This window comes from Nicotiana tabacum, chromosome 6 (genome assembly GCF_000715075.1).
Source record: "Nicotiana tabacum cultivar K326 chromosome 6, ASM71507v2, whole genome shotgun sequence".
NCBI classification, from domain to species: domain Eukaryota; kingdom Viridiplantae; phylum Streptophyta; class Magnoliopsida; order Solanales; family Solanaceae; genus Nicotiana; species Nicotiana tabacum.
Window position 1 is genome coordinate 147,052,841 of NC_134085.1, and position 72,089 is coordinate 147,124,929.

The following is a 72,089-nucleotide window of genomic DNA, read 5'->3' on the forward strand; positions in this document are numbered from 1 at the left end:
CCATAAATCTCCTAAGTGGCGGCTCTGAAATAAATAAATAAACCCCTTTCGATTGTCCTTTAATTGGAAAATCTCCCTTTTACGCCCCTCGCGGGTGTAGGTGAAAAAGGAGGTGTGACAGCTCTGGCGACTCTGCTGGGGAGATAACCCATAATCTTTGGTTCAGGGTTCAGAATTCGAGCTTAGATAAATTGTTATATTTGGCTTTATCTGATTTTGTTACATGTTTGGGCCTAATGTGCTAAATGCCGCTTTTACCGCTTTGATATTATCTGAACTATATATAAACTGTGCCGAAACCCTTCTCTTCTTACCTCCGGGGATGTGCTTGCTGGTTGAGACTCCCTATTCTGTTAGTGTCATATCTGAAATAAGAAAGAGGCCGGACAAGTTACTAAGCCAGATGGCCTTTTGGTTCCCGGTACGTAGCCCCCTCCTCGACTTGAGTTGTCCGCTCGGGTACACAATTTAGAACAAATACCCAAGTTACAAACCTAAAATAACTCAGCTTCATGCCGGATCCCCAGTAGGAACGTTTGTTTGCATCATGTGCATTTGACTTTGGAGGCTCAACACAGGGGTTGGGTCTATCTAGGACAGGTGTACCAAAACGACAAAAGACCATCATGATGCATCCAACTTGCTACCTGTGCATTTGTTTTTTCGGACTCGCATGCTGACCAGTTTTTGGATACTTTGAGAAAAGAGAGATAGAGCTAGTTAATCGTCTGTTTTGAAAAATCAATGTCCAAATAGCGTCGAAACTCTGTCGAATTTTTGAAAACAAAAAATGGGGTTTTGTTTATGAAAATTGGTTTTATTTGCCATTGAAAAGAGTCTTGTTTTCAAAAGAAGTTTGCTTTATCTACCCAAACTACGCCAGTTTGATTCTCACAGGGTGCGGGATACGTAGGCAACCCTCATCGGGTCCAACCTCCCCTTTTACAAAAATAGCCAAAAATGTCCAATTTTAATTGTCAACATAAATAAGTCGGGTGATGCCGTTTTTGGCAAGAATAGCCGAATGTTCCCGAAAGGGACGCCGGAAGGCTGACTTTGCATAAATGGCCACTTTTAGTCATTTTTGGATTTTTGAATCGGTTGACTCACCCAGCTTTAAAATCTTCGTTCCTGAAGTGCTGAAAAGCCATGTGCGGAGCCGGATCTTCCTTTTAATCTGTGAGAAATTAAAAATAGTCAATTTGTTGAGTCAAATAAATTTTATTTCTTAATCACCTTAATAAATGTGCAGGATAAGCATGATGCAAAATGAACCTTTTTCAATAATGACTAAAATCCCTTTCAAGTTGCGGCTATGGTGGGATGATTTAGGTGGTGAAGGGCAAGATGTGGTCAAGAAATATCTAAAAGGTCTTACGGGTTTATTAGAAATCCAGTCTCGGGGGGATATCATAAGAGCTTTGGTCACCTGCTAGGACCCGACACACAATGTCTTCTACTTCTCCGATTTCGAACTCACTCCGACTTTGGAGGAAATAGCCGGGTACATCGGAAATGCTGAAGTTCCATTGAGGCAAAAATACATGGTTGCTCCAAGAGCTGTCACTGTGCATCGGTTTTTAGATTCATTAAAGATACCCAGGACGGTCCATAACCCAGATTTGGCCGCAGGTTTTTGTAATCTGCGCTTCATATACGACAGATACGGTCATGTCGGAGGATTCAACAACCCGGGTAACGAGTTATGCAGCAAAAGTAACCGTCAGAAATGGGACGAGCATAGAGAAGTGGCTTTTATGATAACCTTTTTGGGCCTTTTGGTATTTCCAAGGAAAGACGGAAACATTGATCTGAAAATAGTTGGGGTCGTCAGTACCTTGCTCACTCAAGATAAAAGCACTCTTGCGCTTATGATAGTATCTGATATCTTCCGAGCTCTCACAGCCTGCAAAGCCAGAGGGAACTTTTTCAAGGGGTGTAACTTGTTGCTACAAATATGGATGACTGAGCATCTCTGCCACCGTTCCCAGCTCTTGAGTTATGGTTCCTCGAATAAAACTTGCATAGTAGAGTTCTACACAAGAATCAAGGGGTCGGTCTACCCGAGGGAGTTACGATGTGGACATCATTCTTTCGGACCCTCACCGCCAGCCAAATACAGTGGACACTGGGATGGCTGCCTGTGGATGAAATCATATATATGCCAGCCATTGGGCCCCATTTCCTTTTGATGGGACTCCGAAGTATTCAGCCTTATGCCCCGTATTGAGTCTTGAGACAGTTGGGGAGATGCCAAATAGTTCCGAAAGATGAAGATATTAGTGGCAAAGTAGTCGAGATCGGGCCCAACGGACAGTTTCCTGAAGCAGCAGTCCGATAAATTTGGAGCGAGTGTCAATACTTAACAGCCAATACATGTGTACGCGATCGGTCCAAGGGTGAAGTTTCGCCGGGATACCTTTCTTGGTTTAGGAAAGAAATTGAGTTTGGGAGACCGACCAAAAGGACCCATCTCTAGGAGTTCGTCCAGGCGTCGCAAGAACAGTGGGATTGGTTGGCTAAAGAAGAGAGTTGCAGGGCAGAAATAGGCAAGCTGAGGCAACAGATTAGAGATCTAGAATTTGAAAATAGTCTTCAAGTTGATGCCGACCGGGGAGAAAAGAGCAAATTGGCCCAAGAAAATAAGGCGCTGAAAGCCCAAATCCGACAGATGAGGAGAGATACTGACAAACAACAAAGGAGTCGGTCGGATGAGCGGTTAATAAAAGGGTTAAAAAAGGAAATCGGTGAGTGCCGGGATGAGTTGAAGAAATCTGAGGATACCTTAGCACAATTCCAGGCACAATGGGCAAAGAGAACAAAAGAGCGCACACAGTACTTATAGCAGGCAAGGAAAGATCATGAAAAGACCATTGTCAGTCTAAACGGAAGGTGACCACCCTAGAGAGCAAGGCGGCTAAACAAGCCAAGGCTTTTGAAACCGAGAGTAAAACATTGCTATAATCTAATGGCCTCGATGGAAGATGAAATACAACAGTTACGGAAACAACATCTGCATGATTCTCGGGTTTTGAAGGCTAGAGGGGATCAAATAGAATGCATACTCCTAGAGAAAGACCAAACCAGGAACAAGATTCTGACTATTGCTCGTGCTATTACCAGGAAGTGTCGGGAGTGTGAAAACATGACCCGTACTACCTTCTTTTCGGTGGTGACGATATTTGTGAAGCAAATCATGTATGAATTGGAGCAGCTGGAAAGGAACCTTACACCTAAAACCGCGGTGAGGCCGAATGACGCCCCGCGAGCACCCAAATTTAAAACTTTAATGTGTTCATAGTTTGAATCTGCATTTTCTTTTTCTTAGAGTCTGTTGTCTGTGAGAGTCTGTCTTTATTTCGCATCAGAGTATGTCAGTAGTTATTGAGTTCGTACTTGGTTTGGTTTCGAGTCTATTATTTTCCTTTCCAAGGAGCGTCTGGGTTGTAATAGAATGTTTATTAATGAAAAATCGAAAATTTCCAAAAATTATCTTTTTGCTTTTCGCACTTATAGGGTAGAACTACGCCCGGTCTGATTCATGCGGGGACATGATACGTAGGAAATCCACATAAGATTCGACCACCACTAAAAAGAAAAAGAGAAAAGGCGAAGTGAATAAAAGAAAAGAAAAGAAAGAAATAAAAAGAGAGATAAAGAAAGTTTCGGAAACACTTAAACGAGGCACAAACAAAGTAAGCCGGAATGACGCATGCGGTCGAAGCAAAGACATGTTAGAAATGGTTAAACTGCCTAGGAACATTGCATCCGCCAACGTGAAATTGCAATATGTGTTAAACTCTAACGCTAACAAGTTTGTTGTTGATCCAGAGATTTCGAACCAGTTAGTTTGTTAGAACGTTCTGGCAGATTACCATTACTAAACAAGATCCAAAGGGTCCGTATTAAAAAGCATGACTAGTTCAGACCAAAGTGTCGAGGATGAAAGGACGGAGAATCAAATGCTGAAGGAGGAAATGGATAAGATGAGACAGGAGATGAAAGAAATACAGTTGGCCTTAGCTAGGGTACAAAAAGTGCCTTGCCCTCCCGTTATTCCCACTCTCCCACCAGGACACATGCCGGAATACCCTCCCCCTGGCCCTTCGACAAGCTTCCCCAGTCACCAATACTATCATGGAAGGAATGCCTATGATCCCCAAGCTTCACAACCCAATCAGAACCCTCCTCCACCAAATGTTCCTATTTTTGTGGCACCCCCACTAGCCACGTTGCAAAGATCATCCAGCGAGCCGTTGTTTCAGGCTCACGATAACCAATATTACCCACCTAAACCAACCTTCAAAGCACCCGAGCCTCATACTTATAATACTCACTTCGAGATCCCAGTAGAGACTGAAAAACCGGCTAAGAGCCTAGAGAAAGACGAAGTGCTTCAAAAGTTTAAAAGCATGGAGCAGTCCTTCAGGAATATCCATGGGTTAGGCAACCAAGTCAGTGTGGCCTACAAAGATCTGTGCCCATTCCCAGACATTCAATTGCCAGCAGGGTTCAAGATGTCAAAGTTTGATCTATATGAGGGGCACGGTGATCCAATGGCACATCTGTGAGAGTTTTGCAGTAAGATGAGAGTGCCCGGGGGAAAAGACGAGCTGCTGATAGCTTACTTTGGTCAGAGTCTGAGCGGTTCCGCACTGGAATGGTACACAAGACATGATCCGAGCAGGTGGTACACCTGGGATGATTTAGCACAAGCATTTGCAGGTCACTTTCAGTACAACCTTGAGATCGTCCCTAACCGTCTCACATTGTTGAAACTTGAGAAGAAGCCTGGGGAAAACTTCCGAGAATTTGGGTTCCGCTGGAGAGAGAAAGCGGCAAGAGTTGATCCTCCGATGAGAGAGGGGGAGATGGTGGACTACTTTCTGCAGACTCTGGAGCCAACTTACTTCGGTCACCTAGTGATGTCAGTTGGCAAATATTTCAACGAAGTAGTGAAAATGGGCGGTATGATTGAAGAGGGACTTAAGTCCAACAAAATCTTGACCTATTCGGCAATTAAAGTAACCACTCAAGCCATCCACAGCAGCACAGGAAGTGCGCTCGGAAAGAAGAAAAAGGAAGATGTCGCAACAGTCAAGGCAGGTACTTGGTCTAGATCCAGAGGTCCCCCCTCACTACAAACCTAGACCCCATCACTCAAACTACCCACATATTCCATACGGCCCTCCACAGCCCTACTACCCACCACAAGAGCCACATTTCTCTGTCCATCACGCCCAAACTTACACCCAGCCCCCGGATTGCCCACAATAGCGTGCGCTGGCTCCCCAGAATACATATCCACCTCCATAAAACACATATCTACCACCAAGGGCCTACAGGAATCCTTCGGGGCCAGGTTTCCGTGGGAATCAGACTCTCAGGAATGAAAGGGTGCAGAGGCAGAGAACATTTACTCCACTGGGAGAAACCTATACTACTCTGTTCCACAAATTGAGGCAGTTAGGCCTATTGAGTCCTGTGGAGCCCAAATTGCCAAATCCCCTTCCCAAAAAACTGGACCACTCGGTAAGCTGTGAATATTGTTCGGGGTTTCCCAGGCACGATACTGAAAAGTATTAGAAGTTGAAGACTATTGTACAAGATCTTATTGACACAAATAGGATCGAGGTCCAGGAGCCAGAGACACCCAACATCAATTAGAACTCGTTGGCAACACACCATGAAGCCCACATGATCGAACTAGTGCATGAAGGAGTGAAGCTCAAGAGGCCCTCACAAACAGTAATGATGATCCGTGCCAGTCCGAAAGAAAAGTCGATCAGTGGAGAGGCGGTAGTATAGTCGGAAAGGGAAGAAGGCAAGCCAGTAGTGGTGATGGGGAAGAGTTCGTCTGATGTTGCCAAGAATGCAGAGCCGGTCAAAGTAACGGTGCAAGGGATATCAAGAAAGCCAGTAGCCGTGAAGGGGGCATGAACAGGACCAGTTGTTATCAGGCCAGTAATGCAGTTGCCAATAATCAGCGAGAAAGCTGTGCCATGGAGCTACAGTCAAGTAATGGTAATGCATAAGGGGAAGGAAGTTGTGGAGTAAATATGTGAGGCACAGGGGTTAACTCGTTCGGGAAGGTGTTTTGCTCCCACAGAGTTAAGAAGGGCCAATCCAGTAGCGACAGAATCCAGTTACCGAGGAAGAGGCGGAAGAATTTTTAAAGAAAATGAAGGCGCAAGATTACTCCATTGTGGAGCAGTTGAGGAAGACCCCGGCACAGATCTCATTGTTATCGTTGTTGATCCATTCAAATGAGCATCGCCAGGTATTGATGAAAATTCTGAACGAAGCCTATGTTCCGGATAAGATCTCTGTGAATCATCTGGAGAAAATAGCAAACAAGATTTTCGAGGTCAACAGGGTCACTTTTTCAGACGATGAGTTGCCCGTGGAGGGTACAGAACATAATAGAGCCCTTTATTTGACCGTGAAGTGTGAAGACTCGGTAGTCACTCGAGTACTGATTGATAATGGGTCCAGTGCCAATATCTGTCCTTTGGCCATATTGAACAAACTGAAGGTCGATGGTGACAGGATTTACAAGAACAACATCTATGTTTGAGGGTTTGATGGTGGTGGTACAGACACAGTGGGTGACATCATACTTGAATTAACAATTGGTCGAGTCGAGTTTACCATGGAGTTTCAAGTTTTAGACGTGGCAGTGTCATATAATCTTCTGTTGGGGCAACCCTAGATCCACGCCACCAAAGCAGTGCCTTCTACTTTACATCAGATGGTCAAATTCGAGTGGGATAGGCAAGAGATCATAGTACATGGGGAAGACAATGCAAGCGCCGTAAGTGATGCCATCGTGCCCTTCATATAGACTGATGATGATAAGGGAACGTGGGTTTACCAGGTTTTCGATCCGGTTTCAGTGGATAAAATTTCTGAAGGCAAGGACCTTCCACTTCCTAGGATCGCAGCCGCGACTGTCATGGTAGCCTCAGAGATGTTGAAGAACGGGTTTGTGCCAGGCAGAGGTTTAGGGGCTGCTCTTCAGGGTATTGTTCAACCGGTTTCTTTGCCTAAAAATTTGGATACCTTTGGGTTGGGGTTCAAGCCTACAGCGGCGGATGTGAGGCGGGCCCGCAAGTTGAAGAAAAGAGTCTGGGTCCTTCCTAAGCCAATCTCGCGCCTATCCAGATCATTTGTCAGAGCAGGTATCAGAAAGTTGTCGGTCCCGAAAGTTCTCGGACCACTGATCGGGCCAAATGGAGATTTGAATGAGGGCTTTGAAAGGTTGTTCGCTGATGTCAACATGATAGAAGCTGGAGAGGGTTCCAGTAAGGCAGACATACAGTTTGTGGGGCCTAGGGCCAATATCAACAATTGGACGACTACTCCTCTTCCTACCCGGAGGGAGTCTTGGTAGTAGGCTCTGGATTTTTCTTTCTTGTTTTCTGGATTATTCCAGGGTTGTAATCCAGTTTTTGTTTTATTTTTCTATTCGACAAAAGCGTGAAACTCTGTTATCCCACATTTTAATAAAGTGAAAGTTTTCTCTCTTTATTTTGTTTTAATTCTGTTTTCTTCTTTTCTCTTTCTGAACAGTTCTTTTTATACTGGTTCTAATGACATACCATGCACAACGAATCTTCAACCTAGTCTAAAAAATCAATCTGATTACGAACTAATTGTACAAGAGGTCGATTATGATGATGAATCGGAATACGATGAGGATGAAGCCTTTGAAGAGATAAACAGAGAATTAATCCAGTTCAAAGAAAAACCCAAGCCCAATTTGAACGACACTGAAGCTGTCAATTTAGGGGATGCAGACGATGTCAGGGAAACCAAAATAAGCATCCACATTGAGCCGAACATCAGGGAGGAACTAATCAAAGCACTCATTGAATTCAAAGATGTTTTTGCATGGTCGTATGATGACATGCCAGGGTTAAACACGGATTTAGTGGTTCACAAATTGCCCATTAACCCGGCATGCCCTCCCGTCAAGCAGAAATTGAGGAAGTTCAAGAAAAATATGAGTGTGAAGATTAAAGAAGAAGTAACCAAGCAGCTGCAGGCAAAGGTTATTCGGGTCACTCGATATCCTGATTGGTTGGCTAATGTGGTGCCAGTGCCGAAGAAAGATGGGAAGATCAGAGTGTGTGTCAATTACCGCAATTTGAACAAAGCAAGCCCCAAGGATAACTTTCCATTACCCAACATCCATATCTTGATCGATAACTGTGCCGGACGTGAGATCGGGTCTTTTCTAGATTGCTATGCGGGGTATCATTAGATTCTGATGGATGAAGAAGACGCAGAAAAGACGGCTTTCATTACGCCATGGGGGACTTATTGCTACCGGGTAATGCCTTTTGGCTTGAAGAACACTGGGGCAACGTACATGAGAGCAATGACTATGGTGTTTCATGACATGATACCCAAAGAGATTGAGGTATACGTAGATGATGTGATCATAAAATCTAAGCGTCAGGAAGACCACGTGGCAGACCTAAGGAAGTTTTTCCAAAGACTTCGAAGGTACGACATTAAGATCAATCTAGCCAAATGTGCATTTGGTGTTCCATCTGGGAAGTTGTTGGGATTCATCGTCAGTCGGCGAGGCATTGAGTTGGACCCGTCAAAGATCAAATCCATCCAAGATTTGCCACCGCTGAAGACAAGACACAAGTAATGAGTCTGTTGGGAAGGTTGAATTATATCAGCAGGTTTATTGTGCAACTCACGACAACTTGTGAGCCCATTTTTCGGCTACTGAAGAAAGATGTTGCAGTAGAATGGACGGCAGAATGTCAGGAAGCATTTGACCAAATCAAAGATACTTATCAAATCCACATGTGTTGGTTCCACCTGAGCCGGGAAGACCGTTAATTCTTTATCTAACGGTCCTAAGGAATTCGTTTGGCTGCATACTGGGCCAACACGATATTATAGGAAGAAAGGAGCAAGCCATCTATTATCTCAGCAAGAAGTTTACAGGCTATAAGGTTAAGTACACTCAACTCAAGAAGACAAGTTGTGCCCTAACTTGGGTGGCCTAGAAATTGAAGCATTATCTGTCATCATATACTACTTATCTCATTTCACGCTTGGATCCACTGAAGTATATATTTTTCAGAAGCCAATGCCCACAGGGAGATTGGCGAAATGGCAGATATTACTCACAGAATTTGACATCGTCTATGTGACGAGGACGGCCATGAAGGCCCAAGCATTGGCTGATCACTTGGCCGAGAATCTTGTTGATGAAGAATACGAGCCCTTGAGGACGTATTTTCCTGATGAAGAAGTGATGCATGTAGATGAGTTGGAATTATCTGAGGAACCAGGTTGGAAGCTCTTCTTTAATGGAGCCGCAAATGCGAAAGGAGTTAGAATAGGAGCGGTACTTATTTCTAAAACAAGACATCATTATCCTGTTACGGCACAGCTACGTTTCTATGGTACCAATAACATGGCTGAATATGAGGCATGTATTTTGGGCTTACGGTTAGCTGCAGACATGGATGTCCAGGACGTCCTAGTCTTGGGAGACTCGGACCTCCTGGTGCATCAGATTCAGGGTGAATGGGAAACAAGGGATTTGAAGCTCATACCATATCGACAATGTTTGCACGATCTAAGCAAGAGATTTCGATCAGTGGAGTTCAGACACATCCCAAGAGTTCATAATGAAGTTACCGGTGCTTTGGCCACCTTAGCATCAATGTTGCACCACCCAGATAAAATTCATGTTGACCCATTGCATATCCAGGTTCGTGATCAGCATGCTTATTGCAACATGATAGAGGAAGAAATGGATGGCGAGCCATGGTTTTATGATGTCAAGGAATACCTCAGGATGGAGATATACCCGGAGCAGGCCACCGGAGATCAAAAGAGAGTCATTCGGCGATTGGCAAATGGATTTTTCCTCAGTGGAGGAGTGTTGTACAAAAGAACACCAGATTTAGGATTGCTGAGATGTATAGATGCTAGTCAAGCCACGACAGCTATGACAAAGGTACATGCTGGAGTTTGTGGGCCACATATGAGCGTATATGTATTGGCGAAGAAGATTCTTTAAGTAGGGTATTATTGGCTCGCTATGGAGCGTGATTGTATCAGTTTCGTGCGGAAATGCCATCAGTGTCAGATATATGGAGATCTGATTCATTCTCCACCGACATAATTGCATACAATGTCAGCGCATTACCATTTGTTGCCTGGGGCGTGAATGTCATTGGACCTATTGAGCCGGCAGCTACCAACGGGCATAGATTCATTCTGGTGACCATCGATTATTTCACTAAGTGGGTTGAAGCCAAAACTTTCAAGTCAGTAACCAAGAAGGCAGTGGTAGATTTTGTTCACTCCCATATCATCTGTAGATTTGGAATCCCAAATGTGATCATCACGGATAATGGTGCTAATCTTAACAACAATTTGATAAAAGAGGTATGTCAACAGTTTAAAATTACACACCGCAATTCCACCCCATACCGTCCCAAGGCGAATGGAGCAGTTGAGGCAGCCAACAAGAACATAAAGAAGATACTGAGGAAGATGATAGAAGGATCCAGACAATGGCATGAGAAATTACCATTTACTTTGTTGGGATATCGCACTACTGTTCGCACTTCAGTAGGTGCAACTCCTTATTCGTTGGTATACGGAACTGAAGCAGTGATACCGTCGAAAGTTGAAATTCCATCCCTTCGAATTGTCGCTGAGGCTGGGATTGATGATGATGAATGGGTCAAAGCCCGATTGGAGCAGTTGAGCCTGATTGATGAAAAGAGATTGGCAGCAGTATGTCATAGCCAGTTGTATCAGAAGAGGATGACAAGAGCATATAATAAGAAGGTGCGTCCCAGGAAATTTGAAGTAGGACAACAGGTGCTGAAACGCATCCTCCCACATCAGGCTGAGACAAAGGGCAAGTTCGCCCCGAATTGGCAAGGGCCATTCATTGTAACCAGAGTGTTGTCCAATGACGCTTTATGTTTAACAGATATCAAAGGGAATGCGTCGACATGGCTATCAATTCGGACGTAGTTAAGAGATATTATGTATGATTTCTTTTGATTATAATCGTTGTTTGTTTGTACTTGGCATTTATCGGAGAATGAAATGACGAAGGCAATTCTTTATTCTATCTAAATACTTTAACCTTTGCTTCCCCCTTTGAGCCTTATTTATCTTTCATACCCCTCTTTTGGAATCAGTAATGAAAATGAAAGAAAATGAGAAGAGAAAAAAATGATAATAAAGACAAAAGAAAGTCACAAGAAAAACAAAGGAATTGGGAACTACGTTTGACCTGATTCCTCAAAGAGGATAGGCGCCTCAAGGCTCGGTCATAGTGTAACAAAAACAAAATCCCAAAGCAAGAAAAACTGGGGCAGAAGTTGTGTTTATAATTTTGGGAAAGAAAGTTGATTCCAAGAGTTGTAATGTTTTACCCATCAAAATTATTTTGAATCTTTTGATACCCCTTTTTCTTTTAGCCATACATAAAAACCCATATTGATGTCCAAAAAATACCTCCCGATCAGTATCCGAGAAGTGCCAAGTCAGGCAAATAAGAGTCGAGAATAACACTCTGATCCCCAACAGAGAAGAGGATCATAAGCTGGAAATGAATTGATAGCCGAAAGAATCCCTAGCAGAGAGAGTCATATCGGTAACACTCTGATCCCCAGCTGAAAAAAATAAAATAAAATGAGAGAGTCTTATCGGTGAAAACCTCCACAGGCACCATAAGGCGACGTAAGTTGAGAGAAATATAACGAGAGAGTCTTATCGGTGAAAACCTTCACAGGCACCATAAGGCGACGGGAGATGAGAGAAATGAGAGAGTCTTATCGGTGAAAACCTTCACAAGCACCATAAGGCGACGAGAGTTGAGAGAAATGAGAGATTCTTATCAGTGAAAACCCTCGAAGGGCGCTGTGAGGCGACAAGACAAGATTGGTGGAAGGGATCCACATTTGGCAAAGGGTTGAGTGCCTATTTATCCCCAGCAAGATGAGGTCGTCCGAAAGATTGATTGATACAAATAGACTAGGTTGATTAATCCGGAATGCACGACATGATCGTTGGGATCGGTTATATCATTTAGATAAGTTCTTTTCTTTCTTTTTCCCCAGCATTTGTTCAGAAAGACTTCTTCTTTTTCTATCTTTTAAAATCATCATTTTTTCATTTTTGGTCTAAAGACTTTATCTCCCCAGCAGTTTGGTTTTGAAAAGGATTTTTCAAAGCTTATTACCAGTTGCCAAGATGGTGCAAAAGCACAATGTGGATAGGACGGGCCAAAGATAATGCAATGGAACGAGAAAGACGTTCGTTGCAAGACCAAATGATGGATTGGTCTAGGATTACAGGGGAAGTTGGAGAAAAACAGAAAAACAACAGTGGAAAAGTTATGGATCAAACTCCAAGAGCCAGCAGATTTGCGAGATACAGGAACAACTCCGATAGATTATCGACCGAGTTCCGCGATGGTCGGACAACACAGAGCGGGGAAGGAAGAGAAAAGAAAAACCATCCCCGGCAGGAATATCATTCCCAGCAAATAATATCATCTCCAACAAGGTTTGTAATAAAACGCAAAGCAGGGAAAGGAAAAAGGGAAAAACCATCCCCAGTAGGAGTGGCACGACCACTCGCCATGTTTTAAAATAATAAATTTTTCTTTGATTTGAAGCAGGGAAAGGAAATGTTATTTACAGCGGGAAGACGTGGCCACAAAGAAGATTATCAAACGGGGGCAGAAAATTTTCTCTCATTACAAAATTTTTCTTGAAATCAGATAGCCACTTGGGGAAGATGGAAGATAACACAAGTTTTGAAGGAAGTGGAATCCCCAGCAGTTTACGGGAGAAGGAAATACAAGTTTTAAAGAAAGCAATTTTGGAAAAAGCAAGATAACCCAAGTTTTAAGGGTAGTGGTCTTTGAATCAGTATCATCCCCACCATTGTTAAAAGGAGGAAAGTAACTAGTCTTAAAGAAGGAAGATAATTCCCAGCAGTGTTATCCTCAACAGGTTTCAGAGAAGTGAAAGCACCAGCTTTAAAGGAAGTAGTCTTTGAAGAAAAAAAATAACATATTTATGAATAAAATATCGGTGTTATCCCCAGCAGTTTTCAGAGGAATAAAACACCAGTTTTGAGGGAAGCAGTTCTGAAAGAGGATGATTCAAGTTAGAAGAAAAATGGTTTGGGAGGCAGGAAGGAACAACAGCAATAAAACGCATTGTTTAAGAAGAAGTTGAAGTCAGGAACCCACCTGGAGAATGGAGGTATTACATTTTACGAAATAGTTGAAGTCAGGAGCCCGCCTGTAGAACGGAGGTTGTTACAATTTCAAGTCGAAGTCAGGAGCCCGCCTATAGAATGAAGGTATTATGTTTTGGGAAGTAGTGAAGTCAGGAGCCCGCCTGGAGAATGGAGGTATTACATTCGAGTTGTAGTTGAAGTCAGGAGCCCGCCTGGAGAATGGAGGCTGTTGTCATTTCAAGTTGAAGTTGAAGTCAGGAACCCGCCTGGAGAATGGAGGTGCTATGTTTTAAAGTCAAGTTGGAGTCAGGAGCCCGCCTGGAGAACGAAGGTGTTATTGTCATTTCAAGTTGAAGTCAGGAACCCGCCTGGAGAATGGAGGTGCTATGTTTTAAAGTCAAGTTGGAGTCAGGAGCCCGCCTGGAGAACGGAGGTGTTACATTTTAAGTCATAAATTGAAGTCAGGAGCCCGCCTGAAAAATGGAGGTGCTATGTCTTTAAGAAATTGTTGAAATTAGGAGCCCGCCTGAAAAATAGAGGAGTTATATTTTTAAGAAGCTGTTGAAATTAGGAGCCCACTATTGAAATCAGGAACCCGCCTGAAAAATAGAGGAGTTATATTTTTAAGAAGCTGTTGAAATCAGGAGACTGCCTGAAAAATAGAGGAGTTATATTTTTAAGAAGCTGTTGAAATCAGGAGCCCGCCTGAAAAATAGAGGAGTTATATTTTTAAGAAGCTGTTGAAGTCAGGAGCCCGCTTGAAAAATAGAGGTACTATATTTTTAAGAAGTTGTTGAAGTCAGGAGCCCGCCTGTAGAACGGAGGTTGTTACAATTTCAAGTCGAAGTCAGGAGCCCGCCTGTAGAATGGAGGTATTATATTTTGGGAAGTAGTGAAGTCAGGAGCCCGCCTGGAGAATGGAGGTATTACATTCGAGTTGTAGTTGAAGTCAGGAGCCCGCCTGGAGAATGGAGGTTATTGTCATTTCAAGTTGAAGTCAGGAACCCGCCTGGAGAATGGAGGTGCTATGTTTTAAAGTCAAGTTGGAGTCAGGAGCCCGCCTGGAGAACGGAGGTGTTACATTTTAAGTCATAAATTGAAGTCAGGAGCCCGCCTGAAAAATGGAGGTGCTATGTCTTTAAGAAATTGTTGAAATTAGGAGCCCGCCTGAAAAATAGAGGAGTTATATTTTTAAGAAGCTGTTGAAATTAGGAGCCCACTATTGAAATCAGGAACCCGCCTGAAAAATAGAGGAGTTATATTTTTAAGAAGCTGTTGAAATCAGGAGACTGCCTGAAAAATAGAGGAGTTATATTTTTAAGAAGCTGTTGAAATCAGGAGCCCGCCTGAAAAATAGAGGAGTTATATTTTTAAGAAGCTGTTGAAGTCAGGAGCCCGCTTGAAAAATAGAGGTACTATATTTTTAAGAAGTTGTTGAAGTCAGGAGCCCGCCTGTAGAACGGAGGTTGTTACAATTTCAAGTCGAAGTCAGGAGCCCGCCTGTAGAATGGAGGTATTATATTTTGGGAAGTAGTGAAGTCAGGAGCCCGCCTGGAGAATGGAGGTATTACATTCGAGTTGTAGTTGAAGTCAGGAGCCCGCCTGGAGAATGGAGGTTATTGTCATTTCAAGTTGAAGTCAGGAACCCGCCTGGAGAATGGAGGTGCTATGTTTTAAAGTCAAGTTGGAGTCAGGAGCCCGCCTGGAGAACGGAGGTGTTACATTTTAAGTCATAAATTGAAGTCAGGAGCCCGCCTGAAAAATGGAGGTGCTATGTCTTTTAAGAAGTTGTTGAAATCAGGAGCCCGCCTGAAAAATAGAGGAGTTATATTTTTAAGAAGCTGTTAAAGTCAGGAGCCCACCTGAAAAATAAGAGTTACTATATTTTAAAGAAGCTGTCGGAGTCAGGAGCCCACCTGAAGAATGGAGGCTGCTTTATCTTTAAATTGTCGTTGAAGTCAGAAGTCCGCCTGTAAAACGGAGTCTGTTATAATTTTAAGTCAAAGAAGTCAGGAGCCCGCCTGTAAAACGGAGTTTGTTATATTTAAAGTTGATGAAGTCAGGAGCCCGCCTGTAGAACGGAGATTGTTATATTTTAAGTTGAAACAGTCAGGAGCCCGCCTGTTAGAGCGGAGGTTGTTAAAGTTTAAGTTGATGAAGTCAGGAGCCCGCCTGTAGAACAGAGGAATAAATTTCAAGTTTGAAGTCAGGAGCCCGCCTGCAGAACAGAGGAATACATTTCAAGATCAAATCAGAGGTCAGTAATGCGGAGGGTTACAACAAAACACCCCCAGCATGAATCCCATAGCAGAAATCAGAAAGAAGACTACAAGAGCAAGTTGGAAGATAGATAAGATGTTGTAATCCCTAGTTTAGTCTAGCTTCTTGTTTTTCTTTTAGCACGGTGTAATAAGGAGATCGAAAAGCAGTAGCAACAGTATGCAGCAGCAGTAATAGCAAAAAGGCAGTCCCATGGTAGTCCCAGCTACCAAAACTTCCCGAACTACATTAACGTGATTCCCTTTTAGCCAGGGATATGTAGGAAACCATTGAAGCAAAGGTTCGGTTAAATCTTTTCAAAAATGCTTCACACGGAGTATTCCAACGGGCAAAAAATCGCTCGTATTCGCTCACTTTATCTTTGCACGAAAACTCTTTGTGTTTTCGGACAAAGAGGGGCAGCTGTGAGCACGTGATTTTTGCCCTATGAGAACTACTCCCAAAAAATTCAAAATAAAATGGGTTTTGTGTTGTTTGTGATTTATTTGTATTTTGTCTGTGCATGTTTATTTCTACTTTAATTAAGAAAAAATACAAAAATATGTGGTGCATGTGCATTTAGGATTTAATTTTACAATTTAAATCACAAAAATATGTACTTTGCATTTTTTTGTATTTAATGTCCGAATTATGTGATTTTATCCTTATTTGATGTTTAATTTCGTGTGATAGATTATTAAGAGTTAATGTTTTAGTTAGTTGTCAATTTTATAATTTAATTAGGATTTTTAGTTGGTAATTAGGAATTAAAAAGAAAATAGAAGAAAAAGAATAAACAAGAGAAGAAAATCGGACTGGGCCAATTTTAAAAGACAGTTCAGGCTCAGTCCAAATACGCTCTTACCCGGTCCAACCCAACCAGTCTTGGGGGCGGGTGGAACGACGCCGTTCGGGCATGAAAAATCTGGGACGTTGATCTCACTCGATCAAACAGTCCAGTCAATCTCCAGATATATCCAAACGATGTCGTATATAGCCAATAGATCCAGGCCGTTCATTTCATTTGATCCAACGCCTCAAAACAATCCCCACAACCCGACCCACTTGCCCCTGGATCGACCCCGCCCCAGTACTACTCTAAACGACACCGTTTTCTTTAAATGAATTGATCCAGGCCATTGATCATGCTTGATCCAACGGCCAGGGTTAAACCACCCCCTCCGTATATAAGCCCAACCTCTCACCTCACACCCCCATAAGCCATACCCCAATTCATCGTCTCTTTCAGAGACAAACCAAACGACCCTCGAAACCCTAGCCGCCCTGAAACCCTTTCGCCTGAAAGCCGGCGGCAACAACGCCGATGACCATGAAACCAACAACCCTAGAGCACCTAACCACCCTCTCCACGAATCCCTTACCCGTTTTGCTCGAATCAACCTGTAGCTTCTCGAATCTTCAATCGAAGATTCGAGCAAAACTTGAAACCCACCCCAACCAGTCCCAAACTCACACCAAGGCACCCCCTGACCCCCCTCGTTACGGATCTGTTAACCGTTTGCCTCGAATCAACCTCCAGCTTCTCGAATCTTCAATCGAAGATTCGAGCAGAACCTAAACCTACCCCAACCAGTCCCAAACTCATAGACATCTTCCTGACCTCCCTCGTCACCAAACCACCATTGGTTTGGTTCGAATCAGACCAAGACCGTTCGAACCCCAAATCGAACCCCCAAGAACCCTAGAAAACCAAAGGTTGAAGTTTGTCCGAAGAAAAGGAATTTGGTGGTCCAGTGGACCTTAGTCAAAGTGTTCTCAGTAAAGAACACTCGATTAAGGTCCGTTCGACCTCAAAAAGGTCCGAGTCAGAGTCCAAGTCAGGATCGTCTAGTCTCCGAGTTCCTGAGGTATTTTCCTTTTCCTGTTTGTTCCATTTTTGTGTTTGTTTATTCTGTTTACTTTGTTTAAGTGTAGCTTTATTGATTTTTCAATTTTTGTCGATTGATTCTGTCTTTCTTCATCATACCTTTTATTTGGTCCAATTTTATCATTGCTTCTGTTTGTTGTCGATTGTTATATATTATAATTTGTGTAATCGATTGAATAAGTATCGTCGATTAGTATGGTATGCTTGAATGTTAGATTAGCATGATAATAGTCTAACTTGTGGTTCATTCTTGTCTGTTTTCCTCCTGCCTCGTTTGTGTTCTAAAGTTTGTATTAAAATGAGCTTGTTGGTATATTTGAATTTAGAACTGGGTCTGTTGGTATATTCAGTTCATTGAACTGGATTTATTGGTCATTTGTTATCGTGAATTACTAGCTGATTTGAATTGGTTATAGCTATTGTAGTTTGTTGGATTCAGCTTAGTTAGTTGGTAGGTTTGAATCGGTTAGAGTTGAAAGGTTCAATGCATATTGAAAGGGATTGGGTAGGGCAGTAATTTCAGGGTCTTTAGGAGGGTATTTTGGGATTGAAAGATTTGAAATTAGTTAAGTTGAATGTCCTGATAATGGGGTATTAAAGTACCAATAAACTAATGAATTGTTTAGTAATCAGTGGGGAACAATGTTTAATGGCATGGGAAGTGGATTAAATAAGTTAAGTTACCCATAACCTTGGATTAAAAAGAGAAAAAAAAACATGTAGTAGTGGCTGTCAGGGAATATCATGGGTAGAAATACTTTCCTAAGTGCTCCTTAGAGCTGGAAAATGGGCTGAGGTTTTGGGTTTAAATATAGAGATTAGTAGAGACATTGAGGAGGACTTTTGAACGGGAAGTAAGGGTTTAGAGTCAAAAACATATAGAAAAAGTCCAAAGATAGACATACATACAGAGAGAAAAACAGACATTGAGAGACAAAATAGCGAGATGGCTTGAGAGACACACACTTCCTGACCTTGACAAAGATTGAGAAAACCTACTGTTGCATTAGTGCTCCTGAAGTCAAATTAGAATTTCAGTTGATGAGTTGCATGTTTTTAGCTTGATTTCTGATTGTGAGAGTTTCAGAGGTTTCCTGGTTGGTTTTCTAGTGATTTTGGGTTTATTCAGGCTGGTTTTGAGTCAGTTCTGGCAATTCTGTTTGGTTTTAAACACTTCTGGATTTCTGGTTTATCACTTAGGTCTGCTTGTTGTTCTATATTACTGGGCATTGATTACTGTTGTTGCTGTTCGAGTTATTGTTGTAGCTGACCTCTTCTACTTCATTTATATTCCAATTTCAGGTACACGTCTTTGCCTTTGATAGTTGCGAGCTGAAATATGAAAGGATTGAAGCATGAAATCTAAGTTATTTCAATTTCTGTAACTGTATATTCAACATTTAGTTTATTGATGTGGTTTAGATTTCTGTTTATGATGTATTAAGTGGGCTAATAAACTGCTAAGTATGAATGTGTCTAGTTGAATCATAAAATCACTCTACTGGAAACATAAAATCACTCTACTGGAAACATAAAATCACTCCAGGCAAATAAAGAGTCGAACAACGAAGCAATGTTGATCAACTTAGAGCTACTTGAGGGACGCAGGGACTTGGCGCGTGTAAGAATGTTAGCTAAAAAGTAGAGAATAAAGCGGTATTATAACCAAAGAAACAACCTCCGTTATTTCAAAGTAGGAGATTTGATTCTAAGGAAAGTAACTCAAAATATTCGGGAGCTCAACACGGTAAGCTGGGTCCGACGTGGGAAGATCCCTACTAGATTTCAGCTATCACTGGAAAGGTTCATACGAGTTGGAGAACCAGAATGGAGACAAGTTTCCTAGCAACTAGAACGTGACACACCTCAAAAGACATTATTGATGATGAATAATATCCGAGCAGAATGTATGTGCTGCACTCTTTTTCCTTCGTTCAGTTTTTGTCCCAATTGGATTGTTCTTGCAAGGTTTTTAATAAGGCAGTGATAGAATGCATACTATGAAGACAGTAGCAATAAGACTTTTGATAGTAAGGAAAACAAGTAATCTTCCACTCGGCGACAATTAGATAATCTTTGGCTCGATAGCAAATTCCCACTGGAAGTTAAGTTTGCTCCGAACAAAGGTTACCCGACCGTTCACGAGCACAAATAGCTAGAGGATTGTTAGATAGTCTTTTGCTCGATAGCATGGATTCCTAAGGGGAAGTATGGTGTGTTGCCGAGTTAAGGATTATCTAGCAGTTCATTGGTAGAATATTTGAAGGCACAAGACTTCCAGTATTCCAATTCACATTCTTCGCATTCGAACACTAGGGGGAACGATATGAGGATACGACAATATTGACTGCGATGGCAACCGGGAAACAAAAATCCAAAAACATAAATGCATCATCGGGGTCGGGGACTGCGCAGCCAGCTCGGTAGAAACAAGTTGTACAACACATCCACAAGTAATGGCAGTTTCTTTTTAGCATAGTAAATGTTTGTGCACTTTTGAAAATAAAAGGAATTATATGAAATGAAATCCTTTTGTTTTTATCTTGTTTTTTATCTGAATAATGAACTAACTTTGTCATTTGAAAGTTAAATAAATACTTCAAATGCTAGTGTCGTAATGAACAGGAGATGTCCTCTTCAAGAGCACCGTAAACATAAGAGGGTCTCTCTTATAAAACCCCTCATGTTAAAGGGTTGGTTTCGGAAGAATTTATATCCAGAATCAAAATGCCTTTGGGGAACAATACTTTCGAAGATGTACACGAAAGGACACAAAAAGTAAACTTGCACAAATACTTATAGAAACCCCCACGTAAAAGGGGATAATGCTTGGAACCAAAGCACTTCGAGGAAAATGCATCCGAGACTTGACATAGTAAAACGCGAATAGAAAAACATGAGTGAATTCTTAAGCAAATGCAAAAGTTAAAGACTTGCATGGATATTCAAACAAAAGTAAGACTCAAACAATACTTGAGAAAAAATATGTCTTTATTTACAAGAACGTGCCAAAATGGCAAAATTATAAGAATGGGAAAAAGAAAAGAAAAGCTAAACTGTAGCATCTCCGGAACTAGGAGGAAGAGAAGTATCCGCGCCCCGGGGAGAAGTAGGTGGATCCACCGATGGCACGACATTTTCCCCAATTTGGTCTTTAGCATCGTCGCCTTCCGATTCCTCTTCAGTTCTGAAAAACTCAGAACCGGAACCAGAAGAACCAGGAGCATCAGACTACGCCGAGAGTCCATTTTTAGCATCCAACTCAAGCTCTCAGACCTTAGCAATTTTGGCATCAAAGTCAATGATACCTGTTTTGGCCTCTTCCAAGTTTTTCTCCTCATGCTGTACATGGAATAAGTTTTTTCAACGAAGAGGGAAGCCGCTCGGTGCTTAAGTTCTTCTTTGAGTTGAGTTACCTCGGCAGAAAGGCTTTCCCGGGAAGACTTAATAGATTTGAGACTAACATCAAGGTCGCGGAAAGTTGAACTACAAAGCCTGTTATGCTCGATAGTTTTCTGGTGCTTCTCTTCCAACTGGGCATGTTTTCTCTCGCAACAACAAGCTCTTAGATTTTGGAGTTCAAGGCTGCCTCTAAGTGAGTCACTTTTCAGTAGTGGCAGCCTCATGCTCCGTCGCAGCAAGAACTCCGTCCTGGAATTCAGCCCGTTTAGAATTAACTTCAACAAATCAATTTGTCGTCTTTGAGGTAAGTATCTTGCCTAACCTTGTGTGGGGGAATTCCACTTAGGATTTGAGTCTTCTATGCTAATTATAGTTCGTGCATGCGAGGTGACGAGTGCGTGCTTGGACTTATTTGTGTGAAATTTGCCTTTAGGGATCTTAGGTCCTTATGTTCATTAAGTGGGGAGTTTTTCGATATGATTGGGTTTTCTAATTGTTGTTTTACCTCTATATGCTCCATACGATGTTGTTTGCTTTCCTCTAACTCTTACTTGTTACTTGGCTCTTATTTGCCTTAATGAAGTGATTGTTCTCCTTATTGTTTTGCTATCTCTTAATTGTGAATTCCTCTATGACCCCGTGCATGTATGCCATATGTCCAAATTATTGTGGTTTCCGGTATAGTTATCACGTGCTTTATATGTCTTGTTGTTTGTAAAGGTTGTTGTGCTTCTTGGTTTCTCCGTGACTCTCTTGTTGTCGTATACTCATACCTTTGGTGGTGGAAATCTTGTGTTTGGGTTGTTGAATTGTTGTTGTTGATTTTAAACTATATTTGGTTGTTGATATGTTGAGGAGGAATAATGGAGAATTGATGTTGTCTGGTGGGATCGGGTTGCACACCGCAACAAGGAGTAATAAGGGTAGACAGGTGGGATCAGGTTGCGCGCCACAACATGAGGAATAAGGGTGACGTATATTGAGGAGTAATAAATGTGGACTGGTGGGATCGGGTTGCACACCACAATAAGGAGTAATAAGGGTGAATGATCATGTTGTTACTGATATGGTGATATAAATACTATTTACTCTTATTGTAATTGTTAACGAGGAATAAGGGAGGATCGGTGGGATCGGGTTGCACGCCGCAACAAATATATACTATTTACTTTATTGTAATTGTTGAGGAGGAATAAGGGAGGATTGGTGGGATCGGGATGCGCGCCGTATCAATATATATATGCGCTTATGTATTCCTCTTTGATTGTACAAGTTATCCGATGGTTTTACATTTCATTTAGGGTTTGGTTATAGCTGAATATTGAGAAGATCCTAGTTCATTATTTAAGACTTGCCAACTTGTATTTCGGGTTTCATTGAGTCGTGAAGATCGGGTTATTGGCATCGAGTTATTGACTTGCCGTTGTTCCTTGAGTTCTTTCCCCGAAACTATTATTCTGGTGAAATAATTTTTAAAGTAAATTTACCATGTTAAAACATTTTTCTCCTATCCCGTTAAGTTATTAGTGGTATCGTGATTTAAATAAAGGAATTTATACTACGCTGCTTTGCATGACTTTTTAAATTTGATATATATATATATATATATATATATATATATATATATATATATATATTTCAATACTTCAAATTTCAATAATTGTTATATTTTTAATTCAATTAGTTTCTCAATTAAATTTTCTTAAACCGTCTGAGGTTGTATTTTATTTAAAAAGAAATTTCTACTAAGTTTTAATTTATTAAATCCTTTGTTAAAGGTAATAATTCATTCGATGATTGTATTTTAATTGAAAAGGGAACTTTCTTCATTTAAATGAATTCTAAAAATAACTTCATTTCTTGCTGATTTCCTAATTGGTTTAGAGATTGTACTCTACTTTATGTTATGTAAATGAGACTCCTTGAACATCTTAATTGCGTTGGTTATGGACCCTATGTATTGAGTAACATGAGGATGTTGTTGTACAAAGTGAGATAGAAAATGTGGGCATAAGGTGTCGAGTGTGCTAAAGGTTTGGAAATTGAGGTTATAATATGAGACATAGAGTTCTGAGATGGCTGGAATTGTGCATCAGAAATGATATGATTGATTGAGTTGACATTGCCTCCCTTATTTGAGTACATTTTACTTGTCTGTGTCCTAACTATGTTAGTGTTGATTTACTTGGTTATCTTTCGTTTCCATCGTGTTTTCCTTTTATTGTTTCTACTGATTGTAGTTTGTTTTCTTCCTGCTGTTGACATTACTTTGTTACCTTTATCTTAGTAGTTTATTATCATATCTTGTTCATTTATTTGACCAGTAAGTGTCTTGACTGTTCCTCGTCACTACTCCACCGAGGTTAGTCTTGATACTTACTAGGCACCGCTGTGGTATGCTCATACTACACTTCTGTACACTTTTGTGTACAGATCCAGATATTGATCGATAGTAGCTGTGCATTCGTCGCGGTGGAGACTCAAGGTAAACCTGCTACTCCGTTCGCATGCCTCGGAATCACCTTCGGTTGTACTTATTTTCATTGGTCATTTTTGTCCGGATCAGTGACATATTTATTTTGTATAACTACTCTTAGAAAGACTTATGACTTGTACTTATTTAATTTAAAGTTAGAAAATATCAATGTAATGTCAGTTAATGTTAAGCATACCTAGTTTAGAGACTAGATGTCATCACGACTCCTTCCGAGGAATTTAGGGTTGTGACATTACTAGTTTAATATCTCCGTAAACTTTCTTCTTGCAGTATAAATATCCTGCATTAGTACCAGAATTATACCATCTTCCCTTTACAATCTTTGTAGGAAGTACATTTTGCCTTATATTCCTTATAACAATATGGCTTCCAAAACAAGTGCCTCAGTTACCCTTTTCCTCTCCTTGAATCTCCTTTTCTTTGCCATAGTCAGTGGAACTGATTGTGGCTCTTGTCATTATAATCCTCCTAGCACCGGTAATGGTGGTGGCAATACTGGTGGCTCGGGCAACGGAGGAGGTTCCAGTAATTGCTGCGGAGGTGGCAATGGACAAGCCAGGTGCCCGAGAGATGCTCTGATGTTCGGTGTATGTGCAAATTTAGTCGGTGGATTGGTGGGCGCGGTAATTGGGAGTCCTCCAACGATGCCATGCTGCAGTTTGATCGCGGGGCTGGCGGATTTAGAGGCGGCAGTTTGTTTGTGCACAGCCATAAGAGCCAATGTGCTTGGATTAAATCTGAATGTGCCACTCTCTCTCAGCCTTGTTCTCAACAACTGCGGAAGGAGTCCTCCTACTGGATTCACTTGCTAAGCCGACGTACCCAAATGCCTATTTCAGCCTTTGTTATGTCAGTCGTTTTGTTTTTGCATCAATTTTCTTTTATGATCATTTGTTCTATGTTGTGCTAATTGTTATTGCAAAAAAGCGAGTGAGCTTGCAAAATGAAAGCAGGTTCGTGAAGTAGTTGATTTCACATTTGCACTCAAAGGTTTATTAAGGCATATACTACCTCTTCTATTTAACCAGCATCTTGCTGGACTTCTCTTTGACTACTCCATGGTTGTAAGATGGCTGCCTAGCCCAATTTTTCACTAAAAAAAGAGTGAAAAATAAAATATAATATAACAAAGAAAATGGTGAAGAGAAATTTTTCCAGATAACTTGGAACGCTCAAGTCTAGCTATGAGCTATCAGAAAAATAAATGTTTCGGAGATACTTAAAGTGTGCAATTGTAATTGTTTGGCAAAATTAATTACTTCCCTAAATATAATCTTTGTGATTGTTTGGAAATTATTTGTACGTCGATTCTTCTAAAGAAATGTGCAGTTTTCATGGTATCAATTTAGAAATTCCGAAACTCAAAAAAATTGGAGTGCGTTCGAAGTAGGCTATCTCGATTTGTCAAGTGACTTTAAGGAAAAATTCGCAAAAATTTCAAGTTTGAACAATAGTCACGTCCTGCTAGCTACTTTAGTTGATTGATTAAAACAACATCAAGTTGTATGGGCTAATGATAAAAGATTTCTTCATTAGCTACATGCTAGTATACTGTCACGATCCGACTACTAACCAAGTCATAACCGGCACTCGGTGCCTTAGCTTTACCGAACAAAGCTTCTTGGCTTTTCTATTCGGTTCTGTTCTGTTTTTGTTGTGCAATGCATCTCAAAACAATTCAATATAATTTAAAGCAAATTTTTTTCTGAATCTTTAAATAAAATAATATTCTGAAAAGAAATTTGTTCTGTTATCTTAAATACATTGAAAAACAAATATAATACAAATTGGATACCCATGATGACTATGTTCTGACTCTGTCTATAAAGCCTCTAAAAAATACTGAATAACAAGACAAAATTCTGGAATCAACGAACTCCATGAACCAAAATTGAGCTCACCAAGTCTACTGATAATAGGAGGAGGATATCCTAGCTCGTAGCTTACTTACCTGCAAAATATGTGTCCACGTCTTGACCAGTACACACACGACATGCTCCGGCAGTTGCAGCCAAAACACAAGGCCATAAATTCTAGCTCTTGTTCTTAAAATATAATATAATGATCAAGGGGTCAACAGGTCTAAGCCCACAAATCTTTACTCATTCGCAGAGCAGTAAAATAAAATGTATCCATTTTCAGAAAGACACAAGAGCACGGACTCCTGATCTTAATACATTTCCGATAGAACTTCTTGATGGCTGAACATAGCTTCTTGAAAGATATACATGGTAACCGTTTTTACTGACTCAGTCATACTCCAATTGGACAGATGCCTAATTTGACAAGCGATATATGACTCCTCGCAAGTTTCCACTTTTTTTTTTCCACTGAATGAGCATTCCCCAGTTGACATGTCTGAATTCTGATGTACGCTGAAATCTCTCTCAGTACTAAGATTGACAATTTGTTACTCAAGTACTACATGATTTCAACTCCATAATTTGTTTTATTAGTACTGTTTTTCAAACAGCATAAAGTTTTTATGTAGTACCGCAAATAAATCCAAATGAGATTTTTTTTTCTAATTTATCAAGCTGTGATGTTAGATTTATTTAGCATAAGATTTATTACATAAGATTTCTAATACCAAATACACAAAATGTTCAAAAGAAGAATAGGGAAGCAAGTTAGGAAGTGTATTTTGTTTACCAATGCAATGACATCTCCAGCGGCCATGGCCAAGATATCAGCACATGAGACTTTGTTCTTACAACTTTAATTATGCATAAGATGAATTTGCCTGTAGGAGCCTAGAAATTTTCGCATGCAGCAACTAGGATTAACCTTATAATATACACTAGAGGTGTACAAGAAAATACAACCAATACAAATGAAATCAATGAGTAATCTTTACTAAATCCTTAGAAATTCTTGTTTGAAATTTGCATATTAGTCTATCTTGTATGTTATTAACATTTTAATAAACTCCACCACTATGTGGTGGTTTCAATTTAAAAAAATAATAATGTGAAGAATAATATAAGGAGGAACGGGATTACCAGTAAGTATGTTGACATTGAAGTTGTTCTAATTATGAGGAAGTTAATTTGTTAAGTAGTGGGAAACAGGAAAGGGGCATCAGGCATGGCTTAAAATATATGTCATGCAGATTTCAAATCACAGGTATTAGTATTAGCTATGAAGCTAGTGGAGGAGCTGTAATTAATCAATAATAATGTGATAATTTAGCTCAAGAGTCAGAATTTCCTTCCTTGAGAAATTATTTTTCATAACACGCATTACTAGTTTAATATCTCCGAAATTCTCCTCTTGCAGTATAAATACCCTGCATTAGTACCAGACTTATACCATCTCATCTTTGCAATTACTTCTACAATTTTTGTAGGAAGTACATTCTGCCTTAACTTCCTTATAACATGACTTCCAAAGCAAGAGCCTCAATTACCCTTTTCCTCTCCTTCAATCTCCTTTTCTTTGCCATAGCCAGTGGAACCGATTGTGGCTCGTGTCATTATAATTCTCCTAGCACCGGTAATGGCGGTGGAAATAGTGGTAATACTGGTGGCTCGGGCAATGGCGGCGGCTTTGGCAACGGAGGAGGTTCGGGCAATGGCTGCGGAGGTGGCAATGGACAAGGCAGGTGCCCGAGAGATGCTCTGAAGTTGGGTGTATGCGCAAGTTTAGTTGGTGGATTGGTGGGCGCAGTAATTGGGACTCCTCCAACGATGCCATGCTGCAGCTTGATCACTGGGCTGGCGGATTTAGAGGCGGCAGTTTGCTTGTGCACAGCCATAAGGGCAAACGTGCTGGGAATAAACCTGAATGTGCCACTCTCTCTTAGCCTTGTTCTCAACAACTGCGGAAGGAATCCTCCTAATGGCTTCACTTGCTAATCCAACGTCCCCAAATGCCTATTTCAGCCTTTTGTTATGTCAGTCATTTTGTGTTTGCATCAATTTTCTTTTATTATCATTTGTTTGCTATGTTGTGCTAATTGTTATTACAATAAGCGAGCGAGCTTGCAAAATGAAAGAGCAGGTTCATGAAGTATAGTTTAATTTACATTTGTACTCATGAAAGGATATATATTCATCTTGCTGGACCTTTTTTTAATGCGGTTATCCAGATTCATATCTGGATTGGGTTGTATTTACAAAAGGAGTACATCGAGGGGGGCTAGACCTTACCTCAAGAGATAAATACAACTAGGTGACATAATCACCCAAAACCAGTTGGAAGGAAACAATAGGGCCATATATATTAACTAACAAAAAAATTGGCTTTGTCATATTTTGATCGAAAACTGGGAAATTGCCACTTATCTAATAGGAACACACTTTTTGCTCAGTAGGTAGTTGTGGAAAGTTGTGGCATAATAGTCTCTGACGGGAAGAGGAAGCTACTTTGGCTAAGCTATCAGCTACCAAGTTGCCTTCTCTAAATCAATGGTTTACTCTTATGTTTGCCTCGCCAATATTGCTTAATATTTTGTTCAAAATCTGCTCGATCTTAAAGTTAGTAGCCTTGTTGATTAGCATATTGGCAATGATCAAGGAGTCAAGTTCGAGAATGAAATTAGTGTATCCCTGCTGTTTGCACCATTTCACTCCAAACTTAGCTGCTAATGCTTTAGTCATATTGTTTCTTGTACTAGTAACTGGGACAAAGAAGGCCATGGTTTTAAATCACCTATGTTGTCCCTCACAATACCTCCAATTCCTGCTCTACCACTCTCTTTAATAAAACTTCTATCAGTGTTTACGTTGATTGAGGTCGTTGGAGGAAATTCCTAGATGACTTGCTTCCAAATTCGAATTGGTTGCAATCTCTCGATCTTTACACATAGAGCTGGCCACTGTAGACCTCTCTCCATTTCTGGCAGCTTGCTTATCAGCACCATCTTTAGGTTCCAAATGCGTTGATACTTCATGTTATTGTGATGAAATTTGTTTTTGTTTCCATATCTGCATAAAGTCCATTGTTTCCATATTTCCCAACAAATGATAATAGGTGCCACTTGCAGGACCAGTTTATGAATTGTATTGTTAGTCTTCATCTCCCACCATCTTTTGAAAGTTACAATGACTGGTTTTTGTTGATGTTTCAATCCCAATGGTTGTCCAATTGCATTCCATACGAATTCTGCTACGCCGCTTCCAGTGAAAATATGTTGCACTGATTCAACCTGTGAACTATTACTATAGGAACATCTAGAAATAATGTTAGTACCAAATTTCCCTATGATGTCATCAAAGGGTAATATTTTTTTGAAAATTCTCTAGCTTAAAAAGGACAATTTGAAAGGGATAGAATTGTGACATTCTTTGCTGAGAAAATCATTGTTCTGCTTGTGCATTCTAATAAATGCCATGTAGTTTTGTTAGAGAAAAGACCATTTTCTGAAACTTTTCATACGAGGAAATCATTTAGATTCTGGTCTCCATTGTCCACACTAGTGATCTTACCAATAAGATGATCAGGAACTACTATGGACAGCTTGTTGATGTCCCAGTCGCCATTAAAAATGAAGTCATTAACAGTAACTTTAGCGGATTTTCCAAGGCCTTGAATGATTCTAGCTAAGGCTCCCTCACCAATCCAGTTGTCCCACCAAATTCTAGAGTTACCAGATTGTATTTTTCAGATGATTTTAGGCTCTGCCTTGCTCCTACTCTTCATCAAGCTCTTCCAACCGTGAGAGTCTGAGGAGTTAGGGATTTTAGATACTGGATGAGACCTTTTGCAATATTTGGATTTAAGGAAGGTTGCACGTAGTGAATAATTGGTTCTAAACATCCAGCACCTTTTGATATTGAGTGATTCAGCAATGTCATGCATACTTCTTATTCCTATACCACCTAATTCCTTAGAATAACAAAGATTTTTCCAAGAACTCCAACGGTAGTTCTTGTTACCATCAGAAGAGCCCCAAAAAGATTAGAGAAGTGCTTTTCGATGAGATTGATGGTGCCTTCAAGGGGTTCAGAGCAGACAGAGTGTAAATGGAAAGTGATTGAAGGACATGTTTGATAAGAATCAGTTTTCCCCTGCAATGAGCCTTTTGATATTTTGGATAACAGGCCATCGAACAAACTGATTCTTTTCCTTCCCTGATAGATAGGACATCCAATATAATTGAAAGGAACATCTTTATCCATGAAGCTAGTGGCTTGTCTGATTTTGCTGATCCGGTAGTAAATGTGTTTGGTGCACTGATGAAAAAACTCTTGTCGTCATTCGCTTTCTGCCCTAAGGCCTTTTCATACCTTCTAATAGTCTTTTTAATCAATTTGATAGACCTACTGTTTCCTCCACTGAAAATCATAATATCATCTACAAATGCCAGATAATTAATGACATGTCTATTGTGCTTCATACTGAATGAGGTAAAGCCATCCATAAAGATCAAGATGTTAAGAGATCTAGAAAGCACTTCTACTTCGATGATAAAAAGTGAAGGAGATAGAGAATCTACTTATTTAAGGCCTTGAGTGCAATTGAAAAAACCTTTCATGGTACCATTAATAATGATAGAATACCAAACATCTGTCATAAGCCTACATTTAATATCAATCCATTCTTCGCTAAACCAAATTTTCTCATTGTAGCAAAAAGGAAATTCCAAGACATTTTGTCGTATGTCTTAACCATATCCAATTTGATAATGACATTACCCCTTTTGATAACTTGCATGATGTTGTGAAAAATTTTCCCATACAGAAGAACATTTTCAGTGATCATTCTTCATCTAACAAAGTCACTTTAATCTTCAGAAATAATTTTTTCCCACATGGGATTCAATCTTCAAGCCAAAATTTTCTTACTGGAGAAGTTGCTCAGCTCGAAGAAATTGGTAGGTGATTCCACTTTAGATATGAAAACCAAGCAAATATGAGAATAGAATTTGGTCATGTTCTTCCCATTAAAAAACTCCTGGACAAATTCTTTAATATCCTCATTGATGATATTCCAACATTTATGGTAGAAAATACCATTAAAACCATCCTGACCCGGCTGAACTAGAAGTGCTCATGCTAACAACAGCCTCCCTGATTTCCTCTCACTCTGGAATAGCAGTAAGAATGATGTTTTCCTCCTCTGTGATACATTTGGAAGTATAGTTAAAAATGCCCTGGCCATTGAAGTTATGCTTAAGATTGAAGAGTTGCTGGAAACGATGAATTACAACTTTGCCAATTTTGTCATCTCCCTGAACTCATTGGTCTCTGTGATCCTTGATCCTGTTTAGTTGTAACCTACTCTTTCTATCTCTGATAACACTATGTAAGTACTTAGGATTGGAATCACCCTCCTCAAACCATTTGATCTTGGCCTTTTGTTTTAAAATTGAATTTTGCATTCCTAACCATCAGATATACTTTGCTTGGCCTTTGTTAAGAGCTTCTCTGGATTGGTCATTGTTGGTGAAGGTGTCATGTTCTTCAAGATCTTGCATTTTGGTTTCCCATAGTTTTACATGATCAAAATCATTCCCAACGTTATCTCTAGACCATTGACTCAACTTCTTACTAAGTAGCTTTAGTTTTTGCTGAAGCCTCCAAGTAATGTGAGTAGACCACACTTGTTCTACCAAGTTCATGAAGGATGGCTGGTCTACGAAGAACAAGCAATACTTGATCCCCTTATGATGATCATTTCAACTTCTAACTAGAAGTGGTCTATGATCTGACCCTGTTCCTGGAAGGTGCTTGACCACATTATTAGAATAAAGCTGGAACCATTGGTCATTGATGAAGACTCTATCCAGTCTCATCTATATTCTTTTCTTAGGCTCCCAATTATTTCACCAAGTATATTTTGGACCAACAAAACCCAAGTCCACAAATTCACAGTTGTTCATACAGCTACAAAAGACAAAACTTCTGTACATTCTATGAGGTTTACCCTTTTTTCTCATCAGGATCAAGGATAATATTGAAGTCACTTTCGATACATCAAGGGCCACTAATTTGGTTATGGATGCCCTCAAGACTACTCCATAACTCTTTCCTTTCCACTGAGGTATATTTAGCATAGACAACAATAATATAGAGATCAGTGTTAGTATTAGCTTAGTGCAATAATATAGAGATCAGTGTTAGTTAGTTGATCATCATTTGTCATGACACTGGTATGGAAATTTTCAGTCCACATAAGCCAGATCTGACCATTTGTATTGGAGATATAATGTTGTAGTCCGAAGTATTTCAAGTACCTATCAATATTAGTCATATTGATAAAAGGTTCTAGAATCGCCACAAGATCCACCTTATTGATGTTCATAAGTTTTTTTTTAGCCTTTGAATGGCCTTTCATGAGTCTACTCCTCTAATATCCAAAAATATTACACTGATCAAGGACATATTGGAGGGAAAGGTCAATTTTTCCTCCTTCCATCAGAAGGATTTTGATTAATTTCTTTGGATATTTTTCTTGTTTCTATTTCTGCCTTTTCCCTTTTTAACAAGAGTAAAACTTTAATTGTCATCCTGACTTTCCTGTTCAGTTTGTAATTTATCCTCCGGAATGACAACTGTGACTCTGTTCGGAGAAGTAACCTCTATCTAATGATCAGGCTCCTTGCATTCCTGAAGTTTCTTATCTTGCTCCTGATTAGGATCCCGATTTAATTCCACCACCAAATCAAGTCTAGCATGGCTTTGATATTAGAAGGCATACTGTATGAGGTCTTATTGTCCTTCTGGTAGTTGTTTAATTTCTGCTTACCTTTAGCTTCTTCATATATCCTGGCTTCTTGAATATTTGTGGATTCTTGCAGCACTTCATCTGTGATTACTGAAGTTTCCTCCTCATTGTCGATGCTTTGCGTATCAGAATTATTGTTTTTGAAATCCTCTTTGGTAGTATTCTGATGCACATCTTTATCTTTTTCCTCCTTTGACTTTGAATTTCCATCCTTGTTTTATTCATGTTCTTGTTGTGTTTCTAATTCCACGACCCTGTATTTTTTTCCATCCTTTAGCTTGCCATTAGACTGATTATGCATAGGTTTAAAAGTTACTTTGGGCTTCGTCTTGGGCAACCTCTTTTGCTTCCTAGTCTTGCTTTTATTGGGAAGTTGTTGTCTTGATAGTCTATTCCTTTTGCTCTATGTTGTTACGTCTTTCATCCATGTCTTCATTAGATACGTTCCTTGCTTGTTCACTTCGATTGTCTTGCTCTATAGTATGGACCACTCCTCCACTGTTATTTCTATCCAAATTATTGGTATTTTGACTTGCCTCTTTGGTGACACTGTCCTCTTTTACCTACTTTGCCTTTTGTTTGTTCCTTGTTTCATTTCCTTCCTTCATATCGATATCTTCTTTTTTTTTTCCTTTTTTGGTTTCTTCTTCCTTAGTTTTAGCTGTTTTTTTACTTTTTAGTACCCGACCATTGAGCATGTTGTGCCCGAATTTTTTACAAAACTTACAGTGTTTGGTATGCCTTCATACTTTAACTTCTGGACAAAACCTGTATGTGGAGAATTTTCATAGATACATCCAATATGGACTGATTCTGGTTGGGGATTTAGGAGATCTATTTTAATTCTAACCTTGGGCTTACTGGGTCTAGTTTTTTGCCCAGTGGCCAGGTCTATTTCAAGAGGAGTGCCAATTTCGCTCACCACTTGCTTGACATAATGCCATGTGTGCATGTGAAACAGAAGGCTGGGGAGGAGGACCCATACCGGAGCAATCGGAAGATCTTCTTCAGGGTTGAAGTTAAGTTTGACCATTTTTGAAGCCACATTGCCATTCAATCTCAATAACCCACCTGTACCAAACCGTATTAGAAGCTTCTTCGTTGGTGAAGTCTAGGAAGACATTTTCGTTGTCGTATACTCAAATTTTGACTGAACCTTTGATTGAGATCAATTCCTTAAATTCCGACCTTAAACGATCGATTTGAGGTTTTGGCCTTAAGAATCTGCCGACAATTGTAAGCCTGCACTCTGCTACCATGATACCATAATAGTCCGATGCTTTGAATAAATCTACTGGCATTCCATTATGTGTTGTGTGAATGGCTTTCACAGATTCTCAGTCGTATCGATGAATAAGTGGAGTAGTACCAGCAGTCATAGAACTTTTTTGTGGCTGTTGAATGCCAAAACTCCCACATCTGTGGAGGACCAAATTGGTTGGGAATTTTTCTCTATAAAAGGAGGCATAATATTTAGAATTTAAACACCTCTTATTTGCCTTCTTATCTTCTTAAGGCATTTGTATCTTCTCTCTTTAGTATTATTTCACTTGTATTTTTGAAGTGGAATAAAATATTGGTTGTGTCCGAGAAAGTAGGCAAAATTGGCCGAACCTCGTAAATTCTGGTGTTCCTTTTATTATTGTCTTATTTATTATTTAGTGGTTGCCATAATTTTTGGTATAGTAGTTGTGATTCATTCACACTATATATATTTGGTTTTCACAACAATTGGTATCAGAGCCAAGGTACTTTCTAAGTATGTTTTGTGGTTGCAGCATAGTCTGATCTTCCACATCAGAAAAGATTTATCTTAGTAACTGAGTCAAGGTTCTGTTTGAGTATGCTCTGTGGTTGCAGCTTAGTCTGATCTTCCACACCAGAAAGGAAATAATCTTGATTTGTGTCGTCAGCTATTAAATAATATTTGTGTCAAAATGAGAGACAATAAACAAGAAGAATTTACATCAAATGTCAATAATACGTCATCGTTGACGTCTTCGCTTATGACAAGAATTGTGTCAAATGCGAAATTTGCGGTAGAAATTTTTGACGGGTCATGACATTTTGGGATGTGGCAAGGCGAGGTTCTAGATGTCCTTTTTCAACAAGGGCTAGATCTTGCCATTGAAGAAAAGAAACCAGATGTTATTGGAGAAGAAGATTGGAAAATTATCAACCATGTTGCTTGCGGTACCATTCGATCCTACCTTGCTAGAGAGCAGAAATATCCATACACAAAGAAAACTTCTGCAAGTAAATTATGGAAAGCAGTGGAGGATAAATTTTTGAAGAAAAATAGTCAAAATAAATTGTACATGAAGAAGAGAGTGTTTCGCTTCACCTATGTTCCTAGTACCACGATGAATGAACATATCACTAGTTTCAATAAGTTGGTCACAGATTTGTAAAATATGGATGCAACTTTTGGTGATGGTGACTTGACCTTGATGTTGTTGGGGTCACTTCCTGATGAGTACGAGCACCTTGAAACTACTCTACTCCATAGAAATGACGAAATTTCTCTCAGAGAAGTTTGTTCAGCTTTGTATAGCTATGAACAAAGAAAGGGAAAAAAATAGAAGGGCGGAGAAGGAGAAGCACCAGTTATGGGGGGTCGTCCTCAAAATCAAACGAGGACAAAGAAGGGAAGATCTAAGTCAAGATCTAGACCCAACAAAGATAAATGTGCCTTTTGTCGAGAAAATGGGCACTGGAAGAAAGACTGTTCGAAGTTGAAGAATAAGGCAAAATATCACAATGGAAAGGCCATTATAGATTCAAATGTAGCTAATTGTGATGATTCAGACTTCTCATTAGTTACAACAGAGTCATCAACATTATCATACATATGGTTGATGACCTCGGCTTGTAGCTATCATATGTGTCCCAACAGGGACTGGTTCATGGATTTTTAAGAAGGAAAATATGGAGTCATCCACACAGCGGACAACAACCCTCTTACCTCATATGGAATTGGTTCAATACGATTAAGGAACCATGATGGAATGATCAGAACATTAACAGATGTTCGATATGTACCGGATTTGAAGAAGAATCTCATCTCTGTGGGAGCCCTAGAATCAAAAGGGTTCAAAATCATTGCAGAAAATAGAGTGATAGGAGTATGCTCCGGTGCACTAGTGGTAATGAAGGCCAATCGGAAGAACAATAACATGTACCGTTATCGCAGTTGTACAGTTATTGGGACAACGACAGTGACATCCAGTGACGACAAAGAGGTAGAAGCAACCAGGCTATGGCACATGCACTTGGGACATGCGAGAGGAAAATCCTTGAAAACTCTATCAGATCAAGGATTGTTAAAAGGAATAAAAACTTGCAACTTGGAGTTTTGTGAGCATTGTGTCAAAGGGAAACAGACAAGGGTAAAATTTGGTACAGCGATCCATAATACTAAATGCATTTTGGATTATATACACTCTGATGTTTGGGGTCCTTCCAAAACACCTTCATTGGGTGGGAAGCACTATTTTGTAACCTTTGCTGATGATTTTTCCCAAAGAGTGTGGGTGTATACAATGAAGAGAAAAGATGAAGTGTTGGGAATTTTTCTCAAATGGAAGACGATGGTGGAGAATCAAACAGGCATGATGATCAAGTGTATTTGCACAGACAATGGAGGTGAATACAAAAATGATCATTTCAATAAAGTCTGTGAAAATGATGGCATTGTCTGACACTTCACTATCAGACATACACCACAATAGAATGGAGTGGCAGAACATATGAACCGGACCTTGCTGGAGAAGATATGGTGTATGTTGTCCAATGCTGGCTTGGGAAAAGATTTTTGGGCTGAGGCAGTTACATATGCATGCCACCTCATTAATCGTCTACCATCTGCTGCTATTGATGGTAAGACACCATTTAAAAAATGGTATGGAAAGCCTGTTGTAGATTATGACTCTTTGCACGTGTTTGGATCAACTACATATTATCATGTGACAGAGTCAAAATTGGATCCAAGACAAAGAAGGGTATTTTTATGGGGATTACTTCTGGAGTCAAAGGATATCGCTTATGGTGTCCTATGACAAAGAAAGTAATATTCAGCAGGGATGTTACCTTTGATCAATCTGCTATGGTAAATAAGGTAACAGAAGATACCAAACAAAATGAGGGTGCTTCTAAGCAGGTGGAGTTTGAAGGAAAATTTATTTTTCCTACACAAGAAGTAGAGGAGGAAACAAATGAAGATTATCCTATGGAAGAAGAGCCAGTAGAGAGGGAGATTCCAACTCAGGAACCTCAACAACAACTTGAATCAATAGCAACCAGTATGCCAAAAAGGACAATAACAAAACTTGTTTGTCTTATAGAGACGGTTGCTTGTGCCGCCTCAATTGTAGCTGATGATGTTCCTACCACTTATAAAGACGCAGTCTAAAGTTCAGAAGAAGATAAGTGGAGGATTGCCATGAATGATGAAATACAGTCCCTTCATCAGAATCATACATGGAGATTGGCCAATCTCCCGAAGGGAAAGAAAGCAATTGGGTGCAAATGGGTATTAGCAAAGAAAGAAGGATTTCCTAACCAAGAAGATGTTCGCTAAAAAGCAAGATTGATGGCCAAAGGATATGCTCAAAAGGAGGGAATTGATTACAGTGAAGTGTTTTCTCCAGTTGTAAAACATTCCTCCATTAGAATTATATTGGCTTTGGTAGCACAGTTGGATTTGGAACTAGTTTAGATGGATGTAAAAATTGTGTTTTTACATGGAAACTTGGAGGAGGAAATCTACATGACTCAGCCAGAAGGATTCAAAGTTGTTGGAAAGGAAAATATGATGTGCAAACTTGAAAAATCGTTATACGGATTGAGACAATCTTCTAGACAATGGTACAAATGATTTGATAAGTTTATGTTGCGGCAAGGGTACAAGAGAAGCAAATACGGTCATTGTGTGTATTTGCGCAAGCTTAAAGATGGTTCCTTTATATATCTTCTCTTATATGTTGATGATATATTGATAGCTTCCAAGAATTCAGAAGAAATTGATAAGTTGAAGATTCAACTGAATAAGGAGTCCGAGATGAAGGATCTGGGTGAGGCAAAGAAAATTTTTGGCATGGAGATAATAAGAGATAGACGTTCAAAGAAACTTTGTTTATCTTAGAAAGAATATTTGGAAAGAGTACTACAACGTTTTGGCATAGATAAAAAGACTAAGCCAGTTAGTACTCCACTTGTTCCCCATTTTAAGTTAAGTACTACTATGTCACCAAAAGATGAAGTTGAACGAGAGTATATGTCAAAGGTACCATACGCAAATGTTGTTGGTAGCTTGATGTATGCAATGGTCTGTATGAGATCTGACATTTCACAAGCTGTTGGAGTTATTAGCAGGTATATGCATAATACAGGAAATGAGCATTGGCAAGCTGTGAAATGGATTCTACGGTATATTTATAATACTGTAGATGTTGGGTTAGTTTTTGAGTAGGAATGCAATCAGTCTGTAGTTGGATATTGTGACTCAGATTTTACGGGTGACCTGGACAAACGAAGATCAACTACTGGTTATGTGTTTACTTTTGCAAAGGCACAAGTTAATTGGAAGTTTACTTTACAGTCAACAGTTGCTTTGTCTACAATAGAGGCAGAGTACATGGCTATTACAGAGGCTGTGAAGGAGGCAGTTTGGCTTCAGAGGTTGCTAAAGGAGCTTGGTATTGGACAAAAAAGTATCACAATTTTTTGTGATAGTCAAAGTGTTATTCAATTAGCGAAGAACCAAGTTTATCATGCAAGGACGAAGCACATTGATGTTCGGTATCATTTCGTACGAGAAATCATAGAAGAAGGTGGAGTCACGGTGAAGAAAATTCATACTACGGAGAATCTTGCTGATATGCTGACAAAAGTGGTGACTGTGGTCAAGTTTCAACATTGTTTGGATTTGATCAACATTGTTGAACACTAAAGATTGAAGATGAAGACACAATCAAAATTTGTTATTGAGAGAAAATTGAAAATGCGGAATTTTGCCAAGGTGGAGATTTATTGAATGCCAAAACTCCCACATCGGTGGAGGACCAAATTGGTTGGGAACTTTTCCCTATAAAAGGAGGCCTAATGTTTAGGATTTAAACACACCTCTTTTTGCCTTCTTATCTTCTTAAGGCATTTGTATCTTCTCTCTTTAGTATTATTTCACTTGTATTTTTGGAGTGGAATAAACTATTGGTTGTGTCCGAGGAAGTAGGCAAAATTGGCCGAACCTCGTAAATTCTGGTGTTCCTTTTATTGTTGTCTTATTGTCTTATTTATTATTTAGTGGCTGCCATAATATTTGGTATAGTAATTGTGATTCATTCACACTATATACATTTGGCTTCCGCAGCAATAGCATATGTGTGTTTTTTTTCAATTCCGTTAAGGGGTTGAATTGCACTTGAGGAGGGAGTATTTTACCCATCCAAACGCACCGGAATGGTGCCATCCGGCGGGTACATGTAGGTGGAGCATGAAAAAATGCGCTTAACTAGGTATCCGTTGGGACTTTTCCAAATCCGTTTGACTACTCCAGGGTTATAAGATGGCTGGCTAGCCGAATCATTCACTAGAAAAGAAGTGAAAAATTAAATATAATATAACAAAGAAAATGGCGAAGAGAAATTTCTCTAGATAACTTAGAACGCTCAAGACTAGCTATTAGAAAAATAAATGTCTCTAAATCCCCAATGATAATTAAAGTGTGCAGTAGTAATATTTTGAAAAAAAATTAATTACTCCACTTCCTTAAATATCATCTTTTCGATTATTTATATGCAGTTCTTCTAAAGAAGTGCAATTTTCATTGTATCAATTGAGAAATTCGGAAAGTCAAAAAAAATGGTGGATGTTCAAAGTAGGCTATCTGAATTTGTCAAGTGACTTTAACGGAAAATTCGCAAAAGTTTCAACTTTCAATAACAGTCACCTCCTGCTAGCTACTTTATTCGATTGATTAAAACAACTCCAAGTTGTATGTGTTAGTGAATAAAGATTTCTTCGTGAGCCAGGGACGGCTCAACCCCAAGGCAACTAAAGCCAAGGATTTAGGTCCCAAAAAATATAGGCTCAAGTATTATTACATATATAACAAGTATATCTTAAATAATTGCTCTTATAATTCTTTATAATAAATTAGAAAATCCTTTGATCAACCATTTGCTATATGAATAATCATTATGGCATAGTCCACACATTATGCTATTTTTCGGGGCGAATTTAGTTGAGCTATAACAAATAAATGTCATACACTTAAATGACTTCCTCTTTTAGTCTTCTTATTCTCTTCAATTTGGATTAACTTTCACTTTACAATAGCTTCTGTACATACCTTGAGCTAATTAGCTCCATATTGATTTTTGGATTTATTTTATAACAAAAGTACTACGAAAAACTATCCATGTAAAAGATAGTACTCTAATAGCTATACTCAATGAAATAAAAGATTTAATTCTTCTTTTACATACCTATATAATATTTCTCATTGAAAAATAAAGACATTTTCCCCGACGGAAAGATGTTTTTCGAAAGTAAAATAAATAAAACTTTATCTAAGATAAACAATATCTCAAGAATGATTAAATAAATCAGCTATATTATCAATTAGGAAAAAAATATTAAAAGGAGTTGGTTGTAAAATATAATTAATATAATTGCCTCCAAAGGCCTTTAATAACAATTCAGCTTTAGGCTCTATACTCCATCGAGCCGCCACTGTCGTTATCTATGTGGTAGTATACGTAATTTTTGCAATCATATATAGTGAATGACGGCATTAAAAGGCAGTCCTCGAGTTTGTTAGCAGATTTTTTTTTTAATTTTCCAAATAATTATACTCTTACCTTTTCATTTTATAGGACAATGTTTAATTGGGTACAGACTTTAAGTTTAAGTAATAAAATCTTTTAAAAACTTGTTGTCTTAAATATGCTTTCAAAGTGTGAACACCTAATTTTTGCACTATTTAACACCTCCTAAAGTTATTAGTGTTTTGTTATTTTAATTATTTTTTTCAATTTTTGTGATTTTAATTGCATATTTCCTATCATAAAATACTAAAAAAATAGTTCTTTCTTTATTTGTGCATTTTAAGAATTAACTAGTTGTTCAGTTGGTGAATTAATTTAGTTAATTGATCATTAGAATAAGTTATTTAATTAATTTATTTGTGTAAAATTAGTTTAATAAGTAGGATTAAGGAAGAAATTTGGCCAAATTTGAAAGAAAAAAGTGTCCAAGAGTGCAAGATAAAGGGCTGACATTGAAAGGGTTTGAAACTACGTAGTTTTGCCTCAAAACTACGTCGTTTCACTAAATGAAACAAGATCAAATCATACCCATCCATTCCATCTTGATCCAATGGATCTCATTCACTCTTGGCTTAAGTATTTAAAGCCTCAAAAATCTGAAAATTGTCCTCATTTTCACACATAATTCTTTTCTCCTTCTTCTCTCTTCTCTCTCTCTTCACTCTCTCTACGCCGCCCCAGCTCCGCCCACCGCCGCCGGCGGACCACCTCCAAACACCTCCAAATTCACACCACGTAATCTCCACAACTTCCTTCTTCCATATCTCCAAACCAAATCCTTCAAAAATCTCTCAAACTCCTTGAATCTTAGATCTAGGAAACTTTCCCGTCACTTTTTTGCCCAAATTCTTGAAGCTCCAACCACTACCACCCCACAATACTTACATCAATGGATAAAGCTCCTCAAGACCTAGCTATTCATGCCAATTTCACCATGAAAATCCGGCGATCAAAATCCGGCCAAATTCCGACGACCTCCCCGAACACCCTCTTTTGGCATACCACCATTTTTTCGGCCACTTGAATTATAAAATGGTAAAAATCCTATTATTTTTCGTGGCTGATTTTTTATTTTATTTTTATTTTTTCAGATCTTATTTTTGTCTATTATTAATTATTTTAGCATTAGTTTTTGAAGTTTGAAATGTCAAATTTTCTGTTTTTGCACTTGTTGAAGTAGTAAAATAGTTTTGTGTTGATAAAAGTGAGGTAGTGAAAAATACTTAAGAGTATATGGTACTTGTTTGATTGTTTATTTACTACTTTAAGACTCTTTGAGTACAACACTCAAATGTCAAATTGTTTGGTAAGAAAATGTAGACCTTTGGACAGTGTTTGAATAAAAGTCTGTCTTTGAATAGTGGAGAGTAGATTTTGTTTGAAATACTTGACAAGATTTGAACCAGAAAGTCTGGCATTTTGAATTTAAGAGCAGATTTTATAGAAAAATCTGTCAAAAAGATTGATTTTTAATTTTTTTGAAATAGCTGATTGTTTTGATATAAAAGGAGGACACTCCATCTTACTGAGGGAGCTCTAGACACACAAAAAAGAGAAAAAATCAGTAGCTATAATATCCCTTAGCAGCTTTTGTGAGTTGATTCTTAAGTGAAAAACTTGTTTAAGGAAAATAGAGTAGTGTTGAAAGATTTTTCTGGAGTTACATAATTGTACTGCTTTGCTGGAGTATTTCTAGTTTATTTTCTTAGGTTTGAATCTGCCGGTTGTCGCTGTCTTTTGCTGTTGTTGCTGCCCGTTTAATTGTTTTGCTGTTGATTTTGGAAAGAGCTGACTCTGCTGTATTTGTTCTTCTTTCTGTTGTCCAGGTAATTTTCGGACCATGTAAACTCATAAAATCGAGTTGGAATGAAAGATAATGACGCTGGAAAATATTAGTAGCTTTATCCTTCTATTGTAATTCATTTTTATATGCTCTTGAATGTTTGATAATGTTATAACGATATGTTAGTTAATTAAATTGTGTTAAACATCTTTAATTATTTTTATTTTTGCAAAGCATTAGATATAATTCCACTTACATTTGGTTGTCTGAAATGAGCATATATATTAAAATTTGAACCCTTGTAGCCATGTTTGTCCCTTTGTTGTCACCAAGCTAAGTTTTTATTATTATTATTATTATTATTATTATTATTATTATTATTATTATTATTATTATTATTATTATTATTATTATTATTATTATTATTATTATTATTATATTTTAGAGTCCCAATAATCTTTTTTTTATCTCTTAAAAAATACTTATTTAGTAAGGTAGTTAAGTTGTAGATTAGAAAGACAATCTGTAAACTTATTTTTGTAAATATTTGACTACGGATTGCAAATAGCAAGATATGGCCAAATCTGTAACATAGCTTTAAAAGGCCATATCTGAAGATTTAAAGTCCAAAAGCATATGGGCTTTTGGATTTTGTCTTGGACATGAGCCCATTTGACTCCATCAACCCAATAGTGGGTTGCCTCATTCAATGTCAAGACAAGCCCACATCTTACTAGTTTTAAGCAATGTCAATTGATAATTTTCTCTCATTACTCTCATCTTTTAAAGTAGTACTCATAACAATAATTTTCTCTCATTAGTTCAGTTGTAGATTATTATTCAAATATTTTCTTTATTTTTTTTAAATAAATAAAAACGGACATAAGAAAAGCATAAAAATCAAATAAACCACAGTTTATCCAAGTTTAATTCAAGCCAAATGTAGTTAATAAAGCGACCGTGCTAGAACCACGGGACTCAGGGAATGCCTTACACTTTCTCCCTGGTCAACAGAATTCCTTACCCGGACATTATTTTCGCAGACCAATAATAATAGAGTCAAACCTTCCTTTGAATAGGGATTCAAACAAAAGGTGATTTGGAACACCAGTAGAAATCAATTCCAAGTGGCGACTCTGTAAATAAAATAATCCCTACTTCAAATTTGTCACTTTAATTGGTAAAGCTCTTTAACCCACAATCCATAATATTTTACACTTATCTCTTAAAGGGGTAAAAAGAGGTGTGACAGCTCTGGCGACTCTGCTGGGGACAACCAGAATTCGAGCTTGTACATTGACTTTATTTGGCTTTATTAATTTTTTGTATATAACTGTGATCTATTTGGGCATAATGTGCTACTTGCTTGCTCTTTACCGCTTTGATATTGTTGAACTGTTTTATGAATTGTCTTGTTGCGCACCCCCTTTGAGTCTTCTGAATACAACCTCGGGAATCGCGGATACGCGCCCTATTCTTTGTTGAGATAAAGCCGGTGGGCCTGGGATCCCGGTGAAGGATTATTAGTCACCCATATTTAAGAACGGGGAGGGTCCAGTAGTTAAGCCGAAGAAGTATTGCTCCTGGTACGCTACCCCTTCACAACTCGAGTTGTTCGCTCGTTTTATGGTCAGTCTAGATACGCCTCATCCCCTAGGACTTTTAAAATATAGAAGAACAAGCCACATGACTGGTTATCCTTAGTAGGATCGTTTTGTTGCATCATATGCACTTGACTTAGCGAAGCTCGGCACAGGGGCCGAGTCCGTATAAGATAGGTATCCTTTTTGAGACCATCATGTTCACTTATGTGCTACTTGTTGCATCATTTGGAAGGCTTGCTTGCATTTGTTGACCGGCTTTAGAAAATTAGTTGAGCGAAAAAAGAAAAAGAAAAGTCATTCCCCAGTTTTGTACAGGTAATTCGTTTTTACCAAATAAAAATAATATAAAAATGGTCTAGTCTTGGTTTGAACTATGCAGGTCCGATTCTCACAATTTTAGTGGGGTACGTAGGAAACCTTCGTCAGGGTTGGCCCCCAATTTTCAAAAAAAAAAATCAAATATGTTTCCCTTTACTTCCTTCTTTAGAAAATAATTTCTTAGAGACCCCAATTTTTGAAAAATCAAAAAAAAAAATCAAAAATATTTTCTTCTTTTTTCTTTTATAAGTCTTTCTTCCACAAAAAAACATCAAAATCAGATTTTTTTTTCTTCAAAAATCACAAATAAATAAATGAAAAAGAAAAAATCAAAAATTCCAATTTTTTTTTGTTGAATTCCAAATTTTTTTTTCTGCTTCAGAAGTTTTTCTTTCAAAAATTGAAAAAACAAAAATATTCGAAATTCAGAAATATTTTATTTCTTCTTTAGAAGTTTTTATTTCAAAAAATTCCAAAAAAAAAAGAAACTTTAAAAATGAAAAAAAAAAACTTTTTTTTTAATTCTTTCTTTCAACAATTCCAAAAAACAAAATGAAAAAAAAATCGCTCTTCTTTAGAAGTCTCACTTTTAACAATTCAATAAAAAAATTGAAATCTAAAAAAAATATCTTTCTTCTTTTGAATTTTTTCTTTCTACAAAAAACAAATCCAAAATTATTTTCCTTGTTAGGAGCTTTCGTGGAGTTATTTGTATATGAGTAAAAAACGAGAGTTAGTTTGTGTACTTTATTCCTGATTTTTTCTGAACTACGTAATGTTCTGATTCATGCGGCGTCATGATACGTAGGCAATCCCCATCGGATTCGATCATAACCATAGAATTAACTGAGGCAAAAATAAACTAAAAAAAAAAGAAAGAAAAGAAAAAAAAAGAGTGACAAAAAATAAAAGAGTGACAAAAAAAAAGGAGAATGCCAAAAAAATAAAAAGCGACAGAGACGAAAAAAATCAAGAGTGATTAAATAGAGGTAGAAATAAAAGAAGTACATACTTAAAGGGTTAGTTAAGGCCAGGATGAAACATGCAACCGTTCAAACACATGGTAGAAATGTTTAACTATTAGGTGCATTGCATCCCCAACGTGCGATTTCCTATGTGTTAAATGTCTCAAAACCAACCAGGTTGTGGTGTGAGCAAATTAGTCAGGTTCTGTTCAAGTGGTTGGTTTTGTTGGTATGCAGTGATGAACGCGTAACCTTGCACGCGGCCACAACATTATACACAAAACTGAGCTCCATCTCCCAGAAATGCACATCCTTACCCAGCTCCATATAATCCCCAACCAAATGATCTCCGATACAATCCTCTCCCAAGAGAGCCTTTCAGAAAGAATCAGTTCACTCCTATTGGTGAATCGTATTCAAGCTTGTTCCAAAAGCTAATCAGGCTAGATCTATTGCAGCTAGTGGCCCCGAAATGGCTGAAGCCCTAATCCCCTCGCACCGAGCTGACGCTAGGTATGAATACCACTCTGGAGCAGTGGGACACAGTACAAAGGACTGTTGGACCCTCAAAAGGGCAGTTGAAGATTTGATTGAAGCTGAAAGAATCATTTTTCGGGATGAAGAAGCTCCTGATGTGATGAACAATCTATTGTCTGCCCACAACATCAGGCCAATGGTCGGAATGATTTGTGAAACTGAGGAATTTGATCTGACACTGAAGGCCATTGTAGCCATTGCCGAGACAGAAGAAAAGCTAAAAAATGGCCGCCAAGTATGAAAGTTCCCTATCAGACGGGAGTCTTAGTAGCCAGTCTTGCTATCCTTTCTTCGTCCGAATTATCTCAGGGTGTAATCCGGGTATTTTACTTTATTGTCTTATTTTCCGTTGTAAACCCTTCTATAAAAAAAACCAAAAAAATCAAAAAATCAAATGAAATCAATATTTCATTGTCTAGGATTGTCTCTTTTCTTAATTTTGTCATTTTCTTATTCTCTTTTTAGTTCTGTTAAATGCATATTTCAATAACATGACATGCTTGCGGACTCCATGCCCAGATCCTGAAAGCTGTCAGGCCTCGAAATAATGAATCAAGGATTAGATCGAAATGAAGATAAAGTTTAAGGAAATAAAACAAAGAGTTGGAACAACTGAAGGAAAATTGGTTCCCGGATTGGAAAGGTTTGTACATTGCAACAAGAGTACTGCCAAAAGAGTGCGTTGCACTTGGGACACATCGAAGGAAATGTCCCTGAAATAACTGTCAATGCAAATGCAGTCAAAAGGTACTATATTGGATCCCCCTTATGCCCTTGCGGGTGTAGGTAAAAAAGAGGTGTGACACCTGCTTCCGCATCTCATTCATTAATCCACGCTTCGTGTTCGTCACTTAGAAATCCCCTCTTTGGAACCTGAAAGTGTTATTGAAAAATGAAATGAAAAAAAAAAGAAGAAAAAGAAAAAAATGTACAAAAAAAGAGGAAGAAAAGACAAAGAAAAAGAAAAAAAAGAGGAAAAGGAAAGGAAAGAGAAAGAGCAAACAAAACAAAACAGAAGAACGAAAGAAAAAAAAAGTTCCCTGAACTACGTTCGACTTGATTCCGAAAGGATACATAGGCAACCTCTCTCTTGGGTTCAGTCACACTAAAATAAAAATCCAAATTCCTCCAAAAGTGAAACTGGGACAGATGTTGTAATGGTCCGGCGATGATCCCGCCTGAATGGTTCCAAAGTTGTAATTCGATCCAAATCATTTTTACCCAAATCCTTTCAAGTCCTTCCGATCAATCGGTGAGAATGTTCAAGGATCAGAGAATACGACTACTTGGATCCGATGTAATAAAAATGAGAGAAATAAAATGAGAGAGTCTTATTGGTGAAAACCCACACGGGTACCATGAGGCGATGGTAAGAAGAGAAATAAAAAATAAGAGAGTCTTGTTAGTTAAAACTCGTAACGAGCACTATAAGACGAGAAAAAAAATGAGAGAGGTCAGCTCGTGAAAACCCGCAAAGGGCGCCCCTGATCGAAAAGAGGATCCTCACAGCCATCGGCACCGACAGAGTCCTGGCAAGGTTTCTCGATTTTGAGGAAAAAGTTGTGATGAATTTCTGAGAGTCGGACGGTTTACACAGATCAGGCATCCAGTCCAAAAGGCATGTCATGTTCATTGAAGTCCGCATGTACTCACGATAAGTCCTTCTTTCCTTTTCCCGAAAGGGACACTTCTTGTTTTAAACTCATTCTCTATTCCATTGTTTGTTTTCTTTGAATCCCTTTCGGTCTAACACTGTTCCGAATCTAAGACAAACAAAGGATGACAAGACTAATTTATAGGGTTCTCATTTGGTGCGAGCTAATGTGCAGAAAGGCACCCAGCCTCGTACGAGCATCAAGTCGACCCCGACTAGCCATGGCGGCCGATGTTTCGAAATCAAACTCTTGGAAAGAGAAAATCAAATGGAGCGCCTATAAAGGCAAATAAAGTTGAAAAGGTTGAGTCCCACGTGGCTAACCGTCTCGGCAAAGAGTTGAAAAAAGCCAAGGTATCCCAAATGCTCTGAATTTGAAGTTGGGAGAAAGAAGCCAGAAAAGAAAGGCCAACGAAGGCGAAATAAAATTGGAAAAGGTTAAGTCCCACGCGACTAGCCGTTGCAGCAAAGTTTGAGGAGCCGAAAGTTCCCCAATGCTCCGAAGAAAAGAATATAAAAAAAGAGAAATCAGAAGGAAAAGGCCTACGAAGGAAAGATAAAGTTGAAAAGGTTGAGTTCCACCAACCAATCATCATGACAAAGTCTAGATAAGCTAGAGTTTCTCCAGAGTCAGAAAGACAATCGGTATTCAGGAAGCAACCAGTTTCAGTTGAAAGGGCCGAGATCAAGTGATCAAAACAATCAAGGCCACAAAACCAACCACCACTTTGAAAACTCACAAATATTTCTTTGTTTGAAGCAGGGACACAACATGTAGAATGGTTATTTTAAAAGAACGAATGTCACCAAACCTTAACCCAGGTAGAACATTTTCGCCTAGGGGATCCAGCTCATTGTTCCGGGTAGAAGCACTCTTCGCTCAGGTTGTTTTTACGCAGCTTAACTCAGGTAGAACTTTTTCGCCTAGGGGGATCCAACTCATAGTTCCGGGTAGAAGTACTCTTCGCTCAGGTTGTTTTACGTAGCTTAACCCAGGTAGAACCTTTTCGTCTAGGGGGATCCAGCTCATATTTCCGGATAGAAGTACTCTTCGCTCAGGTTGTTTTACATTAGCTTAACCTAGGTATAACCTTTTCGCCTAGGGGGATCCAGCTCATAGTTCTGGGTAGAAGTACTCTTCGCTCAGGTTGTTTTTACGTAGCTTAACCCAGGTAGAACATTTTCGCCTAGGGGGATCCAGCTCATATTTCCGGGTAGAAGTACTCTTCACTCAGGTTGTTTTACGTAGCTTAACCCAGGTAGAATCATTTCGCCTAGGGGGATCCATCTGATATTTCCGGGTAGAAGTACTCTTCGCTCAGGTTGTTTTACATTAGCTTACCAGGTAGAACCTTTTCGCCTAGGGGGATCCAACTTATAATTCTAGGTAGAAGTACTCTTTGCTCAGGTTGTTTATATGTAGCTTAACCCAGGTAGAACTTTTTCGCCTAGGGGGATCCAGCTCATATTTCCGGGTAGAAGTACTCTTTACTCAGGTTGTTCTACGTAGCTTAACTTAGGTAGAACCGTTTCGCCTAGGGGGATCCAGCTCATAGTTTCTGGGTAGAAGTACTCTTCGCTCAAGGTGTTTTACGTAGCTTAACCCAGGTAGAACTGTTTCGCCTAGGGGTATTCAGCTCATACTTTCCGGGTAGAAGTACTCTTCGCTCAGGGTGTTTTACGTAGCTTAACCCAGGTAGAACCATTTCGCCTAGGGGGATCCAGCTCATATTCCGGGTAGAAGTACTCTTCGCTCAGGGTGTTTTACGTAGCTTAACCCAGGTAGAACCCTTTCGCCTAGGGGGATCTAGCTCATAGTTTCCGGGTAGAAGTACTCTTTGCTCAAGGTGTTTTACGTAGCTTAACCCAGGTAGAACCGTTTCGCCTAGGGGGATCCAACTCATAATTTCCGGGTAGAAGTACTCTTCGCTCAGGGTGTTTTACGTAGCTTAACCCAGGTAGAACCGTTTCGCCTAGGGGGATCCAACTCATAGTTTTCGAGTAGAAGTACTCTTCGCTCAGGGTGTTTTACGTAGCTTAACCTAGGTAGAACCGTTTCGCCTAGGGGGATCCAGCTCATAATTTTTACGGGTAGAAGTAATCTTCACTCAGGTTGTTTAATATAGTTTCTCAGATCGAACCTTTTTTCACCTAGAAGGATTCAACACTTTATCAATAATACATGGTGCTAACACCTGATTCTATTTACTTCCAGTAAGATATGGTACCGACCCCTGGTTACATTTCCTTTCAGTAGTACGGGATACCGATCCCTGGTTACACAATCATTCGTTACCAGATTTTATCTCTTTTAGCTAGTTTATACTACTATTTCTGTCTGCTTTTTCAATAAATTAGATAATTTACAGATTTCTCTAATAACTCACAAAATTTTTCTAGTGTCAGACTGGGGCAGAAAATTTTTTGTTCGTTTTTGTTTGTCTTTGATGGTTTTGCAGGCTCGGCCGTATAGCACAAGTGAAGATTAAAGTTTGCAGTTTCAGTTTCTCATCAGAAGGAAGAAGTCTTTCGATCATAGGATAGTTGGAGTTAATTTTGACAATGTGTCAGTAACCTAGCTTCTCAAGATTCATCTTCTCAATTTCAGATCAGGAAAGCAAGCAACTGAAATTGAGTCATAATCGTTTCTTCAAAGAGTATCAAAATCCAATCTAAGGTCAACGCAAGCGAGCAGGTCAAGAATCAAGATTTGACTCCAGAAGACGCATAGATAGGAATTTTGTACTCTTAGTTTGTAGACATATATAGTACTCTTCTCTTTTTCTTTTTTGATGTAAGAAGCGAGTAACAACAATAGCAACAGCGACAGCAACAGCAGAAACAGTCTTAACTCTAGTGTCCGGTAGTCCCAAATACCAAATTTTTCCAGAACTACACTGACTTGATTCCTTTATAGCAAAGGATATATAGGCAGCCTCAGAAGCAAGGTTCGGTCACCTTTTTTTCAAAAAAAAAATTGGTTCGGTCACCTTTTTTTCAAAAAAAAAAAATTGCTTCCATTGGAGTGACATGTGAGCAAAAATTAGCTATGACATTCACTTTTCTTTGCACGAAAACTCTTCATGTTCTCGAGCAAAAAGGGGCAGCTGTGAACACCTAATTTTTGCACTATTTAACACCTCCTAAAGTTATTAGTGTTTTATTATTTTAATTATTTTTCTCAATTTTTGTGATTTTAATTGCATATTTCCTATCATAAATACTAAAAAAAAATAGTTCTTTCTTCATTTGTGCATTTTAAGAATTAACTAGCTATTCAGTTGTTGAATTAATCTAGTTAATTGATCATTAGAATAAGTTATTTAATTAATTTATTTGTGTAAACTTAGTTTAATAAGTAGGATTAAGGAAGAAATTTGGCCAAATTTGAAAGAAAAAGTGTCCAAGAGTGCAAGATAAAGGGCTGCCATTGAAAGAGTCTGAAACTACGTAGTTTTGCCTCAAAACTACGTCGTTTCACTAAATGAAACAAGATCAAATCATACACATTCATTCCATCTTGATCCAATGGATCTCATTCACTCTTGGCTTAGATATTTAAAGCCTCAAAAATCTGAAAATTATCCTCATTTTCACCCATAATTCTTTTCTCATTCTTCTCTCTTCTCTCTCTCTTCACTCTCTCTACGCCGCCCCAGCTCCGCTCACCGCCGCCGGCCGAAAATCGTTGCCGCCGGCGGACCACCTCCAAACACCTCCAAATTCACACCATGTAATCTCCACAACTTCCTTCTTCCATATCTCCAAACCAAATCCTTCAAAAATCTCTCAAACTCCTTGAATCTTAGATCTAGAAAACTTTTCCGTCACTTTTTTGCCAATTCTTGAAGCTCCAACCACTACCACCCCACAATACTTACATCAATGGATAGAACTCCTCAAGACCTAGCTATTGATGCCAATTTTACCATGAAAATCCGGCGATCAAAATCCGGCCAAATTCCGGCGACCTCCCCGAACACCCTCTTTTGGCATAACACCATTTTTTCGGCCACTTGAATTATAAACTAGTAAAAATCCTATTATTTTTCGTGGCTGATTTCTTATTTTATTTTTATTTTTTCAGATCTTATTTTTGTCTATTATTAATTATTTTAGCATTAGTTTTTGAAGTTTAAAATGTCAAATTTTCTGTTTTTGCACTTGTTGAAGTAGTAAAATAGTTTTGTGTTGATAAAAGTGAGGTAGTGAAAAATACTTAAGAGTATATGGTACTTGTTTGATTGTTTATTTACTACTTCAAGACTCTTTGAGTACAACACTCAAAAGTCAAATTGTTTGGTAAGAAAATGTAGACCTTTGGACAGTGTTTGAATAAAAGTCTGTCTTTGAATAGTGGAGAGCAGATTTTGTTTGAAATACTTGACAAGATTTGAACTAGAAAGTCTGTCATTTTGAATTTAAGAGCAGATTTGTAGAAAAATCTGTCAAAAAGATTGATTTTTAATTTTTTGAAATAGCTGATTGTTTTGATATAAAAGGAGGACACTCCATCTTACTGAGGGAGCTCTAGACACACAAAAAAGAGAAAAAAAATCAGTAGCTATAATATCCCTTAGCAGCTTTTGTGAGTTGATTCTTAAGTGAAAAACTTGTTTAAGGAAATTAGAGTAGTCTTGAAAGATTTTTCTGGAGTTACATAATTGTACTGTTTTGCTGGGGTATTTCTAGTTTATTTTCTTTGGTTTGAATCTGCCGGTTGTCGCTGTTGTTGCTGCCCGTTTAATTGTTTTGCTGTTGATTTTGGAAAGAGCTGACTCTGCTGTATTTGTTCTTCTTTCTGCTGTCCAGGTAATTTTCGGACCATGTAAACTCATAAAATCGAGTTGGAATGAAAGATAATGACGCTGGAAAATATTAGTAGCTTTATCCTTCTATTGTAATTCATTTTTATATGCTCTTGAATGTTTGATAATGTTATAACGATATATTAGTTAATTAAATTGTGTTAAACATCTTTAATTATTTTTATTTTTGCAAAGCATTAGATATAATTCCACTGGCATTTGGTTGTCTGAAAGGAGCATATATATTAAAATATGAACCCTTGTAGCCATGTTTGTCCCTTTGTTGTTATTATTATTATTATTATTATTATTATTATTATTATTATTATTATTATTATTATTATTATTATATTTTAGAGTCCCAATAATCTTTTTTTATCTCTTAAAAAATACTTATTTAGTAAGGTAGTTAAGTTGTAGATTAGAAAGACAATCTGTAAACTTATTTTTGTAAATAGTTGGCTACGGATTGCAAATAGCAAGATATGGCCAAATCTGTAACATAGCTTTAAAAGACCATATCTGCAGATTTAAAGTCCAAAAGCATATGGGCTTTTGAATTTTGTCTTGGACATGAGCCCATCTGACTCCATCAACCCAATAGTGGGTTGCCTCATTCAATGTCAAGACAAGCCCACATCTTACTAGTTTTAAGCAATGTCAATTAATAATTTTCTCTCATTACTCTCATCTTTTAAATTAGTACTCATAACAATAATTTTCTCTCATTAGTTCAGTTGTAGATTATTATTCAAATCTTTTCTTTATTTTTTTTTAAAATAAATAAAAACGGACATAAGAAAAGCATAAAAATCAAATAAACCATAGTTTATCCAAGTTTAATTCAAGCCAAATGTAGTTAATAAAGAGACCGTGCTAGAACCACGGGACTCAGGAAATGCCTTACACCTTCTCCCCGGTCAACAGAATTCCTTACCCGGACTTTATTTTCGCAGACCAATAAATAGAGACAAACCTTCCTTTGAATAGAGATTCAAATAAAAGATGACTTTGAACACCAGTAGAAATCAATTCCAAGTGGCGACTCGGTAAATAAAATAATCCCTACTTCAAATTTGTCACTTTAATTGAAAAATTTTTTAACCCACAATCCATAATATTTTACACTTATCTCTTGGAGGGGTAAAAAGGGGTGTGACATAAAGTATGTCAATTTATGTAAGTGGTGGCTGATGCAATATGAGATAAATGGATTGAACATCATTTTTTGCACTTGAGTTAAAATATACATGTAAAAGGATATTTGGTTTAAATTCTGAACACATAATTATAGTTGCAATGAAAAATTCGGGGATACCAAATAAAGTTTTAGTTTTAAGAGGTAGAGCTCATGACTGCACCAATTTTTTCCTTTTGATCGCTTTACTTTTCTCTATTCTTTTGTAAGCATAGTCCTTTTTCCATCAAGTCAGAAGACGTATAACATGAAGTTGTTTTAATCAATTGAATAAAGTGGATTATCAAGAGATTTATCAAGAGATTTTCTGGCACGAGATTATTTTTTTTAATTAAAGGTGGAAATATTTTTTTTAAAATTGAAATAATTATACAATTCAACTATAACTGTCAAAAACTAATTGCACATTTTAATTTTCTCGAGGAGGATTGCAAACAAATAGTTCTCATGGCCAACCATCTTAAGACCATAGACAAGTTAAATAAAATCAACAAACATGCTTATGAAACAGAAAATGATAGTAGTACATATATTAATAAACCTCCAAAGTACACATATAAAATCAACTGTGCTTCACGACCCTGCTATTTAATTTTGCTAGTTCGCTTATTAACTAGAACCGTTAGCATAACACAATTGACAAAGTGATCATAAAAAAAAATTCATGCAAACGCCAAAATGACCGACATAACAAAACCAGAATGAGGATTAATATAATTAATCGGGTACTTCGGCTTAGCAAGTGAAGCCAGTAGGAGGATTCCTTCCACAGTTGTTGAGAACAAGGCTAAGAGAGAGTGGCACATTGAGATTTATTCCCAGCACATTTGCCCTTATGGCTGTGCACAAGCAAACCGCCGCCTCTAAATCCGCCAGCCCCGCGATCAAACTGCAGCATGGCATCGTTGGAGGACTCCCAATTACCGCGCCCACCAATCCACCGACTAAATTTGCACATACACCCAACTTCAGAGCATCTCTCGGGCACCTGCCTTGTCCATTGCCACCTCCGCCGCCATTGCCCGAACCACCTCCGTTGCCGGAGCCGCCACCATTGCCCGAGCCACCAGTGTTACTGCCATTGCCACCACCATTACCGGTGCTAGGAGGATTATGATGACAAGAGCCACAATCAGTTCCACTGACTATGACAAAGAAAAGGAGATTCAATGAGAGGAAAAGGGTAACTGAGGCTCTTGTTTTGGAAGCCATGTTACAAGGAAGCTAAGGCAGAATGTACTCGTACAAAAACTGCAAACAGAAAGTTGCAAAGATGAGATGGTTGAATTGTCTGGTACTAATGTAGGGTATTTATAGTGCAAGGAGGAAGAACAATTTACGAACAATCCCTCTTAAAATAGTAATGCGTGTGCTGCGTGGTGTTGAAAAATAAGTTTGTCATTTTTACCAATTCTTAACTGTTATAGTGCTAGGAGGATGGTTTACTACTTTTGTTGTTTACAGCTCCTCTGCTACCTTCGTAGCGTGATGTAGGTAACTAGGGAGCCTTCTATTATTGTGATGCCTGTGACTCGGTGCATCTGCATGACATATTCTAATTAAGCCATTACATAACCAAATTATTAACCTCCACATTAGGAGATCGCCAATATCACAAGATATCAGGGCCAGGGTGGAACTAGTATGTACATTACGGGTTCGGCCCCGACCGGCAGCTGCTAGGTTTCCTCCTCTAGATCTCTTCCAAACTTCCTCCGATCTTCGGCCTGAGCTGTATGAAGCAAAAAATCGTCTCACGTACGATTCAGAGGCCGAGCCCCACCCCTAGCAAAAATGGTGCGACTTAGGTCAACTAACACAAAAAAGATACATTCCACTTAATGATTGCCTTGGGGTTCCAAACACCACATGTGGAAGGTAACTTTGCTTCAAACCTAATATTTATCTTAATAAAACTTATTAAATATGTACTAATTATTTATTTAGAACCTAGTAATTTGATAGGACTAAAATCCCGAATGCATAAGCTTCAGCTTCGCCTCTGCAAGATATATACTGTAATAACTCCTATAGCTATTACGTTCAATTCTGATTTCTCTCTTCTTTATTACTTACATTAAGAACTGATTGAATGTGTTTTACTTAACTGTAGCTTCCGCAACCCATGTAAACCGTTCATACATTATTTTCTCGATGAAGACAAATATCTTATGCTACGAAAGTTCATGTTAAATAAATCAAACATTGCAACTTGATCACGAAAGTTCTCTCTCATTTGATTTATTTGCAGTACTGACTTTTGGTGTTTGAAAATAACAATAATAATGAAAGAAAATTTTGGGATTGATTTCATGTGGTGGAATAACAAATTGTCAAGCTTGTTACTGAGAGCCATTTCTGCGTCCATCACCATCTTCGACTCTCATGTCAAGTTGGGAATGTAAATGCCATCATTAGATAGGAAATAACTTAACCATACACTTGATATTTATACTAAACCAATTAATGCAAAATATAATCTACCTTATCGACTTCCAGAAAATTTAATATCCGTAGACTTTGTAATAACTATATAGCCTCGAACATTTACCTAATACATTTCATTAGTCCTAGCTCTTAATGCTACTGATATCACATGTGCAGTGAATATATATAATTGGAGGTCTCAGCAGCAATTCATCTAATATGAACCACTTGCACATCTTCTGACTTTAAATAAACTTCCAACTTCAAGTCTCCACCAAATAGAAATTTCACATGCATATACTCTGACTTTAGAATATCTTAAACTTCAAATCCTCAAGCAAAAAGAAAGATTTAGGTTCGATAGTGTTGTTACATTTTGATATGACTACTAAACTAATACTCCACATGAACTGCAGGAGTACTGACCTCAATTATATTGACGCGTTATTGAGAATTCTGTATTATAGTTGTTCAAAGGCGTGGGAGGTTTTTTAAAAAATAACACTGGTTCAAACATTCTGTAGAGATGCCTTGGATCACGGGAATTTCTAGTACTGGTGGAGGCTAAAAGGTAAGCAACTAATTAGGGTGCTAAAAAATCTATGTTATATATTCCTTTAACATTTTCAACACCACACAACCCATGTTGACTTATGTGTAAACAGCTCTGGAATGGAGTTTTGATGGTTCTTATAGCTTCGTGTGGTGATTATGGACTTAGGAGTATGTCCGGATATTGATTTTGAGACCCGTAGGTAATTTCGGCATGAATTGGCCAAAATTGGAAAGTTGAAGGTTTGGAAGGTTGAGAAGTTAAACCCAGAGTTGACTTTGTCGATACAAGGCACGAATTTTCTTTCCAAAATTTGGAATAGTCTGTTGTGTGCAAAATGTGAGGTTAATTGGATTTGGTTTGATAGGTTTCAGTATCGATTGTAGAAGTTGGAAATTCATTAGTTTCAATAGGCTTGAATTTGGGTGCGATTCGTGTTTTTGATATTGTTTGATGTGATTTGAGGCTTCGACTAAGTTCGTATTATATTTAATTAGGATGTGTTGGTATGTTTGGATGGGGTCCGGGGGGCTTCGGGTGTGATTCGGGTTGAAATCGGATTGAATTGGACTTATGGAAAATCTGTTGGGTGCAGTTCTGGTGTAACCGCACCTGCGTGGAATTAACTGCAAGTGCGGAGCAGCAGAAGTAGCCGGGAAGGCATAGATGCGACAATTGGGCAAGACTAGGTGATGACTGCAGGTGCGAGGTTGTTTCCGTGTGGGTAGGTGGTCGCAGAAGCAGATTTTGGATGGGGAAGCTATTGTCGCAGAAACGGAGAGCGCTTGGCAGGTGCGGTCCCGCAGGAGCGAACCTTGGATCGTAGAAGCAGGATTTGGCCGCACAAGCGGCTGGTCGAGAAGGTTAATGAAATTTCGCAGAAGCAAAGGAATTTCAGCAAAATGGGAGACGCAGATGCGGCTGGTGAGCCCGCAGAAACGAGAATCGCTGGGCAGACTAATATAATCGAGGGTTTGAGTCTTTTCTTCATTTTTGGACTTGTGGAGATCGGTTAGGGGCAATTTTTGAGAGGGATTTCACCATAATTCAAGAGGTAAGAAACTTTTGGTCACTTTTGTCCATTAATATTGAATACCCATTAATTTTTCCACCTAAATTATGTGTTTTTAAGTGAAATTTGCGAGGATTTTGGACTAGGTATTGTAGAGTAAGATTTGGGGATTTGAGAGTCGATTTGTGATTGTAATTAAATAATTTTGGTATGGTTGGACTCGTTATTGAATGGATGTTCGGATATTTTGAATTTTATCGGGTTCCGAGGTGTGGGTCCGGGGTTGGTTTTTGTGTTTGACCTTTTGAATTTGGTTAAAGAACTTAGCTTTATCGTATGGGATTGATTCCTATAGCTTGTATTGATTATATTAGGTTGTTTGTGACTAGATTTGAGTCGTTCTAAGGTCGATTCGTGAGGCAAAGGTTTGTTGGAGGATTGAGTTGCGCACTTTGAGGCAAGTAACACGTCTAAACTTGGTACTGAGGGTATGAATCTCTATAATACGTGTTCTATGGTTGGTGTTGGGGTGACGCACATGCTAGGTGATGGGCGTGTGGGCGTGCACCGTGGTAATTATGACTCGGTTGATTCTGCGGTATTGTGTAGTTATCTAGTCTTGTTTTATCCGTATAATTCCTACGTGTTAGAGTAATTGAGTTGTGATTCATGTTAGGAATCATGTTAGGCTATGTGCTTATTTTGTTGGGACCCATTGAGGTTATTTCTACTGTTGAGTTATTTGCTTAACTGCAATTGTTCACTCAGTCATGTTTATTCATTTGCATATTATATATCTCAATCTCTGTTGTCATTCACTGTTACATCATGTTATCTTTATTTGTGTTGAGTAGTATGAGACTTGTGAACCCGTGAGACTCGAGAGATTGATGACTGAGTTAGACTAGAGAGCCGGATTTTGTAAGTGTTATTATGGATCGGGTTGCGCGTTGCAGCATGCCTTATAGGCTTTATATTAGCACTTGGGCAGAATCCGCCCTCCGGAGTCTGACATACCAGCAGTGAGTGCAGGCACAATGGTTTATATACACGTGCTTGGGTGAGGGGCATTGGTGCCAGGCACCCGTACAGGATTGAGTGATTGTGTGTGATGAGTGGGAATTGGAGATGGACAAATAGAGTACTCTGAGAGTGTGAGTACCTGGGATTATCACTATGATACATTACATTTGACATTCATATTTGACATGCAGGCATAGAGACGTAACATTCCTCATGCTAGTTGTTCTTGGCATATTTTTATTAGTGTTTGGCTTGAATTGTTGAACTTGAAAGCATGCCTAAGTTTCTGTACGGTGAACGAGCTGAATATGGAAGTTTCTCTGGGTTATTACTGTCATTCTCTTTGTTATATTTGTGTTGTCATTATTTTGGTTGTGATTGTATCCTTCTGAGCTCGTCATTGCTTTCAGCCTAAGGTTAGTCCTGTTACTTATTGAGTACATTAGATCGGTTGTACTCATACTACACTCTGCACTTCGTGTGCAGATCCAGGTACATCTGGACGTGGTGATTGCTAGACTGGTGCTAGTACCTATTTGGAGACTTTGAGGTAGCTGATATGACGCTCGCAGACCTTGACTCTCCTTCCTTTCATTTTTATTAAGTATTGTTCTACTTTCTGAGACAGTTGTACTAGAGTTTCAGACTATGTTGTCACTCAGTAGCTCATATACTCGGTGACACCAGAATTTTAGGATGGTTGTAGTTGAGTTACAGTTATTTTTGTTAGTTCTCTATGAGATTTTTTCGTTCTTGAGCATATTGAATCATGTTATAAATTCCAATGTGTAGTTGTTTTGTGATTGTGAGCTTTCTTAGTAATGTGTTAGGCGTTGTCACGACAGGCTGAGATTTTGGGTCGTGATAGGATTCAACATCATTTTGTACACTTGTGTATAAATATACATGTAAAAAACATTAGGTTCAAATTCTGAACACATAATTATAGGTGCAATAAATTCAATGCTACCTCCGATCTACTTTATCTGATTTTTGGCCTTTTTTTGTAGTCCAAAATATTAGATATTTTCAGATTTCAAGAATGATTTTTTTTTTCAAAATTGGCATTGGAAATAGTATTGAAGTATGTGTTATACTTATTTTACAATGCAATTGAATTCAAGATTATTAAGTGAACAGTAAAGTGTTGTAGCCATGTTTATTTCATCATTTTAGAAAATTAAACCTTCTTTTATAAGATAACTTTTGGTGGAAAATATTGAATAGTTTTGGCTCCATTTTATATTTCATTGACATTTTTAAATTGAAATTACATGACAAAGTGAGATTTTTTACTGAAAGTTTGAAATAATCATTAATACTCGCAAAGTTTTCAATGAGTTATGCCGGTCACTTCGATTACTGGGAGATGCTAATCATCACATTCAAAATCCCGAAATTGCATTATGCAAGATATAAAATAAAATAAAAAAATGTGAAGAGATAGTAAAGGTTAATATGGTCAATTTCATTGCTAATTACTGGTAAAAATGGATTTTTTAATAAGTGTAAAAATAGCTAAAAAACAAATAAAGTGAACCGGAGGGAGTAAAGTTTTAGTTTAAAAAGATAGAGCTCATGATTGCACCATTTTTTGCCTTTTGATAGCTTTACTTTTCTGTACTTTTGTAAGCGTAGTCTTTATTCTTGTTTACCCTAAAATTCGAGTAACAATTAAACTTGTATTGTGGTTTTAAAGATATATGATTTAATCCAATACTAATTGGTAAACAAGGAATCTAATGTATAAATTAAGGAGTAAAGGTAAGTCAAACCAGCGTATGAGCAGACCTCGACCTCGAGCAATGGAAACCTCGAGGTAAGTGAATAAGAATAATAAAATAATAAGGCAAATCTGATGAACATTAAGCAAGAAAGTGAAATATGTATATTCTCTTGTCAATGAATCAGCCTTACAAATAATTGGGATCCCCTTTATATAGTAGGGGAATCCTAAATAAGGTACACTTCTAATTATAGTAGGGAATCGTATTATACAAATGTCTAACTGCCCAGTACAAATCCGTTCCGGAATTCACTTCGTGATCTTAGGGCCACTATGGGAATCTCGCTCTTTCTGTTATGAAACCATAACAGTATTATCTCGAGGTTTGTCATGCTTGGCCTCGGTGTTCATCAAGTACTTTGATCTTCGAGTCTTGTACTCTACCATCGGGCTCGAGTCCGGTCTATTTCGAACTTGTTCTCGAAGCGACCCGTCGAGCCTACGGAATCGGGCATACCTGATTTCATCCTGTGACGTATGCACTCGAAGTGACCGAAACGTCCCGACGGTTCGCTTCCCTAAAACATTAAATGCTTGCCAGTGGCAGTCGGCCACTAGCGCTGCCGAACGCTGTTTGCCTATAAATACAAAGCCCCTTCTTCGAATTGAGAACTTTACTTCATCTTTAAACCACCTCCTAACTTCTGTGATACCTCTTCCCCTCTTCATCTCTCTCTCTCTCTCATCACCTGCTACTTCCGCCCTTTTAGCGCCGAAAAACACCAAACTTTGCCAAACTGTTTACCCTAAAATTCGAGTAACAATTAAACTTTTATTGTAATTTTAAAGGTATGTGATTTAATCCAATACTAATTGATAAACAAAGAATCTAATGTATAAACTAAAGAGTAAAGGTAAGTCAAACCACCGTATAAGCAGACTTCTACCTCGAGCAATGGCACCTCGAGGTAGGTGAATGAGAATAATAAAATAATGAGGCAAATTTGATGAATAGTAAGCAAGAAATTAAAGTGAAATATGTATATTCTCCTGTCAATGAATCTGCCTTACAAATGATTGGGATCCCCTTTATATAGTAGGGGAATCCTAAATAAGGTACACTTCTAATTGTAGTAGGGAATCTTATTATACAACTGTCTAACCGCCTAGTACAAATCCGTTTCGAAATTCACACCGTGATCTTAGGGTCACTGCGAGAATCTCGCTCTTTCTGTTATGAAACCCTAACGATATTATCTCGAGGTTGGTCATGCTTGGCCTTGGTGTTCATCGAGTACTTCGATCTTCGAGTCTTGTACTCCGCCATCGGGCTCGAGCCCGGTCTATCTCAAACTTGTTTTCGGAGCGACCCCTCTAGCCTACGGAATCGAACATACTTGATTTCAACCGTATACAATTCCATTAATTAAGTCAGAAGACGTATAACATGAAGTTGTTTTAATCAATCGAATAAAGTGGATTATCAAGAGATTTTCCGGCACGAGATTATTTTTTTTAATTAAAGGTGGAAATATTTTTTTTAAAATTAAAATAATTATACAATTCAACTGTAACTGTCAAAAACTAATTGCACATTTTAATTTTCTCGAGGAGGATTGCAAACAAATAGTTCTCATGGCCAACCATCTTAAGACCATAGACAAGTTAAATAAAATCAACAAACATGCTTATGAAACAGAAAATGATAGTAGTACATATATTAATAAACCTCCAAAGTACACATATAAAATCAACTGTGCTTCACGACCCTGCTATTTAATTTTGCTAGTTCGCTTATTAACTAGAACCGTTAGCATAACACAATTGACAAAGTGATCATAAAAAAAAATTCATGCAAACGCCAAAATGACCGACATAACAAAACCAGAATGAGGATTAATATAATTAATCGGGTACTTCGGCTTAGCAAGTGAAGCCAGTAGGAGGATTCCTTCCACAGTTGTTGAGAACAAGGCTAAGAGAGAGTGGCACATTGAGATTTATTCCCAGCACATTTGCCCTTATGGCTGTGCACAAGCAAACCGCCGCCTCTAAATCCGCCAGCCCCGCGATCAAACTGCAGCATGGCATCGTTGGAGGACTCCCAATTACCGCGCCCACCAATCCACCGACTAAATTTGCACATACACCCAACTTCAGAGCATCTCTCGGGCACCTGCCTTGTCCATTGCCACCTCCGCCGCCATTGCCCGAACCACCTCCGTTGCCGGAGCCGCCACCATTGCCCGAGCCACCAGTGTTACTGCCATTGCCACCACCATTACCGGTGCTAGGAGGATTATGATGACAAGAGCCACAATCAGTTCCACTGACTATGACAAAGAAAAGGAGATTCAATGAGAGGAAAAGGGTAACTGAGGCTCTTGTTTTGGAAGCCATGTTACAAGGAAGCTAAGGCAGAATGTACTCGTACAAAAACTGCAAACAGAAAGTTGCAAAGATGAGATGGTTGAATTGTCTGGTACTAATGTAGGGTATTTATAGTGCAAGGAGGAAGAACAATTTACGAACAATCCCTCTTAAAATAGTAATGCGTGTGCTGCGTGGTGTTGAAAAATAAGTTTGTCATTTTTACCAATTCTTAACTGTTATAGTGCTAGGAGGATGGTTTACTACTTTTGTTGTTTACAGCTCCTCTGCTACCTTCGTAGCGTGATGTAGGTAACTAGGGAGCCTTCTATTATTGTGATGCCTGTGACTCGGTGCATCTGCATGACATATTCTAATTAAGCCATTACATAACCAAATTATTAACCTCCACATTAGGAGATCGCCAATATCACAAGATATCAGGGCCAGGGTGGAACTAGTATGTACATTACGGGTTCGGCCCCGACCGGCAGCTGCTAGGTTTCCTCCTCTAGATCTCTTCCAAACTTCCTCCGATCTTCGGCCTGAGCTGTATGAAGCAAAAAATCGTCTCACGTACGATTCAGAGGCCGAGCCCCACCCCTAGCAAAAATGGTGCGACTTAGGTCAACTAACACAAAAAAGATACATTCCACTTAATGATTGCCTTGGGGTTCCAAACACCACATGTGGAAGGTAACTTTGCTTCAAACCTAATATTTATCTTAATAAAACTTATTAAATATGTACTAATTATTTATTTAGAACCTAGTAATTTGATAGGACTAAAATCCCGAATGCATAAGCTTCAGCTTCGCCTCTGCAAGATATATACTGTAATAACTCCTATAGCTATTACGTTCAATTCTGATTTCTCTCTTCTTTATTACTTACATTAAGAACTGATTGAATGTGTTTTACTTAACTGTAGCTTCCGCAACCCATGTAAACCGTTCATACATTATTTTCTCGATGAAGACAAATATCTTATGCTACGAAAGTTCATGTTAAATAAATCAAACATTGCAACTTGATCACGAAAGTTCTCTCTCATTTGATTTATTTGCAGTACTGACTTTTGGTGTTTGAAAATAACAATAATAATGAAAGAAAATTTTGGGATTGATTTCATGTGGTGGAATAACAAATTGTCAAGCTTGTTACTGAGAGCCATTTCTGCGTCCATCACCATCTTCGACTCTCATGTCAAGTTGGGAATGTAAATGCCATCATTAGATAGGAAATAACTTAACCATACACTTGATATTTATACTAAACCAATTAATGCAAAATATAATCTACCTTATCGACTTCCAGAAAATTTAATATCCGTAGACTTTGTAATAACTATATAGCCTCGAACATTTACCTAATACATTTCATTAGTCCTAGCTCTTAATGCTACTGATATCACATGTGCAGTGAATATATATAATTGGAGGTCTCAGCAGCAATTCATCTAATATGAACCACTTGCACATCTTCTGACTTTAAATAAACTTCCAACTTCAAGTCTCCACCAAATAGAAATTTCACATGCATATACTCTGACTTTAGAATATCTTAAACTTCAAATCCTCAAGCAAAAAGAAAGATTTAGGTTCGATAGTGTTGTTACATTTTGATATGACTACTAAACTAATACTCCACATGAACTGCAGGAGTACTGACCTCAATTATATTGACGCGTTATTGAGAATTCTGTATTATAGTTGTTCAAAGGCGTGGGAGGTTTTTTAAAAAATAACACTGGTTCAAACATTCTGTAGAGATGCCTTGGATCACGGGAATTTCTAGTACTGGTGGAGGCTAAAAGGTAAGCAACTAATTAGGGTGCTAAAAAATCTATGTTATATATTCCTTTAACATTTTCAACACCACACAACCCATGTTGACTTATGTGTAAACAGCTCTGGAATGGAGTTTTGATGGTTCTTATAGCTTCGTGTGGTGATTATGGACTTAGGAGTATGTCCGGATATTGATTTTGAGACCCGTAGGTAATTTCGGCATGAATTGGCCAAAATTGGAAAGTTGAAGGTTTGGAAGGTTGAGAAGTTAAACCCAGAGTTGACTTTGTCGATACAAGGCACGAATTTTCTTTCCAAAATTTGGAATAGTCTGTTGTGTGCAAAATGTGAGGTTAATTGGATTTGGTTTGATAGGTTTCAGTATCGATTGTAGAAGTTGGAAATTCATTAGTTTCAATAGGCTTGAATTTGGGTGCGATTCGTGTTTTTGATATTGTTTGATGTGATTTGAGGCTTCGACTAAGTTCGTATTATATTTAATTAGGATGTGTTGGTATGTTTGGATGGGGTCCGGGGGGCTTCGGGTGTGATTCGGGTTGAAATCGGATTGAATTGGACTTATGGAAAATCTGTTGGGTGCAGTTCTGGTGTAACCGCACCTGCGTGGAATTAACTGCAAGTGCGGAGCAGCAGAAGTAGCCGGGAAGGCATAGATGCGACAATTGGGCAAGACTAGGTGATGACTGCAGGTGCGAGGTTGTTTCCGTGTGGGTAGGTGGTCGCAGAAGCAGATTTTGGATGGGGAAGCTATTGTCGCAGAAACGGAGAGCGCTTGGCAGGTGCGGTCCCGCAGGAGCGAACCTTGGATCGTAGAAGCAGGATTTGGCCGCACAAGCGGCTGGTCGAGAAGGTTAATGAAATTTCGCAGAAGCAAAGGAATTTCAGCAAAATGGGAGACGCAGATGCGGCTGGTGAGCCCGCAGAAACGAGAATCGCTGGGCAGACTAATATAATCGAGGGTTTGAGTCTTTTCTTCATTTTTGGACTTGTGGAGATCGGTTAGGGGCAATTTTTGAGAGGGATTTCACCATAATTCAAGAGGTAAGAAACTTTTGGTCACTTTTGTCCATTAATATTGAATACCCATTAATTTTTCCACCTAAATTATGTGTTTTTAAGTGAAATTTGCGAGGATTTTGGACTAGGTATTGTAGAGTAAGATTTGGGGATTTGAGAGTCGATTTGTGATTGTAATTAAATAATTTTGGTATGGTTGGACTCGTTATTGAATGGATGTTCGGATATTTTGAATTTTATCGGGTTCCGAGGTGTGGGTCCGGGGTTGGTTTTTGTGTTTGACCTTTTGAATTTGGTTAAAGAACTTAGCTTTATCGTATGGGATTGATTCCTATAGCTTGTATTGATTATATTAGGTTGTTTGTGACTAGATTTGAGTCGTTCTAAGGTCGATTCGTGAGGCAAAGGTTTGTTGGAGGATTGAGTTGCGCACTTTGAGGCAAGTAACACGTCTAAACTTGGTACTGAGGGTATGAATCTCTATAATACGTGTTCTATGGTTGGTGTTGGGGTGACGCACATGCTAGGTGATGGGCGTGTGGGCGTGCACCGTGGTAATTATGACTCGGTTGATTCTGCGGTATTGTGTAGTTATCTAGTCTTGTTTTATCCGTATAATTCCTACGTGTTAGAGTAATTGAGTTGTGATTCATGTTAGGAATCATGTTAGGCTATGTGCTTATTTTGTTGGGACCCATTGAGGTTATTTCTATTGTTGAGTTATTTGCTTAACTGCAATTGTTCACTCAGTCATGTTTATTCATTTGCATATTATATATCTCAATCTCTGTTGTCATTCACTGTTACATCATGTTATCTTTATTTGTGTTGAGTAGTATGAGACTTGTGAACCCGTGAGACTCGAGAGATTGATGACTGAGTTAGACTAGAGAGCCGGATTTTGTAAGTGTTATTATGGATCGGGTTGCGCGTTGCAGCATGCCTTATAGGCTTTATATTAGCACTTGGGCAGAATCCGCCCTCCGGAGTCTGACATACCAGCAGTGAGTGCAGGCACAATGGTTTATATACACGTGCTTGGGTGAGGGGCATTGGTGCCAGGCACCCGTACAGGATTGAGTGATTGTGTGTGATGAGTGGGAATTGGAGATGGACAAATAGAGTACTCTGAGAGTGTGAGTACCTGGGATTATCACTATGATACATTACATTTGACATTCATATTTGACATGCAGGCATAGAGACGTAACATTCCTCATGCTAGTTGTTCTTGGCATATTTTTATTAGTGTTTGGCTTGAATTGTTGAACTTGAAAGCATGCCTAAGTTTCTGTACGGTGAACGAGCTGAATATGGAAGTTTCTCTGGGTTATTACTGTCATTCTCTTTGTTATATTTGTGTTGTCATTATTTTGGTTATGATTGTATCCTTCTGAGCTCGTCATTGCTTTCAGCCTAAGGTTAGTCCTGTTACTTATTGAGTACATTAGATCGGTTGTACTCATACTACACTCTGCACTTCGTGTGCAGATCCAGGTACATCTGGACGTGGTGATTGCTAGACTGGTGCTAGTACCTATTTGGAGCTCGCAGACCTTGACTCTCCTTCCTTTCATTTTTATTAAGTATTGTTCTACTTTCTGAGACAGTTGTACTAGAGTTTCAGACTATGTTGTCACTCAGTAGCTCATATACTCGGTGACACCAGAATTTTAGGATGGTTGTAGTTGAGTTACAGTTATTTTTGTTAGTTCTCTATGAGATTTTTTCGTTCTTGAGCATATTGAATCATGTTATAAATTCCAATGTGTAGTTGTTTTGTGATTGTGAGCTTTCTTAGTAATGTGTTAGGCGTTGTCACGACAGGCTGAGATTTTGGGTCGTGATAGGATTCAACATCATTTTGTACACTTGTGTATAAATATACATGTAAAAAACATTAGGTTCAAATTCTGAACACATAATTATAGGTGCAATAAATTCAATGCTACCTCCGATCTACTTTATCTGATTTTTGGCCTTTTTTTGTAGTCCAAAATATTAGATATTTTCAGATTTCAAGAATGATTTTTTTTTTCAAAATTGGCATTGGAAATAGTATTGAAGTATGTGTTATACTTATTTTACAATGCAATTGAATTCAAGATTATTAAGTGAACAGTAAAGTGTTGTAGCCATGTTTATTTCATCATTTTAGAAAATTAAACCTTCTTTTATAAGATAACTTTTGGTGGAAAATATTGAATAGTTTTGGCTCCATTTTATATTTCATTGACATTTTTAAATTGAAATTACATGACAAAGTGAGATTTTTTACTGAAAGTTTGAAATAATCATTAATACTCGCAAAGTTTTCAATGAGTTATGCCGGTCACTTCGATTACTGGGAGATGCTAATCATCACATTCAAAATCCCGAAATTGCATTATGCAAGATATAAAATAAAATAAAAAAATGTGAAGAGATAGTAAAGGTTAATATGGTCAATTTCATTGCTAATTACTTGTAAAAATGGATTTTTTAATAAGTGTAAAAATAGCTAAAAAACAAATAAAGTGAACCGGAGGGAGTAAAGTTTTAGTTTAAAAAGATAGAGCTCATGATTGCACCATTTTTTGCCTTTTGATAGCTTTACTTTTCTGTACTTTTGTAAGCGTAGTCTTTATTCTTGTTTACCCTAAAATTCGAGTAACAATTAAACTTGTATTGTGGTTTTAAAGATATATGATTTAATCCAATACTAATTGGTAAACAAGGAATCTAATGTATAAATTAAGGAGTAAAGGTAAGTCAAACCAGCGTATGAGCAGACCTCGACCTCGAGCAATGGAAACCTCGAGGTAAGTGAATAAGAATAATAAAATAATAAGGCAAATCTGATGAACATTAAGCAAGAAAGTGAAATATGTATATTCTCTTGTCAATGAATCAGCCTTACAAATAATTGGGATCCCCTTTATATAGTAGGGGAATCCTAAATAAGGTACACTTCTAATTATAGTAGGGAATCGTATTATACAAATGTCTAACTGCCCAGTACAAATCCGTTCCGGAATTCACTTCGTGATCTTAGGGCCACTATGGGAATCTCGCTCTTTCTGTTATGAAACCATAACAGTATTATCTCGAGGTTTGTCATGCTTGGCCTCGGTGTTCATCAAGTACTTTGATCTTCGAGTCTTGTACTCTACCATCGGGCTCGAGTCCGGTCTATTTCGAACTTGTTCTCGAAGCGACCCGTCGAGCCTACGGAATCGGGCATACCTGATTTCATCCTGTGACGTATGCACTCGAAGTGACCGAAACGTCCCGACGGTTCGCTTCCCTAAAACATTAAATGCTTGCCAGTGGCAGTCGGCCACTAGCGCTGCCGAACGCTGTTTGCCTATAAATACAAAGCCCCTTCTTCGAATTGAGAACTTTACTTCATCTTTAAACCACCTCCTAACTTCTGTGATACCTCTTCCCCTCTTCATCTCTCTCTCTCTCATCACCTGCTACTTCCGCCCTTTTAGCGCCGAAAAACACCAAACTTTGCCAAACTGTTTACCCTAAAATTCGAGTAACAATTAAACTTTTATTGTAATTTTAAAGGTATGTGATTTAATCCAATACTAATTGATAAACAAAGAATCTAATGTATAAACTAAAGAGTAAAGGTAAGTCAAACCACCGTATAAGCAGACTTCTACCTCGAGCAATGGCACCTCGAGGTAGGTGAATGAGAATAATAAAATAATGAGGCAAATTTGATGAATAGTAAGCAAGAAATTAAAGTGAAATATGTATATTCTCCTGTCAATGAATCTGCCTTACAAATGATTGGGATCCCCTTTATATAGTAGGGGAATCCTAAATAAGGTACACTTCTAATTGTAGTAGGGAATCTTATTATACAACTGTCTAACCGCCTAGTACAAATCCGTTTCGAAATTCACACCGTGATCTTAGGGTCACTGCGAGAATCTCGCTCTTTCTGTTATGAAACCCTAACGATATTATCTCGAGGTTGGTCATGCTTGGCCTTGGTGTTCATCGAGTACTTCGATCTTCGAGTCTTGTACTCCGCCATCGGGCTCGAGCCCGGTCTATCTCAAACTTGTTTTCGGAGCGACCCCTCTAGCCTACGGAATCGAACATACTTGATTTCAACCGTATACAATTCCATTAATTAAGTCAGAAGACGTATAACATGAAGTTGTTTTAATCAATCGAATAAAGTGGATTATCAAGAGATTTTCCGGCACGAGATTATTTTTTTTAATTAAAGGTGGAAATATTTTTTTTTAAAATTGAAATAATTATACAATTCAACTGTAACTGTCAAAAACTAATTGCACATTTTAATTTTCTCGAGGAGGATTGCAAACAAATAGTTCTCATGGCCAACCATCTTAAGACCATAGACAAGTTAAATAAAATCAACAAACATGCTTATGAAACAGTAAATGATAGTAGTACATATATTAATAAACCTCCAAAGTACACATATAAAATCAACTGTGCTTCACGACCCTGCTATTTAATTTTGCTAGTTCGCTTATTAACTAGAACCGTTAGCATAACACAATTGACAAAGTGATCATAAAAAAAAATTCATGCAAACGCCAAAATGACCGACATAACAAAACCAGAATGAGGATTAATATAATTAATCGGGTACTTCGGCTTAGCAAGTGAAGCCAGTAGGAGGATTCCTTCCACAGTTGTTGAGAACAAGGCTAAGAGAGAGTGGCACATTGAGATTTATTCCCAGCACATTTGCCCTTATGGCTGTGCACAAGCAAACCGCCGCCTCTAAATCCGCCAGCCCCGCGATCAAACTGCAGCATGGCATCGTTGGAGGACTCCCAATTACCGCGCCCACCAATCCACCGACTAAATTTGCACATACACCCAACTTCAGAGCATCTCTCGGGCACCTGCCTTGTCCATTGCCACCTCCGCCGCCATTGCCCGAACCACCTCCGTTGCCGGAGCCGCCACCATTGCCCGAGCCACCAGTGTTACTGCCATTGCCACCACCATTACCGGTGCTAGGAGGATTATGATGACAAGAGCCACAATCAGTTCCACTGACTATGACAAAGAAAAGGAGATTCAATGAGAGGAAAAGGGTAACTGAGGCTCTTGTTTTGGAAGCCATGTTACAAGGAAGCTAAGGCAGAATGTACTCGTACAAAAACTGCAAACAGAAAGTTGCAAAGATGAGATGGTTGAATTGTCTGGTACTAATGTAGGGTATTTATAGTGCAAGGAGGAAGAACAATTTACGAACAATCCCACCTAAGCTTAGGGTGAGATATTAAACTAGTAATGCGTGCGGTGCATGGTGTTGAAAAAAAGGTTTGTCATTGTTACCAACTCTTACATGATTTACTATACTTTTGTTGTTTACAGCTCCTCTTCTACCTAGGTAACTAGGGAACCTTCTATATTATTGTATGTAAATTACGGGTTTGGCCCCGACCGACAGCTACTAGGTTTCCTCATCTCTTCTAAATTTCCCCCGGTCTTTGGCCTGAGCTGTATGAGGCAAAAAGCCATCCCACATACAATTCAAAGGCCGAGCGCTACCCCAACAGAAAGGGTGCGACTTAGGTCAACTAACATAAATAAGATACAGTTCACTCAATGATTGCCTTTGGGTTTCGAACTCCTTATGGGGAAGGGGTTGAGTGTGACGACCTGGCCAGTCGTCTCATGAGTTACCGCTCCGTTTCCCCCATTTCTACTTCTTATTGCATTGTCTATCAGTTCTATGTGTGATCGGGTTGGTTGGCTCGTGTTCGGAAAGAATTTGGTAAGGTTTGAGACACTTAGTCTCTTTTGAGGAAGCTTAAGTTGGAAAAGACAACTGGATGTTGACTTATGTGTTAGAGGGCTCGGATGTGAATTCTGATGGTTCGGATAGCTCCGGGAGGTGATTTGGGACTTAGGAGCCTCATCAGAATGAGTTTTGGAGGTTCAGAGTAGATTTATGGTATTTTGACGATTTCCAGTTGATAGGCGAGATTTTGATATAGGGGTCGGAATGGAATTTCGAGAGTTGCAGTAGTTCCTTGGTGTCATTTGGAATGTGTGTGCAAAATTCAGGTCATTCGGACGTGGTTTGGTTGGGTTTTTGATCAAAGGCGGAATTCGGAAGATTTTTGGAAACTTAGGCTTGAATCCGATGTGTTTTGGTTGATTCAATGTTGTTTGAGGTGTTTTGAAGATTGATATAAGTTTGAATAAGATTTTTGGATATGTTGGTGCTTTTGGTTGAGGTCTCGGGGGCCTCGGGGGGATTTCAGATGGTCGACGGAGAGTTGGAGTTTTTGGTGAGCTGCAGATTTTTGGTGCTTCTGGTATTTCCGCACCTGCGGATTGGGGACCGCAGGTGCGACGCCGCATATGCGGGAAAGTAGTCGTAGAAGCAGAAGCTGGTGAACTTGGCAGGAACCGCAGAAGCGGTCTAGGAGCCGCACCTGCGATGGCGCATGTGCGGATATTTCATCGCAGATGCAGAATGGACAGTTTAAGTGATTTTCGTAGAAGCGCTTCAAGGACCACAAATGTGGTACCGCAGAAGCGGGTATATGGCCGCAGATGCGAAAATGCCTGGGCCAGAAGGTATAAATTGTGTCCTTTGCGATGTTGAGCTATTTCACCATTTTTGAGTCGGCTTTGGAGCTTTTTGGACGATTTTGAAAAGGGATTTCAAGAGAACTTCATTGAGGTAAGGATTTTGGACCTAAAACCCATTCCTATGGTATTATTTCACGGATTAGAGCCATGATTAAGGGAAATTAAGGGTTAAAATTGTGGAAACTAGGGCTTGGTATTGGAGACCTAGACTTGAGGATTTGAAGGACCTATTGTGGTCGGATTTTGGTACTTTTGATATGTATGAACTCGTGGGAAGATAAGGAACCCATTGATGTGAATTTTTTCGAATTCCGAGACTTGAGCCTGGGGGGTCGGGTTTTGGTAATTTCGGGAGTTGTGTTGTATATTGATTATTTTCGCTTGGGCTTCATTCCCTTAGCATATTTTGACGTCGTGATTCTGATTTTGAATAGATCGACGTGAGTGGAGGCCGATTCGAGGGGCAAAGGCGTCGCGGGCTAGAGATTTGACCGGATTGAGGTGAGTAATGATTGTAAATGTTGTTCTGAGGGTATGAAACTCCGGATCGCACATCGTTGTACTATATTGAGGTGACGCACATGCTTGATGACGAGCCTGGGATCGTGCACTATTGGGGATTGTGACTTAGTCCGTCCCAAATAACTATTCTACCGCGTATTTGACTGAAATCTATTTGTTATCATCTTGTTTTGGGCTGAATGCCATATTTGGGCTTCGTGCCAACTATTTAAACCCTTAGGGGATTTTTATTGATATTTTCTCACTGTTTTGACTTTATACTAGAACTCAGTCACGCTATATCCCACTGTTTTCGTAACTCAGTCATGTTTACTCCGTTTTAACACTTAAATTATCATTTAAATGTTATTTTGAACTGAGAAACATGTTTT

The 72,089-nt window shown here is 38.7% G+C and overlaps 4 protein-coding genes, 1 long non-coding RNA gene and 1 pseudogene across 5 annotated transcripts; 3 read left to right on the forward strand and 3 right to left on the reverse strand.

Annotated features, from left to right (window-relative positions):
* The first annotated feature begins 23,635 nt into the window (after positions 1-23,635).
* Positions 23,636-24,210, forward strand: LOC107805996 (14 kDa proline-rich protein DC2.15-like; annotated as a pseudogene).
* Positions 24,211-26,680: 2,470 nt separating this feature from the next.
* Positions 26,681-27,157, forward strand: LOC107805998 (putative lipid-binding protein AIR1). The gene has a single exon (XM_075254406.1). The coding sequence runs from the start codon at positions 26,681-26,683 to the stop codon at positions 27,155-27,157; it is 477 nt and encodes a 158-aa protein (XP_075110507.1).
* Positions 27,158-40,402: 13,245 nt separating this feature from the next.
* LOC142181503 (uncharacterized) lies at positions 40,403-41,886 on the forward strand. Its single transcript, XR_012710163.1, has 2 exons — positions 40,403-40,834; positions 41,626-41,886. It is a non-coding gene; the product is annotated as an uncharacterized LOC142181503 (long non-coding RNA).
* An 11,257-nt stretch (positions 41,887-53,143) lies between these two features.
* Positions 53,144-54,044, reverse strand: LOC107800979 (14 kDa proline-rich protein DC2.15). The gene has a single exon (XM_016624246.2). It carries the CDS (start codon positions 53,876-53,878, stop codon positions 53,402-53,404), a length of 477 nt encoding a protein of 158 aa, XP_016479732.1. The 5' UTR covers positions 53,879-54,044; the 3' UTR covers positions 53,144-53,401.
* A 7,028-nt stretch (positions 54,045-61,072) lies between these two features.
* LOC142181504 (14 kDa proline-rich protein DC2.15-like) lies at positions 61,073-61,973 on the reverse strand. Its single transcript, XM_075254407.1, has one exon. It carries the CDS (start codon positions 61,805-61,807, stop codon positions 61,331-61,333), a length of 477 nt encoding a protein of 158 aa, XP_075110508.1. The 5' UTR covers positions 61,808-61,973; the 3' UTR covers positions 61,073-61,330.
* Positions 61,974-68,977: 7,004 nt separating this feature from the next.
* LOC142181505 (14 kDa proline-rich protein DC2.15-like) lies at positions 68,978-69,826 on the reverse strand. The gene has a single exon (XM_075254409.1). It carries the CDS (start codon positions 69,710-69,712, stop codon positions 69,236-69,238), a length of 477 nt encoding a protein of 158 aa, XP_075110510.1. The 5' UTR covers positions 69,713-69,826; the 3' UTR covers positions 68,978-69,235.
* Between the last annotated feature and the right edge of the window lie 2,263 nt (positions 69,827-72,089).

Coding starts and splice junctions, on each gene's coding strand:
- LOC107805998 (XM_075254406.1), top strand. CDS start 26,681: ATGACTTCCAAAGCAAGAGCCTCAATTACCCTTTTCCTCTCCTTCAAT.
- LOC107800979 (XM_016624246.2), bottom strand. CDS start 53,878: ATGGCTTCCAAAACAAGAGCCTCAGTTACCCTTTTCCTCTCATTGAAT.
- LOC142181504 (XM_075254407.1), bottom strand. CDS start 61,807: ATGGCTTCCAAAACAAGAGCCTCAGTTACCCTTTTCCTCTCATTGAAT.
- LOC142181505 (XM_075254409.1), bottom strand. CDS start 69,712: ATGGCTTCCAAAACAAGAGCCTCAGTTACCCTTTTCCTCTCATTGAAT.